This window comes from Camelina sativa, chromosome 20 (assembly GCF_030686135.1).
Source record: "Camelina sativa cultivar CO46 ecotype springtype chromosome 20, ASM3068613v1".
Classification (NCBI taxonomy): domain Eukaryota; kingdom Viridiplantae; phylum Streptophyta; class Magnoliopsida; order Brassicales; family Brassicaceae; genus Camelina; species Camelina sativa.
The window spans coordinates 12,927,079-12,983,439 of record NC_141899.1 but is presented as its reverse complement, the minus strand read 5'-3'; the positions used below and the strand labels follow the sequence as shown (position 1 = coordinate 12,983,439).

At 34.8% G+C, this 56,361-nt stretch overlaps 1 protein-coding gene, 1 non-coding gene and 8 pseudogenes across 7 annotated transcripts; 5 read left to right on the top strand and 5 right to left on the bottom strand.

Annotated features, from left to right (window-relative positions):
* Positions 1-13,208: 13,208 nt before the first annotated feature.
* LOC147918789 (small nucleolar RNA R71) lies at positions 13,209-13,315 on the top strand. The gene has a single exon (XR_015594343.1). It is a non-coding gene; the product is annotated as a small nucleolar RNA R71 (small nucleolar RNA).
* Positions 13,316-14,837: 1,522 nt separating this feature from the next.
* Positions 14,838-16,620, bottom strand: LOC104772491 (B3 domain-containing protein At5g26805 pseudogene; annotated as a pseudogene). Its single transcript, XR_015594025.1, has one exon. The product of XR_015594025.1 is annotated as a B3 domain-containing protein At5g26805 pseudogene (transcript).
* A 3,886-nt stretch (positions 16,621-20,506) lies between these two features.
* On the bottom strand, positions 20,507-21,311 carry LOC109131183 (agamous-like MADS-box protein AGL93 pseudogene; annotated as a pseudogene).
* Positions 21,312-27,360: 6,049 nt separating this feature from the next.
* On the bottom strand, positions 27,361-28,843 carry LOC147918788 (uncharacterized). The gene is made up of 2 exons (XM_087503372.1): positions 28,774-28,843; positions 27,361-28,566 (listed from the first exon to the last, which is right to left on the bottom strand). The coding sequence occupies exon 2, from the start codon at positions 28,559-28,561 to the stop codon at positions 27,524-27,526; it is 1,038 nt and encodes a 345-aa protein (XP_087359498.1). The 5' UTR covers positions 28,562-28,566; positions 28,774-28,843; the 3' UTR covers positions 27,361-27,523.
* A 3,704-nt stretch (positions 28,844-32,547) lies between these two features.
* Positions 32,548-33,367, top strand: LOC104772490 (agamous-like MADS-box protein AGL53 pseudogene; annotated as a pseudogene).
* A 6,584-nt stretch (positions 33,368-39,951) lies between these two features.
* On the top strand, positions 39,952-40,936 carry LOC104770698 (putative GEM-like protein 8 pseudogene; annotated as a pseudogene).
* Positions 40,937-41,679: 743 nt separating this feature from the next.
* LOC104770697 (GEM-like protein 6 pseudogene) lies at positions 41,680-42,826 on the bottom strand (annotated as a pseudogene). Its single transcript, XR_015592564.1, has one exon. The product of XR_015592564.1 is annotated as a GEM-like protein 6 pseudogene (transcript).
* Positions 42,827-49,048: 6,222 nt separating this feature from the next.
* On the top strand, positions 49,049-50,092 carry LOC104770696 (putative GEM-like protein 8 pseudogene; annotated as a pseudogene). Its single transcript, XR_015593742.1, has one exon. The product of XR_015593742.1 is annotated as a putative GEM-like protein 8 pseudogene (transcript).
* A 2,545-nt stretch (positions 50,093-52,637) lies between these two features.
* Positions 52,638-53,829, top strand: LOC104772488 (agamous-like MADS-box protein AGL53 pseudogene; annotated as a pseudogene). The gene has a single exon (XR_015593979.1). The product of XR_015593979.1 is annotated as an agamous-like MADS-box protein AGL53 pseudogene (transcript).
* Positions 53,830-54,812: 983 nt separating this feature from the next.
* LOC104770695 (GEM-like protein 6 pseudogene) lies at positions 54,813-56,003 on the bottom strand (annotated as a pseudogene). The gene has a single exon (XR_015592448.1). The product of XR_015592448.1 is annotated as a GEM-like protein 6 pseudogene (transcript).
* Between the last annotated feature and the right edge of the window lie 358 nt (positions 56,004-56,361).

The window sequence follows — 56,361 nt, the reverse complement described above, 5'->3', positions numbered from 1 at the left end:
GTTCCTCCCGCTCAAAGCCTCCCCCAAGGTCACAAGTATTGCCAAACGTGCATTCAACTGGGCTTCAGTTCTTTCAAGAGATTGTTTTTTCTTGTTGGCCAAGAGAGAAACATCATAGGCAACATGTATCAAATTATGTTTTGTATGTTTGAAAATTATTTAAAATGCAATATTTTTTTAATTTTATAAAATCTTAAATGTTTACACATTTATACCACTTCTATTCTATTTAAAATTTTAAAATTTTAAAAAATAATATTTTCAAAAATAAGAGACCCAAAATAAGAACTTACCAATAAAAGAGAAAATTTTATCTAAGAGATCATGAGTTCTTATATTCCAAACAGTACACAATTAATTCATAAAAAATTTAAGAACTCCCCTTATATGAACCCCCAATAAACTTGCTCTAATGCTATATTTCCCAATGTATTCGCGTAAAAACACACCATGATGTAGCCTCTGTCTCTGTAACGCCCCAACCGCCACTATGCTTAGTGAGCCCAAGTCCACTCTCAGTCCATAGGCCACCTTCCTAAGTGGGCCCTACATCTATTCTCGGCCCATGGACCCACCCATATTCAATAGTCGGTTTGTTACGTCTGAGAGGCTTTAAAAACTTGTTTACCGTCCTTACAAATCAACAAATGATATTTTTCTGTGTTTTGTCCTTACTCGCACAGTTCCGACAATCACTTCCAGGAAGGTCACCCATCATGAAGTTCTCTCAGGACCCTTGACCAAAAAATAATTGCATTTTGGTGACATATGTGGCCAAATCAATTATTTTAAACATTTTCGCAAACCAGCTGTCACAGCTTTTGAGCTCCTGTAGATCTATCAACAACAATTTAAATTTTTCCAATCTATATATCTATGTTTGTTGTAAGTTTGTGTTTGATTAGCCTATTTTATCCATCCATTAGATTGATGAGCTTCTACTTGTTATCTCCCTTTGGGATTGAATGAATAATAGTAACAATTATGTTTGAAAAAAGGGTTTATGACCAACCAATCAGGGTTGAGAAATTAGAAGAAAATTAATTTGACATAATTAAAAAAACAATAGAAAATTATAAGCACTGTAGTATATGAATCACAAATAATTCAAAGATGAAAATTTAAATTAATGAAAACAATCTAAAAATAGTTCAATAAATTTTAAAATAAAGTAGTAGGAAAAGAATACGCATATATTAATCTTTTTTTTTGGGTCAACATATTAAATTTACCTATTTCCAACTGAAAAAGAAGAAAGTAGGAGAAAATTTTGCATCCATTAGATTGATGAGCTTCTACTTGTTATCTCTCTTTGGAATTGAATGAATAATGGTAACAATTATGTTTGAAAAAAAAGGGTTTATGACCAAACAATCAAGGTTGAGAAATTAAAAGAAAATTAATTTGACATAATGAAAGAAACAATAGAAAATTATAAGCACTGTGGTATATGAATCACAAATAATTCAAAGATGAAAATATAAATTAAATAAAACAATCTAAAAATAGTTCAATAAATTTTAAAATAAAGTAGTACGAAAAGAATACGCATATATTAATCTGTTTTTTGGGTCAATATATTAATCTTACTTATTCCCAACTGAAAAAGAAGAAAGTAGGAGAAAATTTTGGATTAAAAAAAAAAGAAAAATTTACCTTCCCATTTAAAAAATTTCCCAATTTAAAAAAATTGAAAGCAGTGTTTTTGAATAAATGATCTAAATATGAGACGATCTATGTTTAATAAGTGAGTGTTTACAAAATTTAGAATTAATAAGTAATTGTATACTTTCATTAATCTATTTTTCCTATTATTTTTGTAGAATTAATAACTTAAAATTAAAAATAAGTATATAATATTATAATTTCGAATTTTATAAAAAAATATATATATATATATATATATATATGATCTCCTTATAATTATTTTTAAAAACTTTCTATTTTTATAAATTTTGTAATTTTGATAATTATCTATTTGTATTATTAATAATGTTTTAAACAAATATTTTATTTTTGTTGGAATCAAATTACTCCTATTAAAATATTAACTTTTACACATATCAAAATCTTAGATTGATAATTTGACACATGTCAAAATCTTATTAATGACTAACTTTCAAAACCCAACTTTATATAATAAGATAGGAACTAAATCGTAGAGTTTATAATTAGTGTTGAATTATACTTTTTTTGTTTTTGTTTTTTTAATTTCTATTTTAGTGTTAAAAGTATTTAAATTATTTTGCTAAATTTAAAAATATCAGTAAAGAAGAATTTGGCGTTGATAATTTTGTCTGTTTTATATATAAATAATCTAACAGTTTAATATATATATTTCCATTGTGGAGTGAAAAGAAAAGTGTTTGACTGTTTTTGCTCATATCAGTCATACTTAAAATATTTTTAAGAAAACTTTCATTAGTAAAATGGATAAAGTATTTGTGTATATAATATTAGAAATGGAAAAAAACAGTCCTTTGAACCAAGAATTGATTTTTTTTTTTTAAAGTACATACTTTAAAACATATATTTTGTTATTGTTTTTTTGTGTATAATAAAATTAATATGATTTTATCTTCTTCGTTCACATTATTTCTTTCATTGTCAACATGCTATCTGATCTGATTTATGGTCTAACAATCGATTTGATGATCCTGATTTGTCACGATTCTAATTTTTTACTCGATTAGAGCTGTCAATTGAATCAGACCGTAAGAGACTCTGTTCTTTCTTCATAATTTGTTTTTTTCGATCCCACTTTCATTTTAGGTATCAAATAGGACATCAAGTGCAAGAACAGAGATGTTAATAGATTAATATTGAAAACATTGTAGATTAGCGACTGAGGGTTGCTTTCAACATGAAATCATCGATTGAGTAGGCTTGTAGGCCATTCAAGGGTAATGGAAATTAGTTTATGTTCAAGAGAATCAACGGTAGTGGGGTTAAAATTTGTTTTTCTTCCAAGTAGCTCCAAGTGTGAGTCGATTCTTATGGTTGTTATGACGTTTTCCACGCAAACCTCTGTTCTTCTTTACTTGTGATGCGAGACCATGGTTATCCAGTTGATTCTCATTTCGTTACAGACTGTGCTATGACCCGGAAAAGGAAAAGAAGGTGAGGAAGAAAAAATAGAAGTGCTATTAGTAGTTCATTAATCGGTGTTTTAGACTCGACCCACACTTAGAGCTACATAGATGGTTTTGTTTAGTTAACATGACTTATATGTTGATTAGATAAGTAACTTAAAGAATCAAATAAAGCATAGAAAGAGAGCATGATGTTTAAGTTCTAATCATCAACCTTTATGATTACCTTCTTCACCCAAATGTCTTAATGAAAACCCAATCACCAACAGGGATTCAAACCTATATATGGCCGCCCCGACCCTGACCTGTTGGGTTGGGTGGCCTCCTGCTTCGCCCTCGTCGCCTCTGTACCCAAAACAGATGCGCTGCGCTACCCAGCGCGTAACCTTGTCCCCCTATCCCTCTTCTGCTTATATGCCATTACCAAGCTATTCACATTTTTGGAAACCAAATCCTTCTTTACTAAGAAATGAATTTTTATACCCGGAAATGAATAAAGAAAAATTGTATTAGTAGTCGTATTTAATAGGTAGATCTTTACCACTTCATCTGACAAAACCATCTTCGAAAGTTTCACCTGTTGTTTGTGTGTACAGATGCCACGGATGGAGGATGAAACCCTCCAAGCTGTTTTGTAGGATCTGAGGAACAAAAGTAGCAACAATTATGAAGAGAACTACGCCATCTTCAAGGTTTTAAGTAAGTTAGAGTATTTATAGGCTAATCATTAGGTCGATAATTCTTATAATCTTTCGATTCCAAAATCACGGCTCTAGAAAACTAATTAGGTATAAAAATATTTTGTAATCGATTTTATTTTGGAAGATTGAAGGAATATTATACCCTTTGCCATTTATCATTATTTCTTTAATTTGATTTTTACAGATATTAGAGGAAAAGTGTCACACCCCACTCCTAAAATACACCAAAATGAAGTACAAACTTGCGTAGCTATTCACATTTCTCTCCTAACCGGAAGAAGGGAAAAGAGAAGGGGGTGAGTAAAACGAGTTTACTCAGTGAGGAGATCAACTCTACCCACAGGTTAAACAGTAAACACGTTCCAAACATAAACATGACCATTACTTAGCATAGAATCAGAATGTCTAACCATCAAACAATCATCACATCGACGATATGCAACACATAACTCATTTATTTATTTATCTTGTTATCATGCAATCATGCACCTTAAATATCACACTCAGAGCAAGGCCCTTGCGGCACAACTACTCCCACACTCAGAGCAAGGCCCTTGCGGCACAGCTACTCCCACACTCAGAGCAAGGCCCTCATGGCACAACTACTCCCACACTAACATTCTCATTCTTGTTCTCATGCATATGCTTATGCCATTCATAAAATTGTCTTAACATATATCCTTAAACATTAAAATCACACATTCAAGTTACTAACAGCCTAACTTTATCAAATAATCACAAGCCACCCAAAGACTGTTCACAAGCCTATACTTAGCAACTATCGAAGAATATAGAAGGAAAGAGGCTACTGCATAACCGCAAATACCACCCTCACCTGACTTTGAGCTTGCAAGAACGGGAAAAAAAAGGCTGAAGCAGCTAGCAACAATCTGAAACTTGCAGCAGAAGAAAAACAGTTCAACACAGATTAGGGTTTCTGGTTTTTGACAGAAGCAGATGATTCTTGTCCAACAAGCAACCAAGGTAGAAGCTAAGTTGTACCTTTTACGGTGATAATAACGGCTCAGGTGGCTTCCCTAAGTCCCCTTCTCTCTGTAACAACCATCGAACTGACTTGAAGTGCTCAGGTAAAGCCGGAATTCTTTTACCAAAACCTCAGGTCGAAACTGCAAACTGATTCTGACACTTAGTTAATTTATGTGCTCAGAAAACAATGATTTTTCAGTAACTTTGATCATGATTTCCAGATCGACCTTACCTCGGATCGAAGTACCGTTTGTTGCTGCTTCTTCCTTGTAGAAAGATTTTTCCAACCACACCAAAAGCGTGATCTGTTTCCTTCAGATCCGACGGGAAACGGATCACCAAAACCATTACTTGACACTATTTCTGGATTCCTCTTCTTCACTAAAACCAACTGTGGTGTCATAAATTACGAACTCAGTAACCAATAGAGGCATATTCAATAGAATAGATCATATATCCATGATAGATTTGCGTTACTTAAATGAAGCCGATGTTAAACGGTGAAAACGAGACTTCCAACTCCTCTCTCCGCTTAACGTGATCTCAAAAAGAAATAGAAAACATAACGTCAACTCTTGCTCACTAAACAATGGCGATGAGGATTGAAAACAAGACGGTCTGATGCTTTAGATTTCGAGTTTGCAGAGCAAAGAAGCGGCTGGAGGTAGAGGAAGATGTATACACCCTATATATACATATGTACACATGGGCACGTAGGTTAACGATCAAAGCTGTTGGGCCCTTACTGGGCTGGGTCGAGTCTCAGGTCAATTGGTGACAGTTTGTCCTGTGGGAAAGTTGTTAAAGGGTGAGGACCAGGGTTCGAGGGACGCCTGGCACACCAATAACTTACTGGTGGATTTGAATGAATAGTTACTTTCCACGGTGAGGGGTTAGGATCGATGCCCTGAAGGGCCAGGTTCGGGCCTATGGGGGCAAGCTAGCAGTGGGCTAGTGGGGTCAACGGGACGGGGTGTCACAAAAAGATGGAAAGAGATATCTTGTAATATCTGGTTTGTATCTAAAAAATCATTTTGAAAAATTATTGGAGCAAAGGAAGAGCTGTGAACCCGTGATATCGGCTAGGAGATCTTATACTCGACAATTAATTGTATTAATGTATAGATTTCTGTAAAATGTAAATCTTTGCTGTTAAAATTAATACATAAAATTCTAAATATTTAATATTTAATGCCAATGACATGCCTAGGTTTGAACTTTAGGATTTATTTCATAAATATCTCCAAAAATGTATATATAGATTAATCACAGTGAACAAAAAAAAAACCCTACATTGCTCTCACTAGTTTTTTTCTTTTTATTCATCATTAGCTCTCGATCGTCATCAGCGACGAAACTTTTCTCTTTGTGTTCATGATACTAGGATTTTTGTGTCTCCTAGTAGGTTTAATTAACCTTAAGTGTTGTAGTATTTAAGGTGTCAATCCAAATGGGATGTTGCTAGCAATCAAGATGCAATCAAGGAATCACAAGTCAAGCCAATTCAAAAAGAGTGTTTTTTCTAACAATCCTAGAATGACAAAAATGCAAACGGAAATGTGTTCTGGAACTAGAAACGAGAATGCAAGACAAGAAATGAAAATTAATAAAAACAGAAACGAGTCTAAGCATGAACTAAAAAGCAAGAAGCGAAACAATCTCAGGAATGTAATATCAATCAAAAGGATAAAAGTTCTAAGGATGGGAGTAATTGATGTCGGTGGAGTATCCTAGTCTACAGAGTGTTTAACATGCCACAAGCAATCTATCCCTAAACAATGAACATCACAACTTAGCTAATCCAATCTCTCGGTAAAAGCTACTCAGACTCAACCACTTCCATACCTAGCTCTCGCTAGAGAAACGTGGTCGAGCAGGCATGACAAACAAATTCATTCACGTCAACAAACATCCTAGACAACTAATCTCTTAGGCTAGGAACGTAAGTCTCTGGGACTAGTTGGTCAGACATTTCATCGAACACCTTTTGGGTGTGGAAATGTCTCGAACCTAGTTCCAATGGATCAGAGAGAAACTAGTAATTCTAACTCTAGTCCAGAAGGGAATCATACAAATCAAGCTTAAACACCCTACATCCTAAGATCCTCCACCTAATCTATCCCATCCTCAAGAACTAACGCACTACTCAGATCCAGAAATCATCATCAACAATACAAACTCAGAAAACATTGAAACAAGCATTCTTAGATAGGTAAAAATAAGATAAACAAGTTTGTAGAAGAAATCAAATGCAAATACTCAATGTATCAAAAGATATCTGGATACAAAGTCTGAGAACGGTTCTTGGTGGCTAGGGAAACCTTACAAAATAAAAACGAGATAAAAACTAAGATGATGTCGCAAAGACTTACCAAAACGTATTTATAGTAAAGACATAAAATCCCTAAAACTTAAAACGACAAGATGAAGAGTCGGTTTGGGAATCTCCTGAAGCGTGTAAGATGGAACGTCTTCCTGACATGTGCGAACGAGTGATGGCTCGAGTGAGTGATGGCGTTGGCTCGAGTAGCGTGACTCGAACGACATGACAGTGCGACTCGAACGGCATGACGGCGCGACTCGAACGGCACGACTCGAACGGCACGACAGCGCGACTCGAACTGGATGTATACGCTTCCACTAAAACGATGATAACTTTTGAACCACAGCTTCGATTGGCTTGAAATAAACGGCATTGGAAAGATGACTCAATTCTCTACACCTTTGATGAAGACGTCAAAAGCTGAATCCCCCGACCGGTGGCTTGAAGGACGACTCGAACGGCGACTCGATCGGCACGACAGCGCGACTCGATCGGCATGACAGCGCGACTCGATCGGATGTGTGACGATGGAATGATGGCGCGACCCAAGCGGATGTGTGATGATGGAATGATGGCGCGACCCGAGCAGATGTGTGATGACGGAATGATGGCGCGACCCGAGCGGATGTGTGATGACGGAGTGATGGCGCGACTCGAGACAGCCTGGCTCCAAAGTCTCCTAAATACCTGAAATACTCCAAAATGCACGATGTATGCGAAGATAATGCAAGAACTACCTAAATATGAAAAGTGTACAAAAGAGAGTAGAAATTCATGCAAAACAATTAGTTATCCTAACTAGATGCGTGACAAAAACATGCTTAGCAGAGACAAAATATAGACATATCAACTCCCCCAAACTTATTCTTTGCTTGCCCTCAAGCAAACGATCAAGAACAAGGTATGGAGAAGAGGTGTGAAGATGGGGGTCTCAGAACCTAAAACATGCTGAATAGAATAGTTAGAATCAAGGTCCTTGTTTTTAGTTCTATGATGCATGGTGAAGGAATTTCATTCGCTTGATCTACAAATGCAATCCTATCAATCACCCTCTTTAACATTTATTAACAAAGAACCATGAATCAAGCTATGCAGTGTCATTGAACTCATTTGGCTAGGGTGAAAGGTTAGAGACAAATTTGGTCTCTTTCTCAAGTGGTTCCATCGATACATAACAAGGTTCTCTCATGAAAAGAGTTGAGCTTAAGAGAAGGCTAAAGGTTGAAACCAACTGATGCATACAAGAGCAGCGCCCTGTCTACCCAAAGAACATTCCAAACCAAAGTTGGACCTATCTCTACCCTTCATCAGAAACTTCATCTCAAGCCCATTATTTTATTCTTTAGATTTGGTCTTAGGAAGAGTTCACTTCTTATCACTCTAGCGGATTGGGAAAACTCTAATATCACTATGGTTCATTCTCCTTTCTTCTGAAGACTCTAGACATCTTAAGCATTTTTACTTTCTTTTCTTTGTCTAATTTTTTTTTTTTTTTTTTTTTTTAATTTCATGCCCAGAACCAATTATTCTTTTTACTTTGCTCACCCCAAATCCTTTACTAAACGTGTAAACTTTGAAAACACATCCCCTTCCTTAAGACTTTCTACCCTTTACTTTTCTGCACACATCCATACCCAATACCCAATATATGGTTCTCACCTAGTCCTACTAGTCCGGATAACGCGAACTAGAACTACACAGGATCCTACTCTTGTCGGTTAGAACCTAACACTTTCTAGCAAGCTCAACTCGGAAAAGGCCTGACACTCAAGAATACAATTGGCTTGAAAGATGGTTGGTTAAGGGTGCGGGAAACTGTTCCAAAAATTGGAATCAGCTACTTGGATTGACAAGGGTGGTAAAAAATGTGAAAGACAATCCAAGTATGTACATGGTATCCATGAGTTCAGATTCAATGTATAACAAGATAATTGCAAGTCAGGTTTAGGTTCAGATAGATAGGGAATGACGTCAATTCAAAACATGCTTCAATCTTATATTTTCAAGTTCAATCAACAAGCATCAAAGAACTAATAACAAGGGCCTTGATACTATCCTATTGAATCCAACATGCTAACAAGGTTCAATCATCATCAACCCCTATGCTAAATGCAACAACCCTACATCCACAACACTAGACTCAATCCTAAAATGCAAATGCAAACTACATGAACACTCTGTTTTTGTGGAAATTTTCGAATTTTTAAATTTTTTTTTGGTTTTTCTATGCAAATAAATGGATGCTATCTCAAACATGATATGATGCAAAAAATTGAAATAAGAGTCACAGACAAAACATCAGATACATCATCTCAAACTCTCCCCCAAACTTAAATTAGACAGTCTCCTGTGTAAGAAAAATTTGCAGGAGGATTTAAGAATCACAACACAAACAATGCAGAAATGAAATGGTATATACAAAGGAAGGTAGGAGTACCTCAGTAGTAGAAGAAGGAGTCGGAGCTCGCCCAAGGAGTTGGTGCGTGATACAGGCTCTGTCCTTCACCGTGTTTGGGATCCGCGGGAGTGGCCTCAGCTGGTTGGTCGACTTGCTCATTAATCACTTGCGTGTTCGGTTGAACGTTCTGTTGTCTATCGCACTGCATGTCGTCGACGCAAGACTCACCATGATCCGATAATAGCATAACATCCTCCGTATGCGGATGGTCACCTTGAGGTTCATTCTGCTGCTCAGTCGCTGGCTTGGTCTGGTATTTGATCTGAGATTCGTTCTGCTGTTCAACCACTAGTTCAGGTAAGTGCTCAGAAGGACCGCCGTGGTGATGCTCAGCTGGACGACTTGATGAAGGTCCCGTCTTGGCTTTCTTCAACGACTTTCTCGCTCTCTCCCGGGGCTCACGAGAGGAATGCCGTGGTCGAGCTGGAGAGGGTTGCTGCGTTCGTGGTGTGTAAGCAGACCAGCGTGCTGTAGATGGTTGTGCTTGGCGAGTTGGCTCGAGAGTCGCAGAGGCGCGTCCCGACATTGGTCTGGTCTTCTCAGGGATAGACATTGGGACGACGGTAGTGGATGTCGAACAGCTGAACTTACGCATGAAGTTCGTGAACGTATTTGTGAAACTGTTGAACGCCCTATCTCTTACCTTCCTTCTTACAGATTTCCTGGGTGCCTGTCCTAAACGCAAATCACGTTCCTCCTGTTCGTAATTACTGTCCTCCTCTCTTGAGTTAGAAGCTGGTACCGGTCTCTTCCCGCGACTCTTTCTCTTGGTAAGCGGTTTGACAGGTCTGCTTGACCCTGCTGCCTGTCCTGAACCCCCAACAACTTCGCCGACCATGTTCTTCATTTCTAAGAAACGCTTCGCCATGGACTTGGGTGATGAGCATTGTCCACCTACACAACCATACGCCTCTCTCATCTCATGTATAAGCTCAGTACTCTTCCTGCTTCTCAAAGACATGATGAACTCAAAGCTAAACATTAATACGTTAGTGAGCAAGTAGCAAGAGCAATTATGAAATTTAAAATTTGAAAGTGCGAAGAAAGGATAAACCGATCGAGTGGATGACAGCTCCGGGATGATGGATCGAGTGGAATCGAGAGTGGCTCGAACAGTGACAATTCCGGGATGGTGGACCGAGCGGAACGTCTTTGTCTTGTGGGTCGAGTCGCACAGGTTTGGCAGTGGCTCGATTGGTGAGTTCGGACAGTGTTGGTGAGAATGAGATGGTGATCGCCTCGATTGAGTGTGTGTTTGCTCAAACGCAAACGAGTGGATTAGACGGGAATCAAGCGGAGGAGTTTGGAGGCGGCTCGATGATGGTTGTGAGATCGGCTCGATTGACAAGTATGAGGTTGACGGTGAGTGTGACTCGAGAGAGGCAGTTGGGCAGTGTAAGCGTGAGTGGCTCGAGAGAGGTAGTTGGACCATGGCTCGGGAGAGACTTACAGAGGCGGCTCGAGTGGAACAGCTTCCTTCAGCGGATCAAGCGGCAGTGTTGAAACAGATCGAGTGACACTGTAACGCCGGTGGTCGAGTCGTGTGAGATGGCGGTAGTTGAATTCCCCAGGTTGAGTCGTAGCTTGTTGACTCAAGCGGGAGCTTCACTGTCGGTTGAGTGTGATGCTTCACTGATTTGGCTCGAACGGGGTGTAGGCGGGTCGAGTGGGAAGTCACGTGATCCGATGTCTCTGCCTCAACTGCACATACCTCCTCTACGTCAGACAGCTGCTCTAACTCCTCTGGTCCATCTATTTCTCTATGGGAGTCTAGCAGATTCTTGTAACAAATGGTTTCGTCATGCAAGAACCCTTCTTCCCCATCCTTGGTTAAAGCGGTCTTGAGATGGTCCTCCTCAGCTAATTCCTCCAACAACTCATCAGCCAACTGATCCATCTTTTCAATATAGAAGACTTGTCCTCCTATTGTTGGTTTCTTCAAGGTATCCTTGATGTCAAACTTCATAGTGAAGTCATCCTCCAGATTAAGACCAATCTTGCCATTTCTGACATCAATGATGGCTCCAGCAGTTGCCAGGAATGGCCTTCCTAATATTATAGGATCTTTTGGTTCTTCATCCATTTCCAGAACCACAAAGTCGGTTGGCACTTCCACGTCTCTAATCCTGACAGGTAAATCTTCTAGGATACCATGTGGAAGTCTCATTGTTCTATCTGCAAGGATGAGGGAGACGTCGCAACCTTTAAACCTTGTAAAACCCAACTTCTTAGCCATAGAGAGTGGCATAAGATTAACTGAAGCGCCAAGATCACATAGACACCTATCAAAAGACATAGGTCCAAGGGATCAAGGTAGAGTGAATGATCCAGGATCTTTGAGCTTCTTGGGTAAAATCTTCTTTTGAATGGTTGCATTGCACTCAAGACTTAGTATCGACATGCCTTGACCTTCTTTTGATCTTTCCATCACTACGTCATTGAGGAATTTTTGGTAGTGAGGAACAAGTGCGAATGCATCCAGCAATGGCATCCTCAACTCAATCTCCTTGACTTGTTTTTCGAACAAGGCTTTGTACTTCTCAGTAAGCTGCTTCTTGAACCTCACTGGGAATGGTAGAGGAGGCTTGTATGGTGGAGGAATGAATCTCACAGGTTTTTCCTTGGGAGAAGCTGGTTCTTTAGTAGCTTGAGGATCAGATTGCTTGGCTGACTCAATTGGATTCTTGAGCACCTTGACGGGATCCTTTATCTGAACTTCATCTTGAAGAAAATCCTCCCCATCTAAACTCTCATTGTCCTCAGTGAGCCGTACATCTACAGCTTGGGTGGTGATTGCATGGATAGTAGCATAGTCCTTGGGATTTTGAACTGCGTTTCCAGGTAGTTGGCCAGGTGTTGGGGTAGAAGCAGTTTTGCTTTCCATATACTTCAGCTTCGAGTTCAGAGCTTCAAACTTGACATTCAAATCATTGTAAGAACATTCCATCCGCTAACTGAGTTCAGCGAATTTCTTAGCAGTATCCATAGAACCGCTAGCTTGACCCTGAAGAAGTTGTTGCATCATCTGCTTCATTTCTTGATCTGGGGCTGGAGTGGGCTGAACTGGTTGAGGGCGGAATCCTGGCGGTGGTCCTGAGGGAGCTTGGTAACCCTGCTGGAACTGTTGTTTTGGAGCGAATCCCGGATTGTAAGGCACAAAAGGTTTTTGTTGACCTTGCTGTTGTTGTTGAGGCGGGTACACCTGATCTTGTGGATTAGCAACATTGGTACTTCGGTAAGACAAATTGGGGTTCGTCTTGTAGGAGCTGTAACCTTTGTTGTATCCACCCTGATTCTGAACATAGTTGATCTCCTCAGTCTTCTCGCCCTCCCCATCTGGAACTTGGAAAGGGTCATCCTCAGATACAAAGTGGACGCTCCTCTGCTGGCTTAGCAAGATACGGTCAAGCTTCTCATTGACATTTTTGAGGTCCTTCTTGTACTTCTCTTCAGACCCAGCGTCGCCGCAAAATGTGCGGTCATAATCCTCATTGTAGTTGCCGTCGGACTGAGCGAGATTCTCCACCAGTTGCCAACCTTCATCGACATCCTTGTTCAGGAAGTTACCGTTTGAAGCGGTATCAAGCAGCATACGTATTTTGGGAAGGACACCACGGTAGAGAGTACTCAGTAATGACTCGTTGCTGAAACCATGATGTGGGCACTGGCTGTGGTAACCCTTGAAACGCTCCCATGCTTCACAGAATGATTCTGAGCTCTTCTGAGTGAAGCTGGAAATCTCATTCCTGAGACGTGCTGTTCTGGAGTTAGAGAAAAACTTGGCCAAGAATGCTTTCTTGCAACCATCCCAGGTGGTGGTGGATCCCTTGGGAAGGTTTTTCTCCCATTGATGAGCCTTGTCTCCCAGGGAGAAAGGGAAGAGGCGCAACTTGTAACCATCCTCACTCACGCCGTTGATCTTGGTGAGACCACAAAGACGGTCGAACTCGTCCAAGTGATCGAGTGGATCCTCCATAGGCAACCCGTGAAACTTGTTTCCTTGGATTTTGATCTCGAAATTGTTGTTCGGCACGGCGGGAGGGACGATTCCAGCACGTTGAGTGTGAGTGTTCGGTGCATCCCCAGCACCAATGTTTCGCGGTCCCTGATGTGGTTCATGCTGTTGTTCCATAGTGACGTGTGCGGGATGCTCAACGGGTTGACGAGCTTGTCGTGGGCGTTGCAACCGGTTGATTTCGTTGATCACAGGAAGGAGATTCTGATGCCCTCTTGATCTGGTGTGCATGCAAGGTTGCAATCAACAGGTTCCTGAGATGCAAAACAAACAAGCAAACAACCAAAACAAGTCAGTACTCAGAATGATAAGTGTAACAGAACTTAATTTTGCAAAACTTTAAATCTCAAATGTAACAAAATGAATCCCAAATGGCAACGGCGCCAAATTGATACTAAGATTTTTGTGTCTCCTAGTAGGTTCAATTAACCTTAAGTGTTGTAGTATTTAAGGTGTCAATCCAAATGGGATGTTGCTAGCAATCAAGATGCAATCAAGGAATCACAAGTCAAGCCAATTCAAAAAGAGTGTTTTTTCTAACAATCCTAGAATGACAAAAATGCAAACGGAAATGTGTTCTGGAACTAGAAACGAGAATGCAAGACAAGAAATGAAAATTAATAAAAACAGAAACGAGTCTAAGCATGAACTAAAAAGCAAGAAGCGAAACAATCTCAGGAATGTAATATCAATCAAAAGGATAAAATTTCTAAGGATGGGAGTAATTGATGTCGGTGGAGTATCCTAGTCTACAGAGTGTTTAACATGCCACAAGCAATCTATCCCTAAACAATGAACATCACAACTTAGCTAATCCAATCTCTCGGTAAAAGCTACTCAGACTCAACCACTTCCATACCTAGCTCTCGCTAGAGAAACGTGGTCGAGCAGGCATGACAAACAAATTCATTCACGTCAACAAACATCCTAGACAACTAATCTCTTAGGCTAGGAACGTAAGTCTCTGGGACTAGTTGGTCAGACATTTCATCGAACACCTTTTGGGTGTGGAAATGTCTCGAACCTAGTTCCAATGGATCAGAGAGAAACTAGTAATTCTAACTCTAGTCCAGAAGGGAATCATACAAATCAAGCTTAAACACCCTACATCCTAAGATCCTCCACCTAATCTATCCCATCCTCAAGAACTAACGCACTACTCAGATCCAGAAATCATCATCAACAATACAAACTCAGAAAACATTGAAACAAGCATTCTTAGATAGGTAAAAATAAGATAAACAAGTTTGTAGAAGAAATCAAATGCAAATACTCAATGTATCAAAAGATATCTGGATACAAAGTCTGAGAACGGTTCTTGGTGGCTAGGGAAACCTTACAAAATAAAAACGAGATAAAAACTAAGATGATGTCGCAAAGACTTAACAAAACATATTTATAGTAAAGACATAAAATCCCTAAAACTTAAAACGACAAGATGAAGAGTCGGTTTGGGAATCTCCTGAAGCGTGTAAGATGGAACGTCTTCCTGACATGTGCGAACGAGTGATGGCTCGAGTGAGTGATGGCGTTGGCTCGAGTAGCGCGACTCGAACGACATGACAGTGCGACTCGAACGGCAAGACTCGAACGGCAAGACTCGAACGGCACGACAGCGCGACTCGAGCTGGATGTATACGCATCCACTAAAACGATGATAACTTTTGAACCACAGCTTCGATTGGCTTGAAATAAACGGCATTGGAAAGATGACTCAATTCTCTACACCTTTGATGAAGACGTCAAAAGCTGAATCCCCCGACCGGTGGCTCGAAGGACGACTCGAACGGCGACTCGATCGGCACGACAGCGCGACTCGATCGGCATGACAGCGTGACTCGATCGGATGTGTGATGATGGAATGATGGCGCGACCCAAGCGGATGTGTGATGATGGAATGATGGCGCAACCCAAGCAGATGTGTGATGACGGAATGATGGCGCGACCCGAGCGGATGTGTGATGACGGAGTGATGGCGCGACTCGAGACAGCCTAGCTCCAAAGTCTCCTAAATACCTGAAATACTCCAAAATGCACGATGTATGCGAAGATAATGCAAGAACTACCTAAATATGAAAAGTGTACAAAGAGAGTAGAAATTCATGCAAAACAATTAGTTATCCTAACTAGATGCGTGACAAAAACATGCTTAGCAGAGACAAAATATAGACATATCAGTTCAAATTCACATTCATGATCTCACATTCCATTTCGTTCCAGTACGTTCAAATTACCTCATAAACATTGATATTCATATTAATTATATATTAACGAAACTAAGATAAATACATTGAATCGAATATGATTCTTCTTTTACCTAAACCCAAAAATTTAAAATTAAAAGTTTCACACAATTTATTGCTTAATCTCATTTTGAACATAAAATGATATATTTATTTATATGTCATAGCAATTCTGAATCTATTGAGTCACTCACTTCCCTCTAATACTGAGAAACAAAACATGCAATTCTCGTTATCCCAATACATACCAACCACCATGCCAGCCACAAGCTCCCTCCTCTTAACAAATTTTTTGATCCAAGACTCACGCATAGTGAAATTTTCTTTATGTGGATGTTTCCACAATGTAACAAAATGGATAGTGTTTGTATCAAGATCTTTCACAAATAAATTGAGCTGGCAAGTCAGACAATTTGTGAGCAATATGACATGTTTTGAATAGTATCTCATCAAAATATCTAGGATTTTCTCATGTGGAAGTTGTAACTTGCCTTCATCCAATATTTCATGTCTTGTGAGGGTTTTGAGGATTTCCCAACAGAAAGGAATTATGGGTCGAATCTCGACTTCTTGAGGAAACAGTGGATATTTAAGATCTGTCCTGTCAGTGTTTTCTTCTTGGTGTTTTGTTTGAAGGAAGGTGTAGAGCAATGTTTTGATCATGTTTAAACTAGTTAGAAGATAAACTTTTTGATTACCTTGCTTAGAAGGAGCGTAGGTTATTGTATATAAGATTTTAGTTCTAGATAAATCTTCTTTTATGTTATGTTTTGGTGGTGAAGAAAATTAGGATGTTTTTTATACCCCCAATGATAAGAAAAAGTAAATTTGCTTTTGGATTGGAAGAAGCTGATGTGTTCTTTATATAGTGTTAAAAATTAAATGACATTAATCTATGTCAACAAGAAAAAATGATATTTATCTATTTAGGCATCAATATGGATACCATATTTGAATTACAGTGGTGATATTGCGACAACACAGCTGCACTATATTAAATGTAATGTATGTGTGAGAAAAAAGATATATTTTTCCATTTATAAATTTATCTTTATCTATTTAAAAAAAAAACATTTAGCAAATATAAAGTATATACTATTTTTTTCTCATCTTATTCATATGTTTATATTAAGCAAATTATAATACATTATGAGTAAAAAATAATATATTAATATCTTTGTTGTCTGAAATACATATCAAAATGAGAAATATTTAGGTCTCACCAATATTTAACAAAAAAAAACACATTTGGCTTAAACAGAATGAAACTTTTTCACATTTCACATTTCACATTTCACATTTCACATTTCACATTTCACATTTCACATTTCACACTTCATATTTACATCTTCAAAACATAGTTCTGCCAAATAAATTTCATTCAAAAAATCTTAAAACAAATTAAATATCGTTTACAAAACTTTGCACTGAATGACTGCATGTTTTATATTATAGCTAAATTAGAGAAACTTCATTTATCTATCGCTTAATAGTTTTTAAGCGTTTAAAAATAAAATAAATTTTCAGCATAACATTTTTGTCATTATGTTGATTTTCCGCTATTTAATGATTCAATAATCCCATTATTCGGCTATTCATATCGGGCAGCAACATCTTACCATGAACATGAATTTTGATGTGTCTTCATCAGCACGGGGCTGTGGCATCCTAAAATATCGGCTAGGTCTGACCCATAGTTGAAGTATTTATGATTCGGTTTTATCCTAGCCTTTGTTTCTGGCTGGTTAGCGATTCTTGAGCAGCTGACCTTTCTGTTTTCTCCCACATTTTGTTGTTCTTATGTAGCGTGTGATCACAATCATTTTTGAGCTGCTTAACGTGCCTTGTCGATCTAAGTTAAGCAGCAGAAAAAAGAAGAAGAAAAAAGATGTGGCTTGAGCGATCCCTTTTCTTGTCCTCGCACACTCTATCCCGACCATGATCAGTATTATTCAGTCACCTCAAATGGGTTGTGGTTCCAATGCAAAAAACTTTGGTTTGGTAATAAAGTGAACTAGATTCGGACCTACACATACGTGCGGGGTTATTTTTGCATAATTTTTTAAAAAATTAGAAAATTTTCATGTAAATTTCTACTCAGACATGCATAAATGATATATATATATAAAAATTAAGATATAATTTAGATACGTGATATTACGTGTATATTATTCTAAATGTAATCCAAACATTTCCAACTATTTGTTTAAGGATGTTAAATCAAATTTGGATTCGGTTTCAGTTTCATTTATTTCCCATATTTAACCTAGATGTATATATTTTAGAATGAGATACTCGTCTTGTTCTGTATACGTCACGCTAAATATATTAAAACTGAATTTAACTGAAACCGTCTTGTTAAATATATGGGACCACTAAATGTTGTTACTACTGAGATACTTGTCTTGTTTTGTATATGAGATACTCGTCTTGTTTTGAATTTAACCATAACCAATAGTTAATAAACCGTAATTGTACCCGTGTTCATGTCCACTTGCCTATATCCATCCTGTTGCATATCATAGAATTTCCAGATGACCTAAATATAATTGTCAAGCGATCAAACTCCTCTAATATGTCTGATTGCAACGTTTAAATTTTTTTTGACCTGAAAAAACTCATTCTTCGTAATTCACATGAGTAAATAGTATGTCCGCATATGTTCTGCTTGAATTCTTGTTCCCAAATTCTCGTCCCGTATTTTGCCATACATGAATATACCAACACATGATTCTCATAACATGATTATTATGGAACTAATTTGAACAATTTCTTAAAATATAATATGTTTTTTAATCTTCTTCTTAATATGTAAATTGGGTCATTTTGGCAACGTGGATATTTGATATGATTTTTTTTTTTACTCTTAAGTGTATTCCCCAATTAATAGTATAGATTTCCTTCAATTATTGAATGAAATATTCCTTAGTTATACTAATGACAATTTAATCTAAATCCCCTACTCAGACCTGCATAAATGATATATATAAAGAAAAAGTTAAGATATAATTTAGATATGTGATATTACGTGTATATTATTCTAAATGTAATCCAAACATTTCCAACTATTTGTTTAAGGATGTTAAATCAAATTTGGATTCGGTTTCAGTTTCATTTATTTCACGTATTTAACCTAGATGTATATATTTTAGAATGAGATACTCGTCTTGTTCTGTAAACGTCACGCTAAATATATTAAAATTGAATTTAACTGAAACCGTCTTATTAAATATATGGGACCACTAAATGTTGTTACTACTGAGATACTTGTCTTGTTTTGTATATGAGATACTCGTCTTGTTTTGAATTTAACCATAACCAATAGTTAATAACCGTAACTGTACCCGTGTTCATGTCTACTTGCCTATACCCATCCCGTTGCATATCATAGAATTTCCAGATGACCTAAATATAATTGTCAAGCGATCAAACTCGTCTAATATGTCTGATTGCAACGTTTAAAATTGTTTTTGACCTGAAAAAACCCATTCCTCGTAATTCACATGAGTAAATAGTATGTCTGCATATGTTCTGCTTGAATTCTTGTTCCCAAATTCTCGTCCCGTATTTTGCCATACATGAATATACCCACACAAAATTTTCATAACATGATTATTATGGAACTAATTTAAACGATTTCCTAAAATATAATATGTTGTTTAATCTTCTTCTTAATATGTAAATTGGGTTATTTTGGCAACGTGGATATTTGATATGATTTTTTTTACTCTTAAGTGTATTCCCCAATTAAGATAAATAGATTTCCTTCAATTATTGAATGAAATATTCTTTAGTTATACTAATGACAATTAATCTAAATCCCCTATATATTTAATGATTGTCGATGATTTCACCATTAGAGCTTTATAAAATTATTGGAAAGGTAACATTATTTATATTTTTGAAGATATGATTTTAAATATATATATATATATTTACATCTCATAATATAGTTATATTATTATATTACAATACATAATAAAATTAATTTAATTTCGAAAATATTTGGAGGATAATATTTATTAATTTTTGAATAATATTTACCAATTTATATGAACAAAATATTGTGTATATAAATAAATTGAATATCAGTAGCAATTGACAAAAGGAATATATATAGCAGTGATAGTTTTATGTAATTTTATGGAATACTAAGGGTGAACAATAAATTGACTATGGAGTTCTCTGGTGACGACACGTCAGCTTTTTCTTCAAAATGTTTCTCTTTTAAGCTTTTTCTTCAAAATGTTTCTCATATATAGAGGATTGCAATGAAACGATTGATGCCGAGTCTAAGAATACTGGCCAACATGGACATAATCTTGTAGTTTCATTACAAACCAAGACCATTATTTATTAACCAATATTCTCGACAATATATCATTGTCAAAAAAAGAAACAATACCAATATAGTATCTTGAAAATTTTCTAGTGTCCAACATTCAATGTCGATTGTATATTAAAACTCTTAAATTCTTAATATATGTGAGGAACTTGAGAAAAAATACATTCATACTTAGGAAAACATACAATTCAAAGGATAATAACAAAAATTGTCGACTTCTAACAAACCCTAAATCGGCCACAAGAAGATACTTTTTGCTAGCAGAGTTAAAACTCATAATCTAACATTCATAATCATACATAATAGAAAATAATAAACCATTGACCTAGTCAAAGACCTAATTCAACTGTAATAAGAGAACATCATTGGATCAGCAAAAGACGACGGAGTTTGATTCCACCCCGCAAACTGATCAAAGTGGACAAGTGGTGGGGTTTGTGTCTGAATCTGAGGAGGAAACACCATGGGAAGATCCGAGTCGTTACTTCTTAGACAAAGTCCTTGTGCTCCAAGTAAAGCCGTACTCATCGATGGGTCAAAGCTAGAAACAGAGTGAGGGAGTTGGTAGAAGCTACCGTTGTCATGGTTATAGAGAATGACTGAAACTTTGCTCTGATGTTGCTGAGTCAATGATGGCGTCTATAGGTCTTGTTCTGTTCCGCTCATCAATGATGGATCTGTTGTGAAGAAGCCGGCGGAAGACACCACAGGGTTCTGTCTGGTTCTGTAACCGAAGAAGCTTATCTTGTAACACCCGTAGAGCACTCTCTAACGAAGCCTCCATCTCCAATACTTTCTCAGAGAAATTGTTGTCCTTGATATCAAAAGATGTCTTCTTCTCTTTGAGGGTCTTCTTATTCAGAAACAGAGAAAGGTTTGTGCTTTTCTTGCGTCGCTCTCTATCGTTTAATTTGCTGAATCTTTCTGCCATGTCTCGAACCTTGGATTGATATTACGGCCATGTCTTGACGAGTTCTCTGTCACGGACTTCGATATCGCACAGGATTGAAAGCTCGGAGGCTTTCTTAAACATGGTATGTTCTCTCAAAGGAAGATTTGTTGTCTTCTTTGATACGGAAGAGAGCGAGTTTTGTTTCTTGAAACATCTTCGGTACAACAATTTCGTTGTTTTGTCCTTCGTCAACATTGAAGAAGAAGCCATTGTAAGCTGTTTGTTTACAGAGAAAAAAAAAAGTAAAAAAGAAGCTTTAGTTTCTTGATAGAGAGAAAATAATAGCAATCTTTGAGAATTAGGGTAAAACACAACACGGTTCAGGGTTATTATATAGAATTCGGTTTCCATATTTGAGGTTTAATTTCCTTTTTTATTTTATTTTGAAGCGTATCTTCTCTTCATTAAATGATGATACACTTTTATTAATCTAACCGTTGTAGTATATATATATATATATGACAAGAAACCATCATTGTTTCAGTTTTATCATACTAAAATCATATTTTAAGTTTCCATTTTGTATAAGGACGAGTAGATAAGGTGCTGAGAAATTTTCCTAGTACTAATCGTTTGTATCTTTACCTTGTAGGTTATGTATGACTATGAAGACAAAATAAACCAAGCTGTATTTCCTGGATTGCAAGGTGGTTCATATAATCACACAATTACGGGTCTAGCAGTTTCTCTGAAGCAGGTTCAGTCATCAAACTTTGTTTTGAATTTGTGTTCTATTGGCTAATAAGTAATATGTACAGATGAACTCCAGTCACTAATGTGATTAAGTTCTAATCAAGAATTATATTTATGATCTTCCTGACTTGTCATTTACTCTATTGTAGGCTACCAGGATCAAGTTCTCCGTAATTGCTCAAGGTTTGCTGAGGTGCGTTTTATTTACTGATTGTCGGTAATTAGTTGATATGCCTTAGATATACTGCCATGTTTGGAACAGCTGGGTATAAGACCTACTGTAACCATCTCATTCTTTTTTAATATAAGAACAGCTGGCTTGGAAGTGCAGACTTTGCTTGCTATCTAGATGGAATTGTTTGCTTTGGACGTACTAGTTTGCATATGAAAGGGTTAATCCCATTGGTAATGATAAAACTAAAACAATGATGGTTTCTTTGTTTCTCGTATCTGTTGTGTGATTTGTTTTTTTTACTGACTATGCTGAACAGGTTATAGCAAATCAAGTTAAAATGTTTGATTTTGTACTGTGAACCTCAGTAAGCAGTGCATAGTGTATACTTTTTCTCTGGTTACATATATCATATATGATGTTGGTTTTTGCAGGGAATAGATGGATCAAGAGTGGAAAAAGTATTAGAATCAGTACATATTGCAGCAAACAAAAACACTGTTCCTGGTGATGTTTTTGCCATGGTTCCAGGTGGCATCCGTATGGGTAAGGCTCTTAAAGGAACACTGAAAAAAGTAACGTGTTAGTATGTCGAAAAAGTAGTAGATGTTCATGCTTTAGGTAGAAAAACGTGAATCAAACCAAAAAGATGAGTTCTTGAACTTTTTGGGTACCTGTAAGTTCTCTGTTATCTGATCCTGCTTCAGTTTAGGATGTTACTTGAGAGTTTCATTGTTTCCTGTTTCTCACTTAAGACATCTTTCCTTTCATGAAAAATGCTATTATGTTTGGTGAATTAAATCATATGTTTGGATTTGCTGGCTCGATTTTTTCAGTTCTCTAACTTACTCGGATCATTATGGATTCTGATTTTGCAGAAGAAACTCATACTCAAATACAGCCACAAATACAGGCTAGGGCTATGGAAGCCTAGAGCTGATGCTATAAAGGTGTGATTGATTCCTGTGCTGGTCGAATTCCCGTGGCTATCTCATGCTTGTTTTTTGCTACTCAAATGAGTTGTCCTGAGAGTGATCGTAGGCATAGCAATGTTGTCAATTATTTGAATCTTTTCTGCATGCATCTTCTTGGGGGTATCCATAAGGCATAACTTGTCTCCATATATCAAGACTGCCTACAAAGTTACCTTTTTGCCCTGTCAAACGTATTCTTATTTTGAATCTAGTTCATGAACATGAAACCGTTTTTAAGGCTAGATGGATCATGAGTATTTTGTAACTATGCCCATCATAATCTTTTCTTACGGAAGAACAGAACCATGACAGTTTATAATGGTCCAAGCTGAGTCGAGTCTTTCGGATCTAATTCGTGACAACAAACGAAAAAAAGGAAAATTACAATTACTGGAAAAATTCCAACGGTTAGATTAATAAAGGTGTATGGAAATACACTTCAAAAAACAAATAAAAAAAGGAAACTAAACCTAAAATATGAAAATTGTTGTGAACTATGAGCTTGAAGGTAACAAGATGAACAAGATGTGAATGATCAAATGAGAAGAGAAGAGATCTAGAGATATAAGTGTATGGAAGCTACAGAGAAACTAGAGAGAAGCTAGAGAAAGTAGAGAGAGACTTAGAGAGACAATAAGACTTTTCATTACACATTTTTCTCTTCTACATGACTCCTATTTATAGAGGAAGGAGACAAAGACAATGATGAAGAGGTTGGGGATAAGTGTTACATGCAATGCATGAAAGAAGACACTTGGTGTATGGTTTGCATGAAAAGGGACACTTGTGCAAGTGATGTATACTCACACTAATTCTATAACACTCCCTCTTGAGTATCCATCACCAGTGATGAGTTATACACTGCCTCATTAAAAACCTTATCATGGAAAAACCCAGTGGGATAAAAACCATGACAAGGGGAAAAGAGTACAATAGTGTAAACTCCCCCTCGAAAAAACTTCACAGATCTCGTAGATACCGCATTCTAATATTATGAATATGCTTTCTGAATGTAGTAGTCGGAAGCACCTTTGTGAATAGATCTGCTGGATTGTCACTTGAGCGGATATGTTGAATATCAACTTCCTTCTTTTGCTCGAGTTCTTGAGTGTAGGAGAAAAATCTTGGAGGTATAGGCTTTATTCTATCGCTCTTGATGTAACCTTCCTTGATTTGGACGACACAAGCAGCATTGTCTTCGAATAATGTTGTTGTCTCTTTACTGGTGACTATTCCACTTGATTCTTGTATGTGGTTAGTCATTGATCTAAGCCATACACATTCCCTCGATGCTTCATGAAGAGCAATTATTTCTGCATGATTTGAGGAAGTGGCGACCAAAGTCTGTTCTGTGAGCGCCATGAGATTGCAGTTCCTCCAATTGTGAAAACATATCCAATTTGGGATCGGGACTTATGTGGATCTGATAATTATCCTGCATCTGCAAAACCAACAAGACCAACCGAAGAGTTTCTAGGATAGAATAATCCCAAGTCAATCGTACCTTGAAGATAACGGAGAATATGTTTTATCCCATTCCAATGCCTGCGAGTAGGAGATGAGTTGTATCTTGCAAGTAGATTCGTAGCGAATGCAATATCTGGTCTAGTGCAATTTGCAAGATACATGAGTCCACCGATAGCACTCATATAAGGTACTTCGGGACCAAGTATTTTCTCGTTGTTTTCACAAGATCTGAATGGATCACTATCGACATTCAAAGATCTATTGACCATTGGAGTACTCAAAGGAGTCGCTTTGTCCATATTAAAGCGCTTTAAAATCTTTTTCGTATAATTTGATTGATGCACAAATATTCCATCTTGGAAATGCTCTATTTGAAGCCCGAGACAGAATTTAGTCTTTCCAAGATCTTTCATTTCGAACTCTTCCTTCATATGAGTTCTTGCATCATCAATCTCCTTTTGAGTTCCAATTATATTTAGATCATCAACATATACAGCAATGATCACAAATCCCGATGGAGATTTCTTTATGAAGACGCATGGACATATTTCATTATTAACATACCCTTTCTTCAATAGGTATTCGCTTAAGCGATAATACCACATGCGCCCGGATTGTTTTAATCCGTAAAGTGATCACTGTAATTTGATCTCACAAATTTCATTAGACTTAGAGTCTAATGCCTCAGAAATCTTAAATCCTTATGGGATTTTCATGTATATATCATTATCCAATGATCCATATAAATATGATGTCACTACATCCATAAGGTATATTTCTAAATTCTTAGAAGCCGTTAGGCTCATTAAGTACTTGAATGTAATTGCATCATGGAGAATATGTTTCTTCATAATCAACTCCAGGTCTTTGAGAAAAACCTGTGCAACAAGTCGGACTTTATATCTTGTGATTTCATCTTTCTCATTTCTTTTTCGCACAAATACCCACTTGCAACCAACAGGTTTTTCATCTTTAGATGCAGTGACAAGAGGTCCAAAGACATTTCTTTTATTGAGGGAGAGCAACTCAAGTTGCATAGCCTTTTTCCATTTCTCCCAATCAGGCCTATGTTGGCATTCTGATACGGACCTTGGATCTGGATCATCTTTTTCATAATCGATCTCTTTAGATACAGAAAAAGAGAATATTCCATTATCATCATCGATTTCATCTCTAGCCTATAACATTCCATCTTTAGCATAGTTAATAGAAATCTCATATTTTTCTGTATCATCCTGAGGATTTTTCTCTTTATTTGGTTCTTCTTGAACTTCTTGAACCTTTTCATCTCCCATTTTCTTTTTCTTTCGGGGATTTTTATCTTTAGAGCCCATTGGTCTCCTCCTTTTCAATTGAACCTTAGGTTCATTAGCTTTGCTTCCATCAAATTCCTCTCTAGGAATTTCAACTCTTGATGGTGCATTTGCAGCGGGGATATATGACTTTGTCACCTTTTTGTATCTATGAACGCATCTGGCAATTGATTTGCCAAACCTTGTAAATGTACAATTTTCTGAACTTCCAGTTCACGTTGATTTGTAGGGGGATCAATGTATATCAAAGATGGTGTATACCATGTGATATCTTTTGATTCTTGTTTAATACCTCCCTCTAACACTGGAAATTCATCTTCATTAAAATGACAATCGATAAACCGTGCTGTAAACATATCACCAGTTTGCGGTTCAAGATACCGAATTATACTCGGGGATGCATAACCGACGTATATGCCCAATCTCCGTTGTGGCCCCTTTTTTGTTCTTTGTGGTGGGGCTATAGGCATAAACCGCACATCCAAAAATACCAAGATAGGATATGTTTGGCTCTTGGCCAGATGCCAATTGTAAAGGGGAATATTTATTATATGCGCTTGGTCGTATTTGGACCAATGCCGCAGCATGCAATATAGCATGACCCCATATAGAAATTGGGAGCTTTGTTCTCAATATTAACGGTCTAGCAATGAGTTGTAGCCGTTTAATCAAAGATTCAGCCATGCCATTTTGTGTATGAACATGAGGAACCGGATGCTCAACATCGATTCCTATTGACATACAATAGTCATTGAAAGCTTGTGAAGTGAATTCACCAGCGTTATCAAGTCTGACTTTCTATATGGCATAATCAGGGAATTGAGCTTTCAACCTGATTATTTGGGCAATGAATTTTGTAAAAGCCGTGTTTCTTGTTGTCAATAGACACACATTTAACCATCTACTAGATGCGTCAATCATTACCATAAAATAACGAAATAGCCCGCATGAAGGGTGGATAGGTCCACATATATCACCATGTATTCTCTCTAAGAACAATGGTGATTCATTCCCAATTTTGGCTGGCGATGGCCGAATTATGAGTTTTCCTTGAGAACATGCATCACATGAAAGCTCATCAGATCTAAAAATCTTTTCGTTATTCAATGGATGACCATTGGAATTTTGCACAATTTTTCGTATCATGACTGAACCAGGATGTCCAAGTCTTTCATGCCATATCTTAAATGTACTAGTAAACTTAGAGTTTACTGTAACATAAGATGCAAAATTATTTATTTTTGTGCAATACAATCCAGAGGATAACATTGGCAATTCTTCCAATATATGTTTCTTCTCAGATGTTATGCAAAGATATTCAATGTCATTCTTATTCAGAGTCTCTATATGATATCCATTTCTTCGGATATCTCTGAAACTAATCAAGTTTCTATGAGACTTAGGGCAATATAATGCATCAATTTCAAATTTTGTTCCCCTTGGCATTGAAAAACTGGCTTTTCCAGAGCCCATAATAATTTTTGCATTACCACATATAGTGCTCACGCTTCTAGCGGAGTCTTTTATTTTGAGAGAGGAGAAATATTTTTTCTTTTTAAGTATTGAGTGAGTTGTAGCACTGTCTGCTAGACACATGTCTCCATCCTCAATCTCAAAATTTGACATTTTCTGAGATAAAATATTTATAAAATAAACATTAATGAAATAACAAAAAGTCTTACAAAAAAAACTTATTATATATTACAATAAAACTATTATCCAAAAAGACATTTTATAAACATAAAATATATACCAAACTATGACAAAGCATATCATGGCATATCGGTCTTATTTGCATGATTTTCCATTTTCATTATCAACGAGAAAATCTGTTATATCAAGATGGGGTTCATCGTTTAGGCCATGGAAAGAAGATCCAGCTTTATCATAGATGAGGTTGGTCTCAACATCCCTTTCTTTTGCCTTTTGGGATGCTTGGTACAGATCGGCCAAATGTTTTGGAATACGACAGGTCTGATACCAATGTCCTTTCATGCCGCATCTGTAACAAGTACTTTCACCTTGTTTCTTTATAACGCGACCAACATTATTTATTTGAAGATGCTTGTTGGTTTTTCTTGCGTTGAAGTCATTAGGAGAGAAACCTCTTCCTTTTCCTCGTCCACGACCTTCTCCACGACCTCCTCCACGACCATGACCACGGCCTCGACCGCGTCCGCGTCCACGTCCTCGTCCTTGCCAATTATTATAGCTGGATGTAGCAACATTCACTTCTGAAAGTGGAGCTGATCCAGTTGGACGGGTTTGATGATTTATCATCACGAGCTCATTATTTTGTTCAGCAACATGCAAAACTTGCATCAATTCAGAATATCGAGTATACCCTCTTTCTCGATATTGTTGCTGCAAGAGTACATTTGAAGGATGGAAAGTTTGGAATGTTTTCTCGATCATATCATAATCGGAAACTTCTTCTCTGCAGAGAGCCATCCTTGAACTGATTCCGAACAAAGCGGAATTGTACTCACTTACACTTTTGTAATCCTGAAACCTCAGGTTTAGCCATTCATGTTTGGCTTTTGGTAAGATCACATACTTTTGGTGATCAAACCTATCCTTGATCACAATCCAGAGATCTGCAGGATTTTCTCTCGTGATGTATTCATTTTTTAAACCATCGTGGAGATGGTGACGCAAGAACATCATGGTTCTTGCTTTTTCCTCTTCTAATCCTGTTTCTGACGGATCAAGGGTTTTGAGAAGTCCATTCCTCTTTACATAGAATTTTACATCTAATGCCCATGTCATATAATTTTTCCCAGAGACATCAAGGGCGGCGAATTCAAGCTTTGCCAAGTTTGACATGATTACTATATAAATAATAAGACAATTTGTTAAATATAAAATTTATGAAATAATTTTGTAAAATCTTGTTTTATCAATAAATATAAACTATAAAACAAAACTATAAGCTATATAATATATTCATAAATTAAAACAATCATTTTAGGAGGCATAGCCTTCCATATAATTAAAATATATAGATATGAACATATGATCAAGGAGGCAGAGCCTACCATAATGATCAAGAATGTAGATCTAAATGATCAAGGAGGCAGAGCCTACCATTAGATCAAGAAAATATGAATAAACTTTTACTCTATAAATCTAATATAATAAAGTAGGGTTACACCTTTTAAGAAGCTCTATCTATCTACCACGTGGCACATTTAATTAAATACATATAACCCACACTTTAAATATAAAACTAAAAAATATATATTCAATTAATCCATAAATAAGACATTTAATCATACACTTTAAAATTAAACTTTCTTATATAATAAAGTAGGATACCTCCTAAAACTTTCTTCCACAGCTTGACATGTGGCTACTGTAAAACTGACACCTGTCCGAAAACCTTATTCACCAGAAATTTAACTAAACTACCAATAAAACATATTTTCAAATAAATATAACTCACACTTTAAATGTAAAACTAAAAATATATATTTTCAATTAATCCAAAAATAAGACATATAATCATACACATTAAAATTAAACTTTAATATAAAACTAAAACAATAATTTCAATTAAACCATAAGTAAAACATATTTTATCTTATACATTTAACTCACAATTTAATAGAAAACTGAAAAAAACATTTCCAATTAAACCACAAATAAAACACATTCAGTCATTTAAATTTAACTCACCCTTTAATATAAAGCTAAAAAGATTCAATCAAAACAATAAATAAAACACATTTAATCATATACATTTAACTTACACTTTAATATTAAAACTGAAATAAAATAAATATACATTAACTTTATTTCTCCACTTAATTTTATTCAACACACAATAAATTAGAATTAACTCCCATATTTTTTAGTTTCTAAATTGTAACTCTCATCACTTGCTATCCTATAAATACTCATTTTTCATTCTCTCATTCTCTTTCACTTCATCTTAGATATTATACATTTTTGTGTTTTTTTTTGTTGGTTGGTTGGTTGGTTATTGTTGTATGTGTTAAAAAACAAATTAAATATTATTTTAAAAGCTTAATTATTGGTTTTAATTTTAGAGACTATATTATATGTATCTTACTTTTTTTTTTTTTGAAGATCCATCTCTATTGTTCCAAAAACAAACATTCTCAAAATGAACCTATAAAATCTTACAGGTCATTTGTCCATATTTCAAAATCCACATATTACCACTAAATAAGCCCATATTATAAATAACTCGTGTATATACAGCTAGCCTAGATTTTAAATTTTTTTTTTTCTAATAGCATCTATTGCTTAACTAAAGCCTACCATCTTCCTATTTCCAAACTAAATTACCAAAGATTTTCATAAAATGTAGTAATATCTAAACTCTCCTACAACATGAGCAACACATCCAGTTTTGAATCCCAATAGCTCAAAAACCAACGCTCTATTAGGTGATTAGTCATATATTTAACATAGATAGATGAATTGGCTTGTCTTACCGAAAGAAAAAAAAAACATAGATAAATATTTTATATGTAGATTACATTATCTTATATTCAACTGCTTCCATCAGCTAATCCCTATTTTTGCTTCTAAAATATCACCAAAAAATAACCAAAAGTTGTTATGGAAGAATCTGATGAGAGTTTGGTGAGTAGCCAACAGTCTGATCGTGCCGTGGAAGATGATGTACATAGCACTCTCTCATTGAAAATACACAAGGGGATTCAATTTTTAAACCTCTTTTCTTATCAGCTTTGTTCTGCTTTTTATTTGATGTTTTGTTTTTTCCTGGATTTTAATATACACGCCAATAATTAACAAAAGTGTTTTTATATTACTCAAAAAATAATAAAACAATTCCTCATATATTTGTATTGTATTCTTATATGTGAGCTTCAAGAAGATATCTAAGCTTTACGCACACTCATACCACACAAAACAAGCCTACTATCCGTCCTATCAAGCTTAAATATTAAATTATCACTCTATTTAAATTAATTCTTAATGCAAACCTTCAGCTCAAACTTTTATGACTACTTTTAATTTTAACTTCCAAAACTATTGCAAATAAGTATTACATTCCAAATACAAATTAGGAGAATACATTTATTTTTAAATATCCAAAAGCATATATTTGGGCTTAAGATTTATTTACGTTTAAACTAAATTTGATATTGAACTACATCCCAAATTATCAACAAAATCTTCCAAACAAAAATAAAGGTCATCACCTATATAATTAGTGTTCTAATATCATACTTACAAAATATAGTACCCCTTCTCAAAAAGTTATTATTAGCTATTAAATATTAATTCATGTGCTGATTAGGATAGAACAAATATATATATATATATATATATATATATATATATGTGTGTGTGTCGTCATGTTTTGCCATGTTTTAAACTCTTTGTATATATAGTGTGTATTTTTATAACGATTGATTTTTTAAAGTAAATATGATCATTTTGTTAATTTCTTTGCAGAACACATAAGATGAATGAATGACATTGAAATACATAAAAGTATATTTTTTTCCAACCACATAAAAGTATATTTTTTCCGCTGTAGCACATTGGTGAAGAAAAGAAGAAAAAAAAAGTATATTTTTATACATAGTCAACTCCCAAAATTATTTATATAGACAAATTATATTTAATTATTACGAAAAGGGAATGACTTAGTTGCTGTATTCCAAAAGTAAACATGTTTAATTTATAATAGTATAGTAAGAAGATTTGTATGTGTAGTAGTGATATGATGTGAATATTGGCAATCTTTTATGAATAATAACTATTTCGACAAAAACATTTTTCAAATTTAATATTAATCAAATTTGACAGATTTTACACCACAAATTTCATCATGAATCTATTGCAAGCTGGTTAAATCACAAAACAACAATAAGCTTTAATACATTTTAAATCTAACAAAACAGTCATAAATAATAAAATTATTTCAAAATGCGAAATTGGTTTTTACTTCTTTGATCATTTCAAAAAGGGTGAGCAAATATATTTATATATATTTAAATAAAAGGTAATGAAAAAGGTACAAATTCCAAAATACAAAAACACAAAAAATAATAATAATAATAATAAAAGAGAATGTTCATTTTTAAATAAGATAAACAAAAAGAAAATGAGTTAAAATTATTCAATTTATAAAAACAAAATTTTTTAAAAATAACTAACAACAAACCGTGCAACGCACGGGAATGTACCTAGTAATACATGTAGTAATGTGCATATAAACTAATCAAATCAAATTGGATTTAAACAAACTTACATACCTTGAATGTTACAACAAACTAATGATGATGGATCGGGAGACGATCGTGCTGATAACGTGTTGTGAACTATAAGCTTGGAGGTAACAAGATGTGAATGATCAAATGAGAAGAGAAGAGATCTAGAGATATAAGCGTATGGAAGCTAGAGAGAAACTAGAGAGAAGCTAGAGAAAGTAGAGAGAGACTTAGAGAGACAATTAGACTTCTCATTACACATTTTTCTCTTCTACATGACTCCTATTTATAGAGGGAGGAGACAAAGACAAGGATGGAGAGGTTGGGGACAAGTGTTACATGCAATGCATGAAAGAAGACACTTGGTGTATGGTTTGCATGAAGAGGGACACTTGTGCAAGTGATGTATACTCACACTAATTCTATAACAGAAATCTAATTCTATTGAAATTATAATTATGGAAATATGGAAATCAAATTGTATATAATAACCCTGAACCGTGTTGTGTTTTACCCTAATTCTCAAAGATCGTCCTTTTTTATTTTTCTCTCTGTGAAGAAAGTAAAGATTCTTCTTTTACAATGGCTTCTTCTTCAATGTTGACGAAGGACAAAACAAGGAAATTGTTGTCGGTGAGAAACCAAAGATGTTTCAAGAAACAACCCTCGCTCTCTTCCGTTTCAAAGAAGACAACAAATCTTTCTTTGAGAGAACAGACCATGTTTAAGAAAGCCTCCGAGCTTTCAATCCTACGACCATGACGGAGAACTCGTCAAGACATGGCCGGAAGATCAATCCAAGGTTCGAGACATGGCGGAGAGATTCAGCAAACTAAACGATAGAGAGAGACGCAAGAAACACAAACCTTTCTCTGTTTCTGAATAAGAAGACCCTCAAAGACAAGAAGACATCTTTTGATATCACGGACAACAGATTCTCTGAGAAATTCTTGGAGATGGAGGCTTCGTTAGAGAGTTCTCTACGGGTGTTGCAACATAAGCTTCTTCGGTTACAGAACCAGACGGAACCCGATCAGAACCCTGTGGTGTCTGCCGGATTCTTCACAACAGATCCATCATTGATGAGCGGTGTGTCAAAAACAGAGCAAGACCTATCGACGCCATCATTGACTCAACAACATCAGAGCAAAGTTTCAGTCTTTCTCTATAACCATGACAAAAAGGTAGCTTCTGTCAACTCCCTCACTCTGTTTCTACCTTTGACCCATCGATGAGTTAGGCTTCACTTGGGACACAAGGACTTTGTCTAAGAAGTAATGACTCGGATCTTCCCATGGTGTTTCCTCCTCAGATTCAGACACAAACCCCACCACTTGTCCACTTTGATCAGTTTGTGGTTTGGAATAACACTCCATCGTCTTTTGCTGATCCAATGATGTTCTCTTATTACAGTTGAATTAGGTATTTGACTAGGTCAACGTTTTTTTTTTTTTTTTCATTATGTATGACTAGGACTCAGACCCCCGCAATATCGCGGAGGAAGTATTTTAGAAAAAAAGATAATTTAAATTTAAAATTTAAAATTATATTTTATAAAATTATTTGAATGTATTAGAATAATTGAATACATAAACTGTTAATAAAAACATAATCACCAAATTGAAAACTTATAACAAAAATATTATGTAGAATAGACGCAGCTTTACAAAATATATTGTTTAAAGTATTCTAAATATAAGATAATTTTATGAAGAATTATGGTAAAGAGCTACAATTAAAAAAATATTATGACAAAGTGATCCTTACTGAAAATATTGAACTAATGGTTATAATGAATAATGTAATTTTCTATTAAATAATTATAATTAAAAATATATTTAATTATGAGTGAAACAGTATCGACGAAAAATTAAAATTAAAATTAAAATACACAACTCTTAAGAACAAAATAAAATAAATTTTAAATATTAAAATATTTTTTAACAAAAAAATTACGATAAATAGACACAACTGTAAATTCTATATTAAGTTTTATTAAATCTCTGTATTACTATAATCATTTCTAAAATTTTAGTTAGATGATAGAATAACATTGAATATTAGATATAAAAAATAAAAAAATAATATTCAAATTATTTAGATTTAACATAAAATAAAAAATTTGTTTCAACGAACAATGATTTGTTAGCTATTGATGAAGAGACAAATATATAGAGAGTTCAAAAGATATGACTATTTAAATAGACACACCTATTAGAACAAAAAGTTATGATATGAATAAAATATAGTGAAAAGATACAACTCTACAATGAACAAATACAATTGTTTGAGTTTTTTAAAAAGAACAAATAATACCAATTATTTGACAAAAAAAAGTACTACGAAAAGTCGCAACTGTTGCTCTCATTTATTCAGATTGTTATTATTATTTTTAAATAATAAAATATTTTTTAACAGAAAATTAAGATAAATATACACAACTGTAAATTCAATATTAAGTTGTATAAAATTTCTCTATTGCTATAATCATTTCTAAAATTTTAGTTAGATTATAAAATCTATTCAATTATCTAGACTCAACATAAACTGGAAAATTTGTTTCAACGAACTTGTTAGTTAGTGATGAAGAGACAAATATAAAGAGGGTTCAAAAAGCATGACTATTTAAATAGACACACCTATTAGAAAGAAAAGTTGTGATGAAAAAATATAAATAAAATATAGTGAAAAGACACAACTCTACAATGAACAGATACAACCGTTTGAATTAAAAAAAAAAACAAAAAAAAAACCATTTTTTAACGAAACGTACTACGAAAAATCGCAACTGTTGTGTCTGCACTTGATTATACCTACAAACTCATATAAACTGTTTTTAAATAGAAGACATCTTTATTACTATATTCAAAAGTCAAATCCAAAAGCTCATTATATAATCCATCTAACTCTTGGAAAAAGATTCTATGTATAAAATTAACTAAAAGTTGTAAATTAGATTCATCATTCCAAAAATCTTTTGTTAAATCAAGAATTGGAAGAATCTCTTTACTTTTAAAAGAATGAATGCTAGAGAATAATTTATAGAGCTGTAAAAACCGTTGAGATTGAAATTTTATATTATTTGGTGTCATGACAAAAAATATGAAAACAGTTTAATTCAAACAGACAAATATATATAGATTTCAAATGATACGAATATTCGAATATACATAACTCTACAATGAACAGTTGCAACTTTACAAAAAAACTGTTACAATGAACAATCGCAACTTTGTGTAAAACACAAAATTTAAATTTACTACAGATTTTTTTAGAAAATTATCCAAAAAGTACGAATGAAAAAACACAACCTTTGGGTGGCATTTATTCGGATTGCTATTATATATAGGTACTTTCATTAATTTTTTATATATAAAACTAACTAAAAGTTGTAAATTAGATTCATCATTCCAAAAATCTTTTGTTAAATCAAGAATTGGAGGAATATCTTACTTTTAAAAGAAAAAATGCTAGAAAATAATTTAGAGAGCTGTAAAAACCGTTGAGATTAAAATTTTATATTATTGTGGCATGGCAAAAAAAAAGAACAGCAAAAAGACAAATATATAGATTTCAAAAGATACGAATATTCGAATAGACACAACTCTACAATAAACAATTGCAACTTTACAAAAAACAGTTACAATGAGCAATCGCAACTTTGTGTAAAACACACAATTTAAATTTTCTACAGATTTTTTTGAAAAATTATCTAAAAAGTACGATTGAAAAAATACAACTTTTGGTGTCATTTATTCGAGATAAATTCATCATTCCAAAAATCTTTTGTTAAATCAATAATTAGAGGAATTTCTTGATTTTTTTAAAAATGAATGCTATAAAATAATTTAGAAAAATGAATAAACCGTTGAGATTGAAATATTGGTTGATTTTGTGTCATGGCAAAAAAATAAAAACAGTTCAAACAGACAAATATATATAGATTTCAAAAGATATGAATGTTCCAATCAACACAACTTTACAGTGAACAGTTGTAACTTTTTCATAAATAATCGTTTTAATGATTCATCATGACTTTTCAAAAAATATCCAAAAGATACGATTGAAAAAACACAACTATTGTTATTATTATTCGGTTTGTTATTATTATATAGATTTTCATGCTATAAGATAAGAAGTAGCAGAGTTACATTTTGATTTGAAAAAAACAAATTATACAAAGCAATAAAGAAGCAAAACAAATAGTTAAATATATAAGATGTCAAAAAGGAGATCCATTCCATTCCACCATATAGTATCGATGTTGCTTCATCAATTCGTCACCCATGTGATATGAACACATGGTGTATATATGTCATATGTGTGCAACTTGTATATATATATTTATAAGGGAAATAGACGTATGCATGATAACATTTTGTCGACAATGTAGGTGATTATAAATAGGTCATATGTCTTTTACAACAATAAAAGCAATATATATACACATGCATTAATGAAAGGAATGATTCGTTAGTTGTTAAGACATGAATGATCGATCTAGTCGGTAGTTGTTATAAAAGTATTGAATTCAGAGAATTAGAGAAACAATATAATTATTCTAACTAAAGAACGCTTTTGTTATTACAATTTCAATTTCAAAATTTTGTTATTTTGTCGACTATTCAAGCTTTATTGTATTAATCTATTTTTGGGTCCATGTCCTGAGTCGGATAAGATATTTAACAATATGTATGTCGATGAATAAAAAGTGAAAAAAAATCTTTGTGGGGGAAAAGGTCGACTGGTCAAAAGAAATTATAAATTAAAAAAAAAAAGTTACAAGAAAAGGGAAGAAGAAAGAAGAAGAGTTCATATCAGTAGGGCATGACGGATCAAATACAACTAAAGCTGTAATTAAATACTTTATCCTCTAATTAATCGTTAAACTTTTCCGACGTGTGTGATTGAATTTGACATAAACGAAAAAAAAATATATCAAAAAAAAAAAGGGTAATAAATATGACGTGAGAAAACATTTTTCCTTAGCCTAAGAAAGATATTGCCATATCGGTCAGTAGACGATTCCAGACATTCGTGATTCGTGCATCTAGATGGGTTGGCCCTGCCATGCACGTGGATACTTTTTAACTGCATGACTAAATCAATATATTACATCATTTACATTAACATCTAAATGTTAGCTGCATGCTTCCACAATTTTCGCTAAACGGATTCTAACAGGTCAAATAACATATAAATGGTCTCTTTCGATTATTTGCATGTGTAAAGAAGACTTAGGGATAGAAGTGTGTCGCTCGGAAGAGGGCTTGTTTCTATCTCAAAGAAAGTATGCTATTGACCTCTTAAATGAAGTAGGAAAGCTTGGATCACGGCAGAACTACAAGGTTTTTCGTGAGGGAGAGCCCGAGGACCAACCGTTCAAGAATGTAACACAATATAGACGTTTGGTGGGTAAGCTAATTTACTTAACTATTACTAGGCCAGACATTTGCTTTGCTGTGAACCAGGCTAGTCAGCATATGCAAGCTCCGAAGGTGCACCATTGGAACATCGTCAACCGGATTTTCAAATACATCAAAGGATTGCCGGGTCAAGGAATATGGATGGGATGCAACAACAACACGGACCTCGTGGGATATTGTGATGCGGACTATGCTGGAGACAAAGGAGACCGGAGATCAACAAGCGGCTATTGCACCTTTCTTGGAGGCAACCTTGTCACATGGAAGAGCAAGAAACAGAAAGTGGTGTCCCTTTCAAGCGCCGAGTCCGAGTATAGAGCGATGAGGAAATTGACTACCGAGTTGATGTGGCTCAAGAACCTACTTAAAGACCTTGGAATCGACATTATGAAGCCTATCACAATGCATTGCGACAATGAGGCTGCCATTCACATCGCAACTAACTCTGTGTTCCACGAGAGGACAAAGCACATAGAAGTTGATTGTCACAAAGTCCGAGAGCAAATTCAACTAGGCGTAACACTTCCCTGCCATACCGAGAGCTCTGAGCAACTAGCCGATGTATTTACCAAGGCGGCGAGCCCTCAAGTCTGTGAGTACATACACTCAAAGCTTGGACTCATAGACCTCACGAAACCTTGAAAGCCTACACTCTTTTTCCCTTAAGTATAGTTTTTCCCAAGAAGTTTTCTATACTAAGGTTTTTAATGAGGTAGGTGATCAATGGTTCAAGCTTGTGTCATGGAGTCCAATGACTAAGCTTGAGGGGGAGTATAATTTGGGATCTTGATCACCATGTCCGTACGGACGTTGTCCTACGGTCTCCATCGGGCCATCCTCTACCATATCGTGTAATGGCCCACTCAAAGCCTCACAAGACTCATGTGAGACTTAATCAATGTCTGTAGATCCTTCCATATGACCGTTGGTGACCTTAGAGCAAGTGGGAATGGAGAAGTCAACCTAAAGTCACATGTTATGTTTAAGGAATCTTTATGTCGCTTTCACCTTGTAAAATCGTGTAGCATCTTGTAGGATATTCTCTTTACTTATGTATATATTAGGAATGTATCCATAAATCTAATCAAGTAAGAAGTTCTTTTCTTCTTCTATACTTCTCTCCTATACTCTCTCTCTCACAAACATACTCAACGATATTCAAACTCTTTGTTCCACTCTTGAATCTTTTTATACTTCTTGACTTCTAAAACTTACAAGAGACTATTCAAGCTTTATTGTATTAATCTATTTTTGGGTCCATGTCCTGAGTCGGATAAGATATTTAACAATATGTATGTGGATGAATAAAAAGTGAAGAAAAAAAATATTTGTGGGGGAAATGGTCGACTGGTCAAAAGAAATTATAAATTAAAAAAAAGAAGTTACAAGAAAAGGGAAAAAGAAAGAAGAAGAGTTCATATCAGTAGGCCTAGCTAGGGCATGCCGGATCAAATACAAAGCTGTAATTAAATACTTTATCCTCTAATTAATCGTTAAACTTTTCCGACGTGTGTGATGGAATATGACATAAACGAAAAGTATATCAATTGAAAAAAAAAAGGGTAATAAATATGACGTGAGAAAACATTTTTCCTTAGCCTAAAAGAAAGATATTGCCATATCGGTCAGTAGACGATTCCAGACATTCGTGATTCGTGCGCGGTGCATCTAAATGGGTTGGCCCTGCCATGCACGTGGATACTTTTTAACTGCATGACTAAATCAATATATTACATCATTTACATTAACATTTAAATGTTAGCTGCATGCTTCCACAATTTTCGCCTAACGGATTCTAACAGGTCAAATAACATATAAATTGGTCTCCTTCGATTATTTGCATGTGTAAAGAAGACTTGAGAAAGCCACGATGTCTCCTTGTGTGTGACTCAATTTGCTCTCACCGATTCAAAAAGCGTAACGTACAATCTGATTTTGATTTTTTCTTGTTTCATGCATGTTCCAATTAACTAGGAAACATATCTTATCTTCCTAAACATTTATAGATATCTGTTAAAAATTTAAAATCAGGCTAAAAAAGAAGAGAGAAAAATATATAAATAAAGCTTGCAATTTTGCCAACTTGTGGTTGTGTAGGTAATAAAGCTTTGTCGGAGTCTAACGTCATTCCGTGTGATCGTCTTTCTTTATTTACTTTAATGTTCTCTAATACTATAACTTTAGCATATTTAAGGAGATTATTAATGGATCATCAGTTTGTAAATTTCATCTTCTAAATTTCGAAATCAAAGGAATTGAGAAACTATTGAAGAAGATCCATAGAGCCCTTATGCCTCCTAAGTTGTTTTGTTATTTGGAAACTAAAAGCAAAAACATATAAACATTTCATCAGTTACTGAAAGTACTTTAGACAAATATTATGTCCCTAGCACGGATTTGGTGGTTGTAGAATCTCTATTTAATTATGTGTTTTCTCCTTTACTTAGGTATATGATTATTTTCCTCAGAACAAAAAAAAAGGCCAAACAGAGCATATGCCCACAAAGAAAGCAGCTTTATCTATGTGGCTTGATCCATGACTCATCCCTTTTACCACAAAGGTCTCAAGTCTCAGAGCTTTGATACAAGTGCCTCTTGTCTATTTGTCTTTCCCTTTAAATACCTTCCCACCAACACGGTTTCATCAACAACCATTACTCACAATCTCCTCTATCTCTCTCTTTCTCTTTCTCATAATATCAAGAATCAAGATCACCACTTAAACCTTCCAAGATGACATTGAGCAGAGTTGACCAACAAGTTATTGCATTTCCTGCAGCCAAGACTGCTCCGGCGCTTTACTTGCCTGACCCTGCAGCTTCCATCAACAAACTACAAATCCCAACCTCTTCAAAGGTTTCTTTTTCAACAGACAAGGGAAAATCCATGCTGCGAAAGAAGAAGACCGATAGCTTCACCAACGGAGCTAGAGACCAGGACAAGTTAGGACCAAAGCTAACTGAAAAAGTTAAGAGAAAGCTATCCTTGGGAGCTAAGATCCTTCAAATGGGAGGCCTAGAGAAGATCTATAAGCGACTCTTCAAAGTCTGCGATGAAGAGAAACTGTTCAAGGCGTACCAATGTTACCTATCAACATCCGCAGGCCCCATGGCAGGCCTACTCTTTATCTCATCAAAGAAGATTGCATTCTGCAGCGAGAAATCTATCAAGCTGGCTTCTCCTCAGGGAGATATCATCAGGGTTCACTACAAAGTGTCAGTTCCCTTGTGCAAGATCAATGGAGTGAACCAGAGTCAGAACACAAAGAAACCATCTCAGAAGTACCTTGAAGTAGTCACGGTCGATGGATTTGACTTCTGGTTTATGGGATTGTTGAGCCACCAAAAAGCTTTCAACTGCCTCGAGAAAACACTAATTTTGAAGAAGAAATATTTCATTTCTATTTTGACCTGTTTCAATCAGGGAACGTTAGTAAAGAGCCTAGAAGAGACCGACAATATTGTTTGTACAAACTCATTTTTTATTTTATTTTGCTTTATCCATTTTGGTTTACATTGAAGAAACGAGAAAGAGATTAATATAGCTAAAGCTGATCCCATCACTTTTCCTAAGTTACTGTCCACCTTTGCACCAAATCATGTCAAAAGAAGTGTCATGGGATGAATCACATATAAAGACATGAGAGCATTTATAAGCTTAAAGATCCACAGGATCAATCTTTCCCTAGGAGAACGAGCAGTCTTCTTCCATTACAACAAAAGAAACATCAAAGAGCTCAACTGATCACAACAAAAGCTTTAGGGCAAACACTGCTCTATTGTATTACATAGAGAATCATAGTCTTCAAATGTCCAAAAGCAGTGTCTTCTTCTTCCATTTCAACAAAAAAGAAATCAATGAAGATGTAAAACAAAAACTATCTAATATTTGAATAAGCAATCAATCATAATGTTAGGACCGCTCAACAATAACAATAATTAATCCACACAAAAACAATTAATTAATTTCCGCTCAACTTTGTTGTATTGTCCAAGACTCCAAGTTATTGAATAAGGCTACTGTCTCATTGTAACTTCTAAGCCAAGAAATAGTGATAAAATATAAGAGGCTGGTTAAATTTTACAGCATAATAGTTTTTTTTTCCTAACTCCGAGAAGCTTATAACTTCATAAGCTTAAAAATTCAAACATTAAAACAAAACAAAAAAAACACAAAATCCAGACTTGCTCTGTCTCTCGGAACAAAAAAATAAAATAAACAGTATATATGTGGTCCGTTGGTTAGTTTTCTTCTATTTAGTACCGTGTCAATTCCTTAGACATGTTTTGGTGCAAAAGAGAACTGTGAAATAAGAAAATACTGATGAGATCAGCTAAATATATTCATTTATCTCTTTCTTGTGTCAATAATGGAAAACATAATGAGTTTGTACAAACAATATTGTCAGTCTCTTCTTACTAATATTCTCTGAAATGAAATATTTCTTCTTCAACCTGCACTAATTAGCTCCTCAGAGAAATTCTTATTGGTCATCATCGTTTAACGCTTGCTCAAGGCAGTTGAAAGCTTTGCGGTAGCTCACGAATCCCATGAACCAGAAGTCGAAGTTATCGACTGTGACTACTTCAAGGTACTTCTTAGATGGTTTCTTCGTGTTCTGACTCTGGTTCACACCATTGATTTTGGATAACGGGATTGAGACTTTGTAGTGAACCCTAGAGATATCTCCATGAGGAGAAACCACCTTGATGGATCTCTCGCTGCAGAATGCAATTTTCTTTGATGAGATAAAGAGTAGGCCTGAGATGGGACCTGCGGTTGTGGATAGGTAACACTGGTACGCCTTGAAAAGCTTCTCTTCATCGCAGACTTTGAAGAGTCGCTTGTAGATTTTCTCTAAGCCTCCCATTTGAAGGATCTTAGCTCCCAAGGATAGCTTTCTCTTGACTGTTTCACTTAGCTTGGGTTCTAACTTGTCCTGGTCTCTAGCTCCTTTCGTGAAGCTATCGGTTTTCTTCTTTCGCAGCATTGATTTTCCTTTGCTTGTTAGAAAAGAAAACTTTGATGAAGTTGGGACTTGGAGCTTATTGATGGAAGGTGGGTCAGGCAAGTAACTCATCGTTGCAGTCTTGGCTGCGGGAAATGCAATAGCTTGTTGATGAACTCTGCTCAATGTCATCTTGGATGGTTTAGCGGTGATTTTGATTCTTGATTCTTGATCTTGTGAGAAAGAGAAGGAGAGAGTAGAGAGATTAATTGTGAGTGATGGTTGATGATGAAACCGTGTTGGTGAGAAGGTATATAAAGGGAAAGACAAAGAAACAAGAGGCAGTTGAATACAAAAACATTGAATCGTTGAGACTCGAGATCTTTGTGGTAAAGGCTGAGTCATAGATTGGTCATCAAGACAGGGAAAAAGCCACTTTCTTTGGGGTTAAAAGCAAATAGAAGAAGACCAAGCATATGCTTTGTTTTGCTTTTTCTTCTTTTATATTGTGAGAAAAATAATCTTGATCTAGTTAAAGGAGAGATTTATATAAAGAAAGGACTTGCAACTACCAAGTCCGTGTTTAGGACATTATTTCGAAACTAATTTCAATAACTGATGAGAATGTTTTAGCTCAACTCAACATGTTCCTTTATCATTGTCGGTACGTAGCTTTAATTTGTCTTTCCGCATCATAATTAATGATGCGTATCTTCGTATTTATATATGATTGTTTTTAAGTTTGTTCTCAAGCATAATATTATTAATTAGTCTATAACAAACACTCATTTGGTGTCAAAGGTAATAACTAATATGTTACAATCCATTTTTCAAACCCTCTACACTCATCATAAATTAATCTCTTTAACATAAAATCAGTTTGTATATTAGAGATATATAGCCAAAACAAAAGCAAAGTAAAAAAGAAAGAAACAAAAAAAAAAAGAGAAAGAGATCATCCTACTGATTGACACTGGACTCCGACTAGCTTTTTTACCAACAAGTTGGCAAACAACATCAACCCCTTTTTTTTTTTTTTTATCCTACTTTGTTTAGCCTGATTTTAATTTTCTACATATATCTTTACATACATGTATAGGAGATAAAATATGTTTCCTTCTTAATAGGAACATGCATGAAACAAGAAAAAAAAAATGACGTAACGCTTTTTTGAATAAGGCGAGAGCAAATTGAGATATGCAGAAGGGGACGTCGTGGCTTTGGAGCTTCCCGCGTTGGCATTGTGACTTTCTTATGCCTTTATTTCTTTTATTTCATGCTAAGATAAGAAATATCAGAGTTACATTTGATTTGAAAAAACAAAATATTCAAAGCAATAAAGGAAGCAAAACAAATTGTTAAATAAGATCCATTCCACCATATAGTAGTATAGATGTTGTTTCATCAATTCGTCACCCATGTGATATGAACATGGTGTAGAAATGTGTGTGTATGCAATGTTTATATATGTATATATTTATAAAATATTCGTATGCATGGTAACATTTTGTCGACAATGTAGGTGATTATAAATAGGTACATACATTATTTCTTTAACAACAACAAAAAAACAACATATATAGGTACATGCATTAATGAAAGGAATGATTCGTTTAGTTGTTAAGACATGAATGATCGAATCGTGGCGGAAAAAAAAAGACATGAATGATTTAGTCGGTAGTTGTTATAAAGTTATTGAATTCAGAGAACAATATAATTATTCTAACAAAAGATGGTATCACTCACTGTTACATTATAATTCAAAATTTAATACTAGTATTTTGTTATTTTGTCGTCCATTATTCATATTTGCTTAATAGTATCATATAAATTTCTACCGTCAGAGACTATTCAAGCTTTATGGTATCTATACTATTAATTGGGAAATATACTTAGGCATAAAAAAAAAGTAAAGAAAACATAATTCCATATAATGCCCTTATTAGAAAGGGTGTATCCAAACATATATTTATAGCCAAACACTAAACTTACTATTTAATTTTATTCTGATTATGGATAAACAATTTAGATAATATTAATGAGACGTGGACCCTATATTAGATTTAAAAGATTCGATTTTATATTTTTGTAAATATTGAGTTTTTCTCTCCTATAATTAAGTCGTTTGTTTCCTATTATTTAGATATTTAGTTTCCTTATAATTGTTACAAATCAATTTGTAAAGTAAATTGAAAACGTCCTCTACTAATTTGATTAGCAATATTAATTGGTTTCCTTTTTATATGGTCATAATATTATTCGCATTATTAATCTGTTTCCCTTTTGATAAGATCCTAAATAAATTATAATTACTATCAATATTTATAAACTACACTATTAACTCTTATTGTAAAGGCATATTCTTTTCATTATACCTTTATAATAATAAGTTTTTTAATATGCCTTCTTAGCCAATAATATTAAATCAAAAATTTTCCCCAAAGATCTAATATGTCTTTTGTAGTTCAAAAATACGTTCATATGTTCAAATTTGATAAACAATAATAGGTTCGGACCCGCACATACATGCAGGGTTAATTTCAAAACTAAGTTAGGTTTGCAATATATTAGGTATATACGGATTATCTTTGTAAACCAATTTTTAGGAATATTATTAAAATTCATAATCAAAACTATACCAATTTAGTATTCCATTTGATTTTAATGGGCTTAGACACAAAAATGATCATTTGTTTTGTTATGAGCAAAGACAAATACTCATCCCATCACATATATCAATGTTTTTCCATCTCATAACCATCACATATATATCAATGTTTTTCTATGTCCTGTTTATGTTCTATCACATAAACATCTCATAATTATTGGTCGCAGCGACACTCCCGAACAGGGATTAAATCAATTTCCGGATCTGAAAGTTTTTAAAAAAAAATCATTGATACATTTACACACATTCATAAGAATTTCTATAAGGATACGATTCATCATTCCTCTTTCAAATCTGAGGAAACCAAAGAGATTAGAGTAACTGAATTTCATAATCACCAAATCTAAAATGTTAATAAACAATCTAAGAATGAATGATAGATAAAGGAAAGACTACAAACAAAGCAAGAATATAACCTTGACAACAACCTATTTTTTCCAAACCCTACCAATTACAAAGAACACAAGTTAGATTAAACCAACTCCTGAACGCAGACCGGAGAGCATGATTACAGATAAGGTTGAGATGGAGAAGTTCGAGATTTGTCATCGGCTTGTGACATTTGCTAAGCCACTTCTTGATATTTGCTTCTGCTTTGTATGTGAATCCAAAGGCAGCAATGTGTGGATCATTCATGACATCTTGCAACAATATAAACAACATTAGCAAAACTTAATATTATACAAACGACTTAATTATAGGAGAGAAAAACTTAATATTTGCAAAAATATAAAATCGAATCTTTTAAATCTAATATAGGGTCCACGTCTCATTAATATTATCTAAATTGTTTATCCATAATCAGAATAAAATTAGATAGTAAGTTTAGTGTTTGGCTATAAATATATGTTTGGATACACCCTTTCTAATAGGGGCATTATATGGAATTCTGTTTTGTTTACTTTTTTTTTTATGCCTAAGTGTACTCCCCAATTAATAATAAAGATTATTCAATAATACGTAATATATCTAAAAATTTAGAGTCTAAATTTACTAATAAACAGTTTAAATATTTCAAATTATTGAAAAATCTAAAAATTTGAATATTTTGAACAATTATATTATTAAAATTATAAATATTACTAATATATTACTACTATATATTAATAATGTGGGTATCTTTGGATACCTGTTCGAATCGGATTCGGATTCGGGTTTTTGGATTTAGAGATTTAGAACCCGTTTAGATATTTTACACTTTCGGATACGGGTTCGGATCGGATTTTTTAGATCGGATTCTGATCGAATATTTGGATCCGGGTATTTTTTGCAGGCCTACCATGTCCAAAGTCGGATAAGATATTTTGAGTATATTACACGAACAATAGTTAACAATATGCATGTCGTCGATGCATAAAAAGGATTGGAAAAAAAAATCTTTGTGGGGGAAATTGTCGATTGGTCAACATAAAAATTTACAAGAAAAGTGAAAAGAAAGAAGAAGAGTTCATATCAGTAGGCCTAGCTAGGACATGACGGATAAAATACAAAGCTGTAATTAAATACTTTATCTTCTAATTAATCGTTAAACTTTTCCGACGTGTGTGAAGGAATTTTTTTTTTTGTCGACGTGTGATGGAATTTGACATAAACGAAAAGCATATCAATTGAAAATTAAAAAAAAAGTAAGAAATATGACGTGAGAAAACATTTTTCCTTAGCCTAAAAGAAATATATATTGGTCGGTCACTAGACGATTCCAGACATTCGTGTACGGTGCATCTAAATGGGTTGGCCCTGCCATGCACTGACGCACGTAGATACTTTACATCACTTAACACTAACAATTTTCGGTAGTAAAGCTCATTCATTACCTCTAATTAAGCTTCCACAATTTTCGCTTAACGGATGCTAGTAACATGTCACATAACATTTAAATTGTCTCTCTTTTGTTTTTCTTTCTTTTTGCATATCCATTAATAGCACTAACCAAAACAAGTAAGGAAGTAACATGTTTATAAGTTGCATGTACAAAGACTAGAGAAAGTGTACAATGCCAACGTAGAAAGCTTCCAAAGCCACGATGTCTTCTTCTGTGTGACTCAATTTGCTCTCACCGATTCAAAAAGTGCTACGTACAATCTGATTTTGATTTCTTCTTGTTTCATGCATGTTTCAATTAACTAGGAAACATATCTTATCTTCTATACATTTATAGATATCTGTTAAAACTTAAAATCAGGCTAAAAAAGAAGAGAGAAAAATAAACAAATAAAGCTTGCAATTTTGCCAACTTGTAGTTGTGTAGGTAATAAAGCTTTGTCGGAGTCTAACGTCATTCCGTGTGATCATCTTTCTTTTATGGAAAAATGATTGTCAGCAACTTGAAATATACGCCAACACATAGCCACACATACAAACAATATAGATGTCTTGTTAACTACGTGAACTATTGTCATTACATAAGGACATCCATAAACAAACATAGGTTATGTGTACAATACCATAAACATTCGAGGTCTGCCGGAACCCGGCGTTGACCAGTATTGACCGGCGTTGACCAGAAAAAAATATTCAAAAAAATATTTTTTTTTCTAAAATATAATGATTTTATTTTTATGTATTTTTGATAAAAAAAATAAAAAAGATAAATAATTTTTATAACTTACAAAAACAACATATAACAACAAAAAAATACAAGAAAATTATTTACTAAAATAAAAATAAAAATAATATGAAAAACAAAATTTGTGGTATATAGAGTAACTAATTTTGTTAAGCCTAGAGGTGAACAACTCTCATTCATCCCTCTTAATTAACAAATCAGAATACAATAATATGGCATGTCATATCATATTTTTAAAAAGATATTTTTTATTAATAAATTTATGTCAGTTTGGGTTTACAAAAGAGTGGTTAGGGTATACATTTTACAGTTAAACGAAATAATATGTCGGTTTGGGTTTACAAAAGAGTGGTTAGGTTTTAGATTTTCCTATTAAATAAAATTATATGTCTGTTTGGATTTATAAAAGAGTGTTTAGGGTTTAGATTTTATAATTAAACAAAATTATATGTTGGTTTGAGTTTATAATAAATGGTTAGGGTTTTATATGTGATAATTAAAAACTGTAATATAATATTAAAATTAACAATTTTAAAATTGATTGATCAACATATTTTGTTTCTTTAATTAAGATTTGTTTCCTTAATTTAAAGGGGATGAATAAGAGAGGTTCGCCCGTAAGGGTGAACCCACGAATTGTCTGTTTCTTAATACAGAAAATATACCAAAAATAATATAATAAAACTATACCACCAAAATTTGATGTGTAGTAGATTTTTTCATAAACAATTACAAATTTATACTCTTTCTATTTAAATATCATTTTTAATTTTGTATTTTCAAAAATACATAAAAACAAAAATTATTATTATTAGGAAAAAAAATATTTTTTTTGAATTTTTTTTTCTGGTCAATAGCGGTCAACGCCGGTCAATACCGGTCAACGCCGATAATATTGGTCAACGTCAGTTAATACTGGTCAACGCCGGATTCCGGCTAACCTCGAATGTTTATGGTGTTGTAGACATAACATATGTTTGTTTGTGGATGTCCTTATGTGATGACAATAGTTCACGTAGTTAACAAGACATTTATATTGTTTGTATGTGTGGCTATGTGTTGGTGTATACTTCAAGTAGCTGACAATCATTTTTCCTTCTTTTATTTACTTTAATGTTCTCTATTTTATTTATTTTTGGGCATCTCTAATACCTCTAGCTTTAGCATATATAAGGAGATTAATGGATCATCAGTTTGTAAATAGCATGCATCTTCTAAATTTCGAAATCAAAGGAATTGAGAAACTATTGAAGGAGAGCCCTTATGCCTCCTAAGTTGTTTTGTTATTTGGAAACTAAAAGCAAAAACATATAAACATTTCATCAGTTACTGAAAGTACTTTAGATTAATTATGTGTTTTCTCCTTTACTTAAGTATATGATTATTTTCCTCAAAACAAAAAAAGGCCAAACAGAGCATATGCCCACAAAGAAAGCAACTTTATCTATGTGGCTTGATGACCCATCCATGACTCATCCCTTTTACCACAAAGGTCTCAAGTCTCAGAGCTTTGATACAAGTGCCTCTTGTCTATTTGTCTTTCCCTTTAAATACCTTCCCACCAACACAGTTTCATCAACAACCATTACTCACAATCTCCTCTCTCTCTCTCCTTCTCTTTGTCATAAGATCAAGAATCAAAATCACCACTTAAACCTTCCAAGATGACATTGAGCAGAGTTGACCAACAAGTTATTGCATTCCCTGCAGCCAAGACTGCTCCGGCGCTTTACTTGCCTGACCCTGCAGCTTCCATCAACAAACTACAAATCCCAACCTCCTCTTCAAAGGTTTCTCTTTCAACAGACAAGGGAAAATCCATGCTGCGAAAGAAGAAGACCGATAGCTTCACCAACGGAGCTAGAGACCAGGACAAGTTAGGACCAAAGCTAACTGAAAAAGTAAAGAGAAAGCTATCCTTGGGAGCTAAGATCCTTCAAATGGGAGGCCTAGAGAAGATCTACAAGAGACTCTTCAAAGTCTGCGATGAGGAGAAACTGTTCAAGGCGTACCAATGTTACCTATCAACAACCGCAGGCCCCATGGCAGGCCTACTCTTCATTTCATCAAAGAAGATTGCATTCTGCAGCGAGAAATCGATCAAGATAGCTTCTCCTCAGGGAGATCTCACTAGGGTTCATTACAAAGTATCAATCCCCTTGTGCAAGATCAATGGAGTGAACCAGAGTCAGAACACGAAGAAGCCATCTCAAAAGTACCTTGAAGTAGTCACGGTCGATGGTTTTGACTTCTGGTTTATGGGATTCTTGAGCCACCAAAATGCTTTCAACTGTCTCGAGCAAGCGCTTTCTCTTAGCTACGAGCAATGATAAGCCGCAATGGGTTCCGCTAAGGAGCTAAATAGTGCTGGTTAAAGAACAAATATTTCTTTTCACTTTAACCGGCTTCAATCAGATTATGTTAGGAAACACTTACAATATTGTACAAACTTATTATTTTTCTTGCTTATATCCCTTTTTTTCTCCATCGTAAACATGAACAAGAGATTTGAATATATTTAGCTGATCATCGCATCTGATTTCCTAATTTACTGTCCTCTTGTGCACCACAATATGTCAAAAAGAAGACTAATACATAGAAAACAAAAAATGTGCCATGGGATGGATCATATATAAGTAAATGAGTACATAGAAGACCATTTCATAATCTTGATCTTGGAAAATTTAAGAGTTTAAGATCCATTATCCCTAACCTTCCGCTGAGTGATTAAACCAATAGTAATAAAATGTCCAAAAAAGCAGAGTCTTATTCCATTTCAACAAAAAAGAAATCAATGAAGATGTAAAACAAAAACTATCTAATATTTTGAATAAGCAATCAATCATAATAATGTTATGACCGCTCAACAATAACAAATAATTCATCCACACAAAAACAAAAACAATTAATTAATTCCCGCTCAACTTTGTAGTATAGTCCAAGACTCCAAGCTAAGTTATTAAATAAGGCTACTGTCCCATTGTAACTTGTAAGACAAGATACAGTGATAAAATATAAGAGGCTGATTATATTTTACAACTTAATACTTTTTTTTTCCTAACTCGGAGAAGCTTATAAATTCAAACTAAAAAAAGAACACAAAATTCAGACTTGGTAATTTTTAGTTATATTTCAAAAGTCATGTCTCTGAGTTGCTCTGTCTCTGGGAACAACAAAAAATAGACAGCATATATGTGGTCCGTCGTTAGTTTTGTTATATTAGTACAATAGCACAGGCACTTCTTTGGACATGTTTTGGTGCAAAAGAGAACTGTGAAATAAGAAAATACTGATGAGATCAGCTTAATATATTCATTTATCTCCTTCTCGCGTCTACATAGTATTTTATCCGTGTTTATTCAATACTTTCATTGCTACTGTGACCATATTAGGTTGTAAGAAGTTTGATTATTCGACGGTGATTAGGTGGTCATATAATTCTATTTATTATAAACAACAAAAAAACTTCCTAAAAAAACCATACTTTCAGTGTCAAAAATATCATTATTGGTTTAAATGTTACCAAAAATATTCCCAAGAAAGGAAAAGTTCTGCTTGAGTGATTAAGCTTTAGCAGGTGGGGAACATTGATACGTACGATAGAGTTTGTTTTGGAAATTTAACTTTAGTTTTTCAGTATCAGCCAGCACCAATCTGGCGTTACCAAATTAGGAGCTCTGACGAGTCGTTTCTCAGCTTCTGTCCGCAACGTTCCGTGACATCTTTGCCTCTTTGTTTGTCGTTGACTCTTGACTCTTAGTTTTTTTTTCTTACAAGTTATTTGGTTTTAAATTTGGCTCTAGGGACTCTCTTGACCAAACATATTTTGATGATCAAATATGCGTTTCGTGTGTGTACCAGTCAGTTAGTCAGGCAGCTTTTGAGATGTTTGTGCAACCAGGTAACTGAGTGTGGACTCCCTGCCTCCTGGTCTAAATACTAAGAAGTCTTTCACTTGTCTCAATATTTTGTAACAACTGTGTTGACAGCCACATTACCTCGTCACTGCTGATGATGTTGATTTGTATCTTGCTGTTGAAGTTCAGCCTTTGGATGACAGGAACCGAAAGGTTAATATCTTTTTCAATGAATGAGAGATTATATGTTGAATATAGCAAAGATTAGGATTGAGGTCTACTGGAAATTTTGATCTGGATCATTTTAGTTTCCTCAGTATATTGGTTTGTGGGATAGAGATATATCATGCTAATTAATATGATTTAAGAGTTGTTGTTTTCTGTTGACTTATTCTTAGTTTTTTGCAATTTTCATTTGCTACTTTCTGATTTCAGGGGAAGCTTGTGTAGGTGTTGTTTGCCAATGACAATCACAAGATCGCTTGCCGTAAGTTTATCAATTTACTTTGAGAAATCATGCCCTCTTGATGACTTCCTGTAAAACTAAGCCACTACTTGTCAGTTTACATCTTGATATTAAGATGTTAATTAAGTTTCTTTTATGTTCGCTGAGCTGTTTCTGGTTGGTTGTGTACGAGATAGTGGTTACTGGTTCCCTTAGATCCAGTGATGCAGAGCAATATAGAGAAGACCTTTCATACTGGTCATGCTTCATACAATGTTTCCCTTGCGGTATAAGTAACATTTGCCATTTGAACTCTGGCTTTAATCCTTCACATGCATGTGGCTTTGAATAGACTGGTTACCTGGATATATGGCAAGCAGCTACGTTATCTATTGAGAGAGAAGGTTACAGCATCCAGTGTAGTAGTAATTGTCTCACAAATTGCGGAAAAGTTCTCAGCTTCTACTACAGTAAGACTTATGCCTTATATGCTTCTGTCCTTTTTTGTCATAAAATAACTTGTTGTCTGTGTAACGTGTGGCTGTGTGGGAATGGAGGAATGTGCAGCTTTGCATGTTGAAAGAGAGTTAAAGTTTATTCTAATGAAACTTTCTTTTGAAAGAGAGAATCCAATCCAGATTGTGACAACAAACGAAAAAGAGGAAAATTACAATTACTTATATATATTTATATAAAAACGAAAAAAAGGAAAATTAGTAAACGCGTATTTCATATCATTAATGAAGAGAAATATGGAAAATCGAATTTTCTGAAGTTGTGTGTGTGTTTACCCTAATTCTCATCAAAGGAAACTAAAAAGCTTCTTCTTCTACTTTTTTCTTCTCTCTGCAGTAAAACAAACAAAACAACGTACAACAATGGTTTCTTCTTCTTCTTCTTCTTCTTCAATGTTGGCTTCTTCTTCTTCTTCAATGTTGTCGGTGAGGAACCGCAAGTGTTTCAAGCCCTCGCTCTCTTCCGTATCAAAGAAGACAACAAATCTTGCTTCGAGAGAGAAGACCATGTTTAAGAAAGCCTCCGAGCTTTCGATCCTTTGTGATGTCGAACTCTGTGTTATATACTACAACCGCGACGGAGATCTCGTCGGGACATGGCCGGAAGATCAATCCAAGGTTCGAGACATGGCAGAGAGATACAGCAAACTCAACGATAGCGAGAGACGCAAGAAAAGCACAAACCTTTCTCAGTTTCTGAATAAGAAGACCGACAAGATGACATCTTTAGATATCAATGACAAGAGATTCTCTGAGAAACTTTTGGAGATGGAGGCTTCGTTAGAGAGTAATCTACGGGTGTTTCAAGATAACCTTCTTCGGGTGTTACAGAACCAGACAGAACAACCCGATCAGAACCCTTTGGTGTCTTCCGCCGGCTTCTTCACAACAGATCCATCATTGATGAGCGGTGGTGTGTCAGAAACAGAGCAAAACCTATCGACGCCATCGTTGACTCAACAACATCAGAGCAAAGTTTCACTCTTTCTCTATAACCATGACAACGGTAGCTTCTGTCAACTCCCTGACTCTGTTTCTACCTTTGACCCATCGATGAGTTCGGCTTCACTTGGGGCACAAGGCTCGTTTCTAACAAGTAACAACTTTGATCTTCCCATTCCCATGGTCTTTCCTCCTCTGATGCAGACACAAACCCCACCACTTGTCCACTTTGATGATCAGTTTGCGGACTGGAATCAGACTCCGTATTTTGCAGATCCAATGATGTTCTCTTCTTGTGTATGATTACGACGAAGTTAGATTATGTATGAGTTATTTAGGGTTTGTTATGAATTTTTGTATCATCCTTTGAATTGTATGTTTTGCCAATTGTATGAATGTATTTTTCTCTCAAGTTTCTAACATAGTCTGCAATAGATCACATTGAATGTTAAATGTCTGTAATTGATGCAGACAAGTAAACTAATTGAGTAAATTGAACCTTGTTGTTTCTGTGAATGATCTATTTTATCACTTTCGTTACAGTCTCTGGAAAACAAAAATCAGAGAGACAGTGACTGGTTCGGTGCAGGCTCTGGCTTTTTTCAGCTGCAAAACAGTTAGAGAGATAAGGACTCGTAAAACAATTCGTTCATATGAATAGTAGTCAATCTTTGTTTATATAAAATAATAATCCCACTTTAAGTTTACATTTGATACATATTCATCTTTGAAGATAAGCAAGGATTGAAATAAGAAACCGACTTAGTTGTAGCTTGAAATTTAAGCATATCGGATGAATAACCCTCAATCTTTGAAGTTGGCACCTCAGCTTCTTTATTGTTACCTTCGTCTGTTTTATTACCAGCAGGAACCATCCCATGAGTTTTAAACGCCCATTTTTATCAATCAGCATATGCATCTCAGCTTGGTCAATTGGTTTGTGAGCTTGTCAGAAACTTGATCCGGGACAATCAGCATATGCTTGGTCCTATGATCCTTTACTAAATCTATGTACCTCGGTAGGATTAGACACTCAAGTGTAGGTGAAATATGGTCTTGTGTGTTCATATTGTTTGTTATAATATGTATGTTGAATACTACACTGTAAGCTTTTAATCTTCTGTTATGTTTTTGGCAGCTCAAGAGATGAAATAGTACTCACCCTGAGATTATTTATCAAGAGGGTAATATATTTTCAAAAGCATTGTGTTCATTTTATCACTTTCTTTACAATCTCTAGAAGACAAAAACTGCAGCTTTCATAAAATCAGAGATAATAAATGTAGATACAATAATACAAAGACTTCAAGCTTCGTTTCTAGAGAAGCAATTGCTGATTATTTTTTTGGGTCTGCTTATATTCGTTGCAGGCTCTGCTGAGGAAGAAGGGAAAGAAGAGACTATTTTTGTTTAACAAATGATGAGATTGTACATAATGATCTTTTTTTAGCTGCAAATCAATTAGTTAGTTATAATTAAGGCCTTTGTGACACAATTTATTCATGAGGAAAATCAATCTTTGTTTATATAAAATAATCCCACTTTAAGTCACTGCTCTGCAGCCACATGGAGTAAAGCAGTAAAAAAAATAGAAACGAGTTTGTACAAACAATATTGTCAGTCTCTTCGAGGCTTTTTCCTAACATCCTCTGACTACTGAAACAGGTCAAAACAGAAATGATAGGTTTCTTCTTTAACCTGTACTAATTAGCTGCTCAGAGAAAAATCACTTCAGTTTATTGCTCATCTTCGTTTAAAGCTTGCTCGAGACAGTTGAATGCTTTGCGGTAGCTCACGAATCCCATAAACCAGAAGTCGAAGTTATCAACTGTAACTACTTCAAGGTACTTCTTAGATGGTTTCTTCGTGTTCTGACTCTGGTTCACACCATTGATCTTGGATAACGGGATTGAGACTTTGTAGTGAACCCTAGAGATATCTCCCTGAGGAGAAGCCACCTTGATGGATCTCTCGCTACAGAATGCAATCTTTTTTGACGAGATGAAGAGTAGGCCTGAGATGGGACCTGCGGTTGTGGATAGGTAACATTGGTACGCCTTGAAAAGCTTCTCTTCATCGCAGACTTTGAAGAGTCGCTTGTAGATTTTCTCTAAGCCTCCCATTTGAAGGATCTTAGCTCCCAAGGATAGCTTTCTCTTGACTGTTTCACTTAGCTTGGGTTCTAACTTGTCCTGGTCTCTAGCTCCTTTCGTGAAGCTATCGGTTTTCTTCTTTCGCAGCATTGATTTTCCTTTGCTTGTTAGAAAAGAAAACTTTGATGAAGTTGGGACTTGGAGCTTATTGATGGAAGGTGGGTCAGGCAAGTAACTCATCGTTGCAGTCTTGGCTGCGGGAAATGCAATAGCTTGTTGATGAACTCTGCTCAATGTCATCTTGGATGGTTTAGCGGTGATTTTGATTCTTGATTCTTGATCTTGTGAGAAAGAGAAGGAGAGAGTAGAGAGATTAATTGTGAGTGATGGTTGATGATGAAACCGTGTTGGTGAGAAGGTATATAAAGGGAAAGACAAAGAAACAAGAGGCAGTTGAATACAAAAACATTGAATCGTTGAGACTCGAGATCTTTGTGGTAAAGGCTGAGTCATAGATTGGTCATCAAGACAGGGAAAAAGCCACTTTCTTTGGGGTTAAAAGCAAATAGAAGAAGACCAAGCATATGCTTTGTTTTGCTTTTTCTTCTTTTTTATTGTGAGAAAAATAATCTTGATCTAGTTAAAGGAGAGATTTATATAAAGAAAGGACTTGCAACTACCAAGTCCGTGTTTAGGACATTATTTCGAAACTAATTTCAATAACTGATGAAAATGTTTTAGCTCAACATGTTCTTTATCATGTCGGTACGTAGCTTTAATTTGTCTTTCCGCATCATAATTAATGATGCGTATCTTCCTGTTGATATGATTTTTTTTAAGATTGTTCTCATTAATTAATTATTAATTAGTCTGTTAACAATTACTCATTTGGTGACATGTTACAATCCATTTTCAACCCTCAACACTCATCATAAATTAATCCCTTATAAT

What these genes read in the sequence shown, in the direction of transcription:
- LOC147918788 (XM_087503372.1), bottom strand. Translation starts at nt 28,561, where the DNA reads ATGTCAAACTTGGCAAAGCTTGAATTCGCCGCCCTTGATGTCTCTGGG.